We start from the raw sequence: 72,089 nt of genomic DNA, 5'->3' as shown, positions 1-72,089 counted from the left end.
AATTATTTTCAAAATTATATATTTTATAGCTGCACCTTAAAACAGTTAAAAAAAATACTTTACTGTATACAGTGAAAAAATGAAAATGGTTTAACATTGCATTGTCCTTTTACTGTAAAATACTTAATTTATGGTTTTTGAAAGAAAACAAATTAAGTTCAAGCCTGACCCAAAAAAATGTGTTTCTTCTTATTTCTGTTATCAATAATTTACATTAGGGTGTTTTGTGTTACTTTTTCTGTTTATTTTTTTCATGTTTATTGCATTATTTTAGAGTCATGTCTGTTACCTTGTTTTTGCATCATCTATATAAATATTGGCCATATTTTATGGACTAGCCACTTCTGATGAACTTTGATTCACCATGTGGCTTTCTATATCACCAGTTTTATCATGGTGGTTATCCGTAAAATCTAATCTTGGAAATTTAAGTAGACCGGTATTAAAATAAAATGTAATTTAATTAAATATGTAGTTATTAAAAAAAAGAACAGGCAGGCACCAATAATACCTGAAACAGGATAATTTATTGACATTTTCTGCTAAGAAAAAAATAGTTGATACAAAACAAAACAATCAGCCTGCAAACAAACAATATTTAAACCTGCAGCCAAAATATCAATTTTGAAGTCCTCTGAGGACGTATTACTTATTTTATGCCTGTGTTTGTTTGCAAATGTTTTCAATGTACTCAAGGGTACTTACTTGACCAATTAACTTGAATCAAACATCCCAATGGTAGTTCATCTAGCAAAATATCAAACAATTAAATATACTATGTTGGTTATTAAAATAAAGAATAAATTCAGAATAAATTCCATTTTCTAATTAAAAGTGTTAATATGTAATTAGTCTTTTATATAAAAAAAAGAAGGGAAAAAAGATGAGGTCCCCAAACACACCCAGAAAGGCAAGCTGGATGAAGAGACGAGGGAGGGTATGTGTGAATTTTTTTTCTCACTTTAATTTAGAAAATGTGACACTCCTGGACTTATTTCAAAACTTGAATTTTCTCAAAGATTAGCCAATGTGAGCTCTTTTTCACACACACACACACACACACACACACACACACACACACACACACACACACACACACACACACACACACACACACACACACACACACACACACACACACACACACACACACACAAATCACAGTCTCCTCTGATGCACTGATGCATTTAATCAGAGCGGCATTTTTCAGTGGAGGGAAAGTAATCATTTTTGCACAATAAGGGCCATCTGAAAATGTCCACTCACATTTGTGTGGTGGCAGCATGCAACCCGGTGGATGCATTATGCATTCCAGTGATAGATTAGACTCATAGTATTTGTGCTGCCCTCTTGATGCTGAATGTCACCACCTTTAATCATTCTTTCCCAAACAAACAACTTAAGTCTGCTCTTTTACAAAAAATGGCCCAAAACTGAAGAGAAACCACTCCACTTGGAGTGCTGTATCATTTACACAATCACAGAGAAAACACTGATTGATGGGAATAGAAGAGATTCATGGAAATAAACTAAGGTCTTTTATAATATTATTATTATTGTTATTATCATCATTATTTTTATTATTATTATTATTATTATTATTATTATTATTATTATTATTATTATATCGAATAGTCAGTTGAATTAATGATTTAATGATTTACTCATAATACACAAAGACACTTGTCTCCACCTACTGGCAAGACAACGCAATCTGCAGAAAGCGTCACTAAAAATTACACCAATATGCAGACGGTCTGCAACAAGCAAACACAGACAAGTAGAGAAATACAAACAGTAAAAAAATCCTATTGCATGCGCAAAACTGGTTTCAGTTGCTACTCAGGTAAGTCCGAGATTAGTTTGAGGAAACTCTGGTTTTTCAGGCTCAAGTAGGTGGATTGGTTTTGAGCAGTGTTCATCGCCATGGTAACTTACACTACACGCCTAACCTGCTACGTTTCAGAGTTAATCGCTAACTCTGGATCAAACCTTAATTGACAGAGAACGTTTGTATCAACCTTTGTGAGACCGCTGAACCCAATCTAAACCAGGTTGGATTTGTCTGGATTTGACAACTCTAAACCTACTCTGAAACTCAGAGTTTGTTCAGATAGCTTCATGGAATGGGCCACTGGACAGTATATAAGTACTCAGGGTACATTTACACAACAATGAAAGTGCTAAAAACGTCTCGTTACATATGTAACCCTCGTTCACTGAAGGAGGGAATGGAGACGTATTCGACTGATTGGGATCACGCTTAGGGAGCCTGTCATCTTCGAGTACTGTTAAAAAGAGCCAAATGCACATTGGCTTATGAGATCTGCATCTCACGCTCCGCCCCGTGGCGCGGGTATAAATACGGAAGTGGATGCACGCACCAGTTGTTATTCACTTAGGAGCCGAGCGGATCCCAGATTCAGCGGTGGTCCAGCAATAGTGGCGACGGGACTACGTCTCCGTTCCCTACTTCAGGGAACGAGGGTTACATACATAACCGAGAAGTTTCGATGTAGTCGACGTGTCGACTGATTGGGATCTCAATTAACCCTTTCACACGTAAGTTTAAAATATTCTAACTGACCCCCCAGCGTGAGTTTTTCAAGGGGACCGTTATTTAGAACTTGTCACTTTAATGTTTCCATCGTGACGCGTCATTGCTTGTCATTTGACACAGCGCAACCACAACACAGCGCTGTAAGAATGATGATCTGCTTTTATGTAATTTTTCCTTTTTTATTAAAAATATACACAAATGTATTAGCTATAGCATGAAACACTGATATTCCGATTGTCAAATATGTGCAAGTGGATGTGTTTTGTTGTTTAAACACCTTTATAACGATCGCGTTAGTTGAGCTGTATGCGCAATGGGCGGCGCCATGTTAGATTGTTTCCCAGTTCAGAGAATAGGATCTGTTGGATTTACAACACGTCAATTCCTCCACTTCTCACGAAATACATGAAAGTAAGTGGCCGGTGAACTGGGAGAAGAATAGGCTAAAATGTAAAGCTACTTACATAATGTGTATCTGATATGAATAAAAGTGTTGTCTTATTATAATGGAAAGGATTATTATTGCCGCTTCCATAGACATCAGTGTGTATTTTACAAACTCAAAATCATTGTTTTGGTAGTACTTATGTGTATTTAAGTGTCTGAAACCTAAAATAAACATTATGTGGTTGAAAACACTCGATATTTTGTGATATATGATAGCACTTAGTGCGTCTGTCTCTGGCTCAGTGCCAGTCAACGCGCGAAAGCACGTTTGAATTTAGCAGTTGATCACGTGAGGCACTGACCGTTCTAATCACACCGGTGTGATCGTACGCTCCAGGGACCAGCCAAGACTGATCACACCGGTGTGATTGTACGTGCCAAAGGGTTAAAACACAACTAGTGCTGCCACCTTCCAGTGCCTAGACAAAAGCCTTCTGATCTCGCATTATTTGAGGCGGAGAAGGGACAGGGCTTAGGCCAGGGAAGTCACTGCTGTTCCAAAAGACCACTGGGAAAGCGTTCTCTTTCGTTGGAAAGGAATACGCTGTGGAAGCCACATCCTGCCCCAAAGTGAGGTAACATGTGAAGAATACACATATGGACTGGGCGGATGACCGGGCAGTACAACATATGGAATGCTACTGGGGTGACTCCAGCCTATGATGGGGAGACTCAACCGGACAGTGAGGGAAGACACATATGGGATCGCCGTAGGGATCACAACATTCCCAGCCTAACACAAGTTTCACCAATGCATACGAGTGATAGGCCTGGCTTCGGACGTTCCACCATGTCCATTGCCGAAGGGTATGGAGGAACTCGACATTGTTTCGGCTAATAAGGGGAACTCACTGGAGCAAGAATTGCACATGTATCCAGTCCATAGGAGGGGAATGGCGCAGCAAGCCGACACTTCGAACCGGGCTTACAGTGAAACTGGCTTCATGTGTAGGGAGCCCACGGGAAGAAGCTGTTCGACACATAGGCTAGTTCTCTAGCGAACATGATAGGTGTCGCCCAGCCCCCAACTCTATTTAACATCTGTTCAGCAAGACACTCTGTGTCAATCCCTAGGAGGGAGCAATACTCTCACTTAGGATGAGCTCACCACCCAGGTGGGCTCATGGATCTTGGGAAATCACCAAGTTGAAGGCAACCAGATGTAGTGGGCCAACCACTGCTTGGAAACAGCCTTCCCTTCTGCTGGTCTCCGTAACAGACAAGAGCTGGTCTGAGGTCCAGGCTTTGCATTCTGAGCACATATAACCGCAATGGAGCCAACGGACAGAGACAATCCAGGGCTATGTCTGCCCTCGGCGACGAGCAGGCAGAGGAACTGCCACCGGTGGCGGGGTGGAGACAGCAGCGGGCCGCCGGGTCAGGATGTGCCGGATGGCCTGCATCTGCGCTTGGGCAGCAGAGAACTGTTGGGCACAGTTCTCCACGCGTCGCCGAATATTGGGGAGTCCAGGAACCGAACCGCATCCGTAATATCAACCAGCCTGAGCCAACGATGGCGCTCCTGGACCACTAAAGTGGACATCGCCAGACCGATCGCGCATGCCACAATGCTCCGGAGGGCGAGGTCGGCTGCAGTGCGGAGCTCACCTACAAGCGCACGGTCTGGGCTACCCTCGTGCATGTCCATGAGTGTCCTGGCCTGATAGACCAGTAGCAACGCCATGGCATGCAAAGAGGCAGCTTACCCACAGGCTTTGTAAGCTCTGCTCGTCGGAACGGAAGAGAACTCACAGGCCTTAGGGGGGAGACGAGGATCCTCCGTCCAAAAGGCATTGCTCGCCGGACACAGGTGCACCTGTGTCGCGACAGACCGCTCCACTTGAGGAATACCCTCGTAACCCACCACCGCTCCTCCGTCAAGTATAGTGAGGGGGCAGGAGCTACTCAGCCTGTTTCTGGCAGAGATCTGTCCTTTTTAAAAACACAAAATTAAGGGATGTTGCTTCCAGCTTTCAAATAAGACTTGTAGATTTTTTGCAATGCACTAGCCTGATATTTCAAAATTCACACAATATACATTTTTAGTAAGACCGTTTCTATGTTCAAATCATGCTCTTCATCCTGCTGTTCTTTACTCAGCCCTTCAGCTTGACCTCAGCTTGACCTCCCTGACAGCCCCTAGTCCATTAAATGTCATACGTCTTGATGGCCTCATGAGAATGCTGCAAAATATGGAAGAAGTTCAAGAGTGGGTGCAGGCCTGGGAGCAGGGGAAAGAGGTTAGTCAACATCACAAAATCCCAGTGTGGCAAGGTATAAAATTAAAAAGATAAAATGTTTTTTTTCTTGCTTATTTTTTTTGTCCAAAAAAAGTTTATTTTTTACATTCCTTGTTTTCATTTTTTATATTTCATAAAATGTATAATGTATGCAGCTGTTGCATTGAGGTCTTTATAATGTAGTAAATTCATATAGAATCAACTTTTTATTTATGTTGATAGATAGAGTATGCGATATGGCCACTAGATGGAAGCATTGTACACATTTAAGACTCTAGAGGTTTTTATCAGTCCATCATGATCTCTGACTTATCAGTTATTTCTTCTTTTGATAATTGATGGTACTATTGCATAATTACATTATGGTCAGTAATTTAATTTAAAATGTTATAGGCACACCACCTTACTGAAGGCACACAGAGAGGAAGAACAAATGAAGATGATGAGTACGAGAAAGCTTTATCCTCATTATATCCAGACTGAGGGGTCTCGGGACACTTAACATTTCTCAGGATGAAAATATCTCTCTTTCCCCCTTTGGATTTAGATCTTGGCACAGACAGATATCAAGAGAGCCATCCCCACTTCTCTTATTCCAGGGATGTTTATAAATTTCCTTAAATGTCCATTCAGCCACTGTCACTTGTTTGCTCCCAGAATATCTAAAGATCAATTGCAGCGGATGTCACTCTGCTCCCATAAGCATGTTGTACACAGATTAAGTATGTTATGTAAAACACAGCTTCACCAAAGCTCTCAAAGTGATGAAGATGCGGCAAAACAAACTAAACTTCAGTGCACACTGTTTATTTGGAATAATATGGAGATTTAATTCATAATACATGCTTGTCAAATAAATTTCTTTGACCGACCGCCTCACACAGACAACACTTAAAACTCTTTGATAATTTGAGAGAAAAAAATATCCTGTATTTCTATGGCTCATACACACACAGGAAGTCCTAAACAATCTTGTTTGCACTGCTGTTCCCCGAGGAGTTGCAGTATGTTGTTAAATCAAGTTATTCGGCATGCGTTGAGTGTCCCTCTGTGCTCTCAGCAACTTGCCTGTGTCCTCACATTGAGAATATGAAAGAAAAGATAGAACAAACTATTCTTGGCGCAACCAATTCCCAGATGACTTTTTAATCTACTCAAAACATGTATTAACACAATTTAAAAGAGTTTAAAGGCATGTGAAGCATCTATTATCAACATCAAATCAATCAAAAGCTTCAAAAATTTAACTCGTATGAAATGTTAACAACTTGAAAATACGTTTTGAGAGGGAATCCCAGCTTGAAGGATGCTTTGATTTGCCTGCGAGTACACTTGAAAAGAGTCTCTGTTTTATAAAGTTGTTGGCATTAGTGCCTCCCTACCAGGATGAATACTACTTTCAAAGACTGGATTCCTACTCAGCCACAACAGATAAAGACACCATATGTTTCACATTGAGCGTTCACAATGTAACCATGTGTTTTATACAAGTCATAGTAAAAGGCTCATGTTGTGTTTAGGCCTCAGAGAGATGGAAGCTTTACTTTGACCTCACCACTGCCCTTCAAGGCCTTGCGTGCTTTTCTTTCTACTAGCTTCTTAAAAGATTATTAAACTTAAGTGAGTTTTTGCTGAAAACAAGAAAAAAATCTCTCAGTGGAGTATGAGAACAAAAAAGCTTTTTTCCCCTTTGAATTTTTTTCTGACCTCATGGGCAGATTGTTTGGCTTGTTTTAAGCATAAAGTTATTTTGATACATTTTTCCTAAAACAAGATTTAATGTTTAAGTAATTTTGCTTCTCAAGTAAATGTGTCTTGATTTAAGATGGATTAGATATGTGTATTGTTAAACAAGACAAAATGTAAAAAAAATCACACTTTTTTGCAGTGTGAAATTAACATTGACTAAGATTCATTCATGTTAACTAATATGGTTCACTAATATGAACAAACTGGACCTTATTTTAAAGTGTTACTGAAGCAGACTTCACACGGATAAGTCACTTTCAAACAAAGAAGCCTTATGGAAAATCTTCTTTGTCTTCTTATGGAAAATCTATAATAAATCTTTCATGCTACATTTCGGCTCATCCACGACAAATTCCCCAAACAATGGTAAATCTGAGCTGAGCGCACCTTTAGTCTATGCCACACCGCTTTCCCACACCAAACACTTTCAACGGCATCCAAAAGGCTCAAACTCTAATGCACCCTGACACACATTTCAGACAGGCTATATTCTGAAAGCCTTCTTTCTTTCCTGTCCCAGCCGTCAGCTTAGACTGACTGTAATTCAGACTAGCATATCTGACACTAAGAGCACAAGGGCATGTTCAGCCCGAGCTGCCTGAGTCTTCCTCCTTGAAGTGTAAATGAGATTTGTGTCCCGTGGGATTCACATGATGTCGGTAACAAAACTGGGTTGCTGTCTGGTTGACCTGAGATGGAGGATAAAGCCGCGTCGAGAGGTCTGCAAAGGTGCTGGGGTTTTAAAAAGGTGCTATACGAACCGCATAACCACTGTGGCCTAAGACATGTGTCGCAACAGGGTGCTAAAGAGCATTTTACCAACGAGACGCAACCAGGCTGGCTGTACTTAAGGCATTTGAACGTGGTTTTATACAGGTGCACTTTGCAAAAAGAAACAGCTCAAACAAGGTTATATTACTTTCATGCCCCAAGCACACATAGGAAATGTTAAAAATGACGTGCTTTATATTAGATATTAGAGTTATGAGAAGTCTTTGTGCGAAATTTGCATAATGTACCTGGCACAGTGTCTTTATATCTGAAAGTGAAGGTTAATTTATGTTTACTGCACTTTAGCTTCTGAAGGTTCTTTCAAGATGAATAATTTTAATAAGTGTCTACTTGTGGAAAAATTATAGTGGCTCAGAGAGCTATAAGTCACAGTTTGACTATTCCTGGAGCTCAGCTCTTATAGTCTGAGGCACAACACAATACGATCAAAAAGAGACAGGTTAAGATTTCAACATTAATCTGACAGTTTTAGTATGAAGCAAAGAGGGAAAAGTTTTGTTTTTATGCTATAGCTGAGTGTTCATCACAGCATTACTTAGTTGTCTGAGGCTAAGTAATGAAAGTAGGAGTGAGAGGAATTCGCAAACGATAAATTAACTGCAATGCTAAACTGATGAATTACAGAAACACCAAACCCATATTTCAGTAAGTAAGTGTTTCTTCAACAGCCACGAAAGTAAACTTTCGTTTTACGCATTGTTTAAACCCTTTTACAAGCACCACAGGAAAATACTGTATTTTTTCCCCAACATTCATTCTAAAACATTTTCCAACAAATATTTTTCACACTACTTCTTATATTACATATTATCATCTGATAGCATTCTGTGGTGGAATTTTGAAATGACAGATGCCTTTCTCTTGCTACAGACTAATTTCATAGCCAGTATTTTACATGAATATGTAAAATAATATGCACAAAAAACATTTGCATAATTATATTCAAATTATTATTATTAAACCATGCAGTTATTATTATAGACAGTTATGAACAGCACATTTTGCGTGATATGAGAAAAATGCAGCTTTGAAATGCACATAATAAAATATTTACCTTCATATTTCCTTACACATCACATTATAATTAACATAATAATAAATTAAGTTTTTACTTATATAAATTAATATATTTTATATTTTAATATATTTAATAATATTTTAAGATTTATAGTGTTGCTCTGGGACAAGGGTAAATCAATACAATTAAAAATACAGTAAATGGCATTTTAAAAGAAGCCAAAAAAAGTCTCCATGGCACTTTTAAGTTTGAAATATGTTCATTTTAATAAAAATAAATCCTTGGGACATAAAAGTGCCTGACGTTGATGAAATACTTGAGTGCTAACAGACAGGGAATCTTTACCATGTCCTACACAGTAAATCATTCATCAAGAAAAATAAATTTAATTATGTATAGTAAACTAAACATCATGGGAAATGTCAAATCCCCATGCTAATAAGGCATTTAAGCTTATATCTTGGTTCAGAGGTATAAGGCACGTCCTCTTTCTCAGCTCCGGTACTTTCCCCGTGGCATAGAGAAGGTGATTCGTTCTTAGTTCCCACAGTCTGATGATTTAGGAATTTAAAAAGTCCCTAGCATCAGTAAAAGGTTCACTTCTCATCTGTGCTTAAGCCTGACATGCTTACATATTTCAAAACCAGAGCACATAGACTACTAAAGTGAAATATTTGACTTGCTGTAAACAAGCAATCTTGCGACTAACAATCAAACAAGTGATCTATTCTGCGAAAGAACACAGAAGGTTCTTTTTAGTATATCAAAAATACAACCCAGTTTTGAAAATGTGGCAGATGGACTACTTCCCTAGTGAAAAAGGCCTTTGCCCAAATGTATTTAAATTGCATAGCACAAATACATGATACTGATAATACAATTTATTTGGAGTACTTCTATATTGCACAATGCAAAATTCTTATTATTAAGCCTAAAATGTGTTTTCACTAATAGTTAGAACTATGATCTATGTATAATTTCAGGATATAGAAAGTATACCTAAAATATACTTGCAATAGTTACATTTTAACACAATCTAATATTCTTAAGTGTACCTTTGGTTGGATCACAGCACTATTTCCAGATAAGGAAATCCAGTTTGTCCAATTTGGCAGATTTTAAGTACATCAAGTAGGCTACAATTAAGTAAAAAGTACTATGGCAGGGTATTTATATTAAGTACATAAATATGTAAATGTATTTGTTGTAGGCCTATACTTAGCATGATATAAATGTATTTCAAATGCAATTTAGTATGTTTTTGCTTGTTTGTTTTTTGTCTTCAGTTTTTGTCTCTTGGTCAGTATGGATTGTCACTAAAGATGAAAAATTAAACAATTAAAATAAAGGTTTAGTGTCCAATGGACAAGTCACTCTGCATAAGGGTGAGGAAATGAGGGCAGGCTTTTCATTTTTGGGATAAACTAACCCTGGAAGAGTCCATGATTTGATGAAGAGACTACGATTCAATCAAAGTTTATTCTGTCCGTGCTGTCATTCTCCCCTGAGGCTTTTAAGTCAGTCAGTCTATTTCCATTTAAAGCCACTCAATACCACCTGAACTCTATATAAGACTATGTTATGTGAGCAATGCTTAGAAAAACGATTATTTTCAGAGTTCTCTCAAGGCATTGTAAACTGATTTTAAGTGGATGGATTTGTGTTCTTATTTCAGGGCACCAGCAGATGCCATGGGTTTGATTAATAACCAGGAAGGTCAGGAGGTTGTAATGTTCCCTTGCCAAAGAAAACGCCTTCCAGGTGCTTGGACAACCAAAAAATCTCTATCTGAATATGTTCTCTGAAAAAGGACACTGGAGATACTTTGTACATGGACGATCCCTCATGCCAAGCATGTACCTGATAGTGTCTGGCTGCACATTAAGTTTAGTCAAAAATATTCTCTTATCAGGACTCAGATGACTCATATCTACTGAAACCCCCAAATCATAATAAAAGCACTCTGAAATGAAGAACAACCGGAGCTTAATTAATATGTATGGGCATGTTTCCTGGAAAAAAGATTAACCCTCAGTATGGACTATTACGCTGTCAAAAGAGATTCTACACTAAAAACACCTCCGACTAGGATCAATCCAGAAAAAGAGCTCTATGTTTTATTCATCTCATTCCCAAGCGCTATGTTGAAACGAAGAAGCAGAATCTCACCTGTCAAACTAGTCTCAATTTGGTGAACTAATATTATTGTTCTAGACAATTTACAATACAGCAGACATGAATGGAGAATGGCAATTTGTCAACATTTTAAAAGACTGATAATATTTAGTTAATGCTGGGGAAACAAAACCGGAAACATATACAGAAACAAATTCAAAAACTTGAATGTGTGACAATGCATAAACAATTTTGAAGTAGGCCTACATAAGTGGCAAGTTATTGCAATACTGGTGTATTAATACTACTATATACTTTATTAACATTACTGTTCAGCAGCTTGCTATTTAGTGGTTTCTTTCTACCAAAGAACATCATCCTTTAGTAGCTTTTTTTCCAAACGCAGCTGCTAGTAACTCATTGCTTTCAAAGGGAAAGCCTAAACCTAACCATTTCTCAATATAAAACATGATTAAACACGTAAAATTCAGATAAAAGTAGCCTACAGTCACAAAAATTAATTAAAAAAATTATAAATCACAAAATCATGATGGAAATTAACGCCTGAAGAAAAACCATAATGTTAGCGTTTGTCACGTTTGGTTTTGGTTTATGTTTTCATTCCTTTTATTTAGTAATTCTCACTGTCATGCTTCCTGTTTGTCATCTGCTTCTCTTGCCCTCATGTATCTATGTGTCATGGTCTGATTGGTTGTTTTAGTCATGTGTCCTGTGTTCTCATTGGTTCATTGTTTGATTGTTCTCAGGTGTTCCTTGTTAGTCATAAGTCTCTCTGTATAAATAGCCCTCATGTTCCCATTTTTCTCTGTCAAATTACTTGAGAAGAGCTGGATTAATTAACAGAATTTAAGGACAGTTTTTTCCTCTCTTCTATTTGGGGGGTAATGGGCGTCGGAAGGAAAAAAATGTGGGTGGGTCATCCTCCAGAATTTTTTTACTGGAGTAGATTAGGGGTAGCCTGGGAAAACCCAGACGAACTTCCGGCAAATTTAGATTTGCTCTGCAAGTTAGTCTGGCGAAGAGCCCATTCAAGCTCATTTCCAATCTCTCCAAATAGAGGCACCAATCACAAACGTTGAGGCGGGCTTTACAAGATGACGATCGATCTGATTAGTTTTAGGTCTATCCAATTGCGCCCAGAGGCATTTGAGCGACGTCCGTTTCCAAATCGAGGCACGAATCACAAACGTTGAGGCGGGCTTTACAAGATTACGATCGATCTGATTGGTTTTAGATCTATCCAAATGCGCCCAGAGGCATTTGAGCGACTGCTAAAGACTACTAACAAATTGTACTTAAGTAAAAGTATTGCTACTTAAGTAATAATTTATTTGAGTACAAGTAGAAGTACTGAAAAATAATATGACTCAAGTAAGAGTAAATAAGTATTTGCTTTAAAACTACTCAAGTAGTTTCTCTGGTACTCTCTGCCCACTGACTTAAAATTGCAGACAGACATGCCCAGCTTCGATAGAGGTCTAAAACAGTGGCTAAAGTCAAGTCAAAGCTGCACACATGCTAATGCTGTATAACATGTATAGTGATGTTTTGTATTGCTAATCTTTGTTACTACTGTATTTATTTTTACTTTACTTTTTTGTGTTGTGATTGGTGACATGTGTTGTCTCCTATGGACAAGTGTTGCAAATTAGCAATTTTGCTATAACACTGAAAACAAGGTATCTGGTTCGTCCAATGCTGTTGTTATGTCCATATCAAATAAATAAATAAATAAATAAATAAATAAATAAAGTACTACAAAGTACTTTTATTTTTCTATTTTTACCCAAAATGGGGAGAAGATAGCGATATTGAGCGCTAAACACACACGTCATCGGTTTCTTTCATACTGGAAGCCCAGTACTGATTCATCCCTCACGCAGAAAGTCCACAAGTGAGATTCATAGAAGTATTAAACTATATAAAGGAAATGCCTTTTATAATAACATGCAAATAGGGACGTTTTGACTGAAACATAAAGACATAATATATCTGTGTTCATCTATCTCAGGTATTTTCATAAGAATGATGTATGTATTTAAAGGGATAGTTCACCTAAAAAGGAAAATTAGCCATTGATTTACTAACCCTCAAGCCATCCTAGGTGTATATGACATTCTTCTTTCAGACGAATGCAATCCAGCTAACTAACCCTTTATAGCAATGTTAATCAACATAGCTTGTATCATAGAATGTAGCCTAATAAAATAATACATACTCTGTGTTAAGAAGCAACATGAAACAAATTGCATTGTATTTCATGTATTGTGATTTTGAAAAGTAAGTCCAGGTAAGATCATTTGAATGTTTCAGTTAAATTTCATAATTGAAAGCAACGTAGAATAAGTGAGAGGTCCCATAAAAAAGAGAGATTTACAACAGTATGAATAAAAAAGTGCCAGTAAAAAAAAAAAAAAAAGAAGTGGGGTATGGGTTAACATGTTAAATTAAATTCTCCTTTTTTTTTTCGTTCTACCGAAAATGTGCTGGGAGCCCACTTTTGCTATAATAAGGAACTACACTTTTACGTTCATTTGATTGACAGATAAATGTGATCTTATTTCACTGTTGTTGAGGTTTTTTCAGCTTTGTGCAAAGTTTTCTTCGTACATTGCGTTTAACTATGTTGTGAAAGAAGTCGAGATTTACCATTTAATTGAACTGTGTGTGGATGTATTTTAGACACTTACATTGTTCTTGCTCCGTCAGTGCAATAACTGCGTCCATGTTATGAGCCGAGTTTTTTATTTACTTCAACTGCTCAGTGCTCTGGTATTATCAATGGGATGACCTATTTCAGGAGTTGCCATAATTAAAATTTGAAATCAGAATATGATCGAGCATATTCACTGAATTGAAACGTAAGCGATACTGATTCTAAACACGAGTGCCCCGCCCCCCAGCCGAACTTTTGATTGGTTTTGCACCTGAGTCAGACCTGTCTGTTATTGGCCGAAGCGCTCCAGACCTGTCTGTTATTGGGTGAAGCGCATGGCTCCATGGCAGTAGTTTGAAAAGTGTCTGTCGTCAGCTTGCCCTGTTCCTTCTTCGGCACCTTTGTCAAAGTACTTTGTGCTTTTGGTGAAAAATAAATGTAGCGAAGTTGAATACTTTCTTTTTATTCTACTCAAGTAAGAGTAAAAGTACCACAATTTAATTATACTCAAGAAAGTAAAAAAAAAAAACGAAAAATCTACTCAAGTAGGCCTACTGTAACGAAAGTATTTGTAATTAGTTACTTTCCACCACTGCCCCAGACCCTAACTCAGTTACGCCTGAGAAGGGTCTGGTTTTAACCAGGCTAGATATTGGGTGTTCCCGAACCCAAATAGCTTACCCAAAGTCTCTGAAAAGTGAACAGACATATGTGCTGAATTAGAGACGGTAAAAGTGAGTGGGTCCAACATCATTGGTCTTAAAGTCACATACAATGGTTCTGACATCAATGGGAGGTAGTTGACTCAGGCCCACACTCCAGTATAGGTGGCGATAATGCACCCTATAGTTGGATGCCAATCGCATTAAAACAAAAGAAGAAGATTGTTCTCTGTCTAGCTTTTAATGTTGTTTTCTGCTGTTTGGTGAGGTTTATGTTTCGGTTGTCAGTCAAGTGCAAGTCATTGTTTATTTTGTGTTTTGTTAAAGGGACAGTGTAGTTTTTTAGGTATTTTATTATCTAAAATCAATATTTTTATTCATAAATATGTCCTCAATGGTGTACAAATACCTCTGCCAATTATCTGACTTATCCTTGAAAACAAAGAATTTATTATCTTTATTTGACAGGTAGGTCCACGGAGGCTTCCGTGTAGTTCTGCAGTCTTGAAAAACTATAATAGCTGGGAGGGTCAAAAAGTACTAGGCCAACGCATTTCCATAACGTGTTTTCGTTCAGAGCCAGCGTCACGTAACTGAAAGCACTAGAAACGGATGAGCAGAGCAGAGCAGTGAGGCGCTTGTCACCGCCCCGGCAAGCAATTCATACTGTAACATGAATTCAGTCAATTTCACCACTAGATGGGAGAAATTCCTACACAATGTCCCTTTAAAGTTTTGTTAATAAATGCTGCACATGGGTTCTCAAGTCAGTGGACTTCCATGACAGTGTTTTGAATACTTTTATCCTGCCTGTTTGGAATTCTTTGATATATATGCACCTTTCTTTAGCGGCAGAAGACCCCACTCATCACTCATCAAGGGTACCACTCATCTCCACAACAAATAGGAAAAAGAGGCTACAATTTGCAAGAGCTCACCAAAATTGGACAGTTGAAGACTGGAAAAATGTTGCCTGGTCTGATGAGTCTCGATTTCTGTTGAGATATTCAGATGGTAGAGTCAGAATTTGGCGTAAACAGAATGAGAACATGGATCCATCATGCCTTGTTACCACTGTGCAGGCTGGTGGTGATGGTGTAATGGTGTGGGGGATCTTTTCTTGGCACACTTTAGGCCCCTTAGTGCCAATTGGGCATCGTTTAAATGCCACGGCCTACCTGAGCATTGTTTCTGACCATGTCCATCCCTTTATGGCCACCATGTACCCATGAAAAAAATGTCACCTGTCAATGACGCAATATCTGCGCTATCCTCGGTTTCTGCTCGTACTGCCATAGCCATGACATAACCATGGCAACAGACGTGGAAAACTGCGTAGAGCGTAACGTTTAGCGGCACGCTGTTCTTGTTTCGTTCAAACATTATAGACCATGGCTAGCAGACTTTGGGACAAAAAAGGAGAACTAAAATGTGATCAATATCGGCGTGGTGTTTTCGAGATGCCGAGATCTCCACGTCCGCAACTAACTTGGACTTGACAGAGCTTCATGAGTCATGACTTGACAGCGACACTGCTCTTGCACATACTTTATTAGACAGGTGAGCAAATGTACATAAAACAAATCAATGTTATATAGCTCAACATGATAAAATGTTAGAATATGATCAGTATGTTATTCTAATGTTGATCCAGTTTCATATAGCAAACTAACTAACACATAGAATAACATTATAGCTTTCAACACACTCAAATGCTTTTTAGTATGATAGTGTAACGTTAGACCAATTGAAACAGCGCTGCGTTACCTCACAAGTTTAATTCGTCAAATAAACTGACCTGTGAGTAGTAATTCAGCACTTGCGGGTAGTTAGGAAGAATGAGAATTCCTTATTCCTTTATATCCATGGGACTTGCGTGTGACGCTGATATCTGTCTCTTATTACCAATCGCGACCTGCTTCATACCACTGTAATGTTAAAAAACATGAATTTTTTCACTCATTCATAAACATTATTAGATTCATCAGCTTGACAGCAAGTCCCATCATTCAGCTTATCACTGCGTCATAAACCTAGGACTTTGTTATTGTGAGGGGTTAGCAACCCCTAGTGGCAAAAAAAATACATAATAGCTTTAAGGAACTAGCTTTATGATCATAAAATAAAGTCAAAGTCAAATAGCACCATTTATACAGACAGGCTGTTTACAAAGCAATATAATATAACACAACAGACAGAGATAGAGAAATTTAAAAGCAGATTACACGTTATTAAAAGCAATTGAATACAAGTGTGTTTTCAAGCGTGACTTGAAAACTGACAGGTCAGATGCAGAACGAACATGAATAGGCAAGCTATTCCATAATGTCGGGCCCGCAATGGCAAAGGCTCGATGACCTCTGTGTTTTAACCTGTACCGTGGTATAGATAAAAGTTTCTGTGTGCCTGACATAAGAACTCTGGAAGGGTTGTATTGCTCTAAGAGCTCAGATAGATAGAGGGGAGAAAGGTTCTAGGCACTTATAAACAAATGAAATAATTTTAAATTCAACCCTAAAACGAACCGGCAACCAGTGGAGGGATGCTAAAATTGGGGTAATATGTTCCCGTTTGCGAATGCCTTTTAAAAGTCTCGCTGCTGCATTTTGGACTATTTGAAGACATATTAGAGTAGTTGAATTTATTCCATAATATAAAGAATTACAATAGTCCAGTCGAGATGACAGAAAAGCATGTATCACCCTTTCAAAAGCTTGGGGACATAGAAAAGGCTTAACTTTAGTCAGAATTCGCAAATGGAAAAAAACAAGATCTGACAACAGAATTAACTTGCTTATCCAGTTTCAAGGAACTATCTAATGAAACACCAAGATTTTTCACACAGGTATTTACTGGCAAAGAAAGTGTATATGCTTCAGGGAGGTGATTAAAACTACTTTTTGAAGGGCCAAAGAGTATAAGTTCCGTTTTATTTTCATTTAATTTTAGGAAGTTTGCAGACATCCACTTTTTTATTTCGTCTAGACACGCGATAAGGTGCTCGAGTGAATTTTTTCCTGCCCGTTTAATAGGAACATAAATCTGAATGTCGTCTCCATAGCAGTGAAACGACACATCATATTTTTTAAATATGGATCCCAAAGGGAGCAGATAGAGGCAAAATAGCGTAGGGGCCAAAATTGGACCCTGAGGGACCCCCCCATCGGAGGTGAGCAACAGAGGACATAGAGGAGCCAAAACGAACAGAAAAACTTTGATCTGTCAAATATGATCTAAACCAATTTAATACTGTTCCTTTAAGCCCCACATCATATTCGAGTCTATACAAAAGAATATCATGGTCCACCATATCAAAAGCAGAGCTAAGATCTAAGAGCATTAAAATGATGGAATCTCTAGCATCTGTTGTCAGATAGATGTCATTAAAAACCTTCAGTAGTGCTGATTCAGTACTGTGGAGTGCTCGAAAACCGGATTGAAACTTCTCATATATAGGATGTGAATTTTAATAAGAATAAAGTTGATTTGAAACAACTTTTTCTAGGATTTTTGAGATAAAAGGTAAATTAGAGATAGGCCTATAATTATGTAAAACAGCAGGATCAAAATCTGGTTTCTTGACTGATGGAAGTACTAAGGCCTTTTTTAGATCAGCTGGAAAGATCCCTAAACTAAGTGATTTATTAACGATAGTAAGTAAGCTTGGTCCTAATGTGTCAAAAAGTTGTATTAAACTACGAGGTGAAATAATGTCTAATGAACAATTTGTAGGCCGAAGATGAGTAATAATTTCTTGTAGATGTGTGATAGAAATAGAGTCAAATTCATGACAAACTGAGGAGCATGGAGGTAGCATAAACTGAGTGTTTTCAGTGTCATAATTGTTCTGAATTCCATCAGTACCTGGCCTTTGATTTTCGATCTTATTAGAAAAAAATCTTCGAAAATCATCACCATTTAGGTGAGAGGGTACCGGACAAGCTTTAGTAGATGGATTTAAAGCAGTTTATTGTAGAAAAAAGTAGCTTTGGCTTTTGTCTATATTTTTCAGCTATTTGTGAAAAATACTGATATTTTGCCTTCTTGACTGCATTTTGAAAATTAGATAGGGAATCTCTCAGTGCTTCGTAATACACCTGAAGTCTATGCTTTCTCCATCTTCGCTCAGCCTGTCTACATAGCCGTCTAAAACTGTGTACAGTCTTGTTCAGCCACGGCTCAAATAGATGCCATTTATGGCAGTCTATGGCTGTCTCTTTGGCGTAAATGCTGCACACTGGTATACAAATAGCCATTCACCACAACTATAGCTCAAGCAGTAGAACATGGTTCTAGCAACACCAAGGTCATGGGTTCGACTCACAGGGAATGAATAAAGGTGCGTATACAATATAACTTGCTATCAGATTTAAAAAAAAATGTGTCTGCCAAATGTCATAGTAAAAAAAAAGTAGAACAAAGTAAGATTGGGACCTAAAAGGCTCTCCAGTTCCTGGCACACCTTGAGATTAAAACCTCATGTCTCCAACCCAATGAGCTCATCTTCAGACTCCACAGGAGATATGCTAATGAAGTCTTTGCATGAGACAAATTTGTGTAGCAAAAGTGGCATGGTTTTTATTTGGTTTGGTCTGGGTACAAGTGCCAGAAATAAAGCTGTGATGTCACACTAGTTTACTGCATGCTTCACAAAATGTTCTTGAAAACTTGATTTTTTTCTGTCATGGCTTAATTGAATAATTCAAACCTTAATTCAAAATTAATCTTAAAAAATCTAGTTGGACCAACATAAGAAAATTTATTTTGACAAATGTACTAATGTTAAGTTAAACATACTGCAAATTAAAATTAAGTAAAAGTAAATGAATTTGACCTAAACCAACTACTCAGGTTTATTTTGAAATTGTGTGTAAAAACGTTCTTCAAATTAATTCATTTTTTGAGTGTATATTTAACAATTAAAACAGATCCTCTCGTTTGCAGTGATCAACAATAACTTTGAAAGAAGGACCTTTTTAACAAAATTATTATCGGTCTGTTACGTTTGTGGGGTGTATCTATTTCTTTCCCATTTTTTCCCCCTTTCAAATTATTTGGATACATGGTGTCTTTCTAAACTAATTTGAGGCAGACAAATATGGAAAAAGTTTAAGACACTCCCCAGTTCCTCATAGAGCATTTTGTTTGCCTCTTCAGCACTTTTCCTCTGTTTAAAAAAAAATCGACGTTCAGTTCAGAGATGGGTGGTATTAAAGTCTTACCCATGAGACAGAGATTCTTATTTTCACATTACATGAGAGCATCAGAATGAAAACATTGCTCATTGGTAACTACCGGAATGTTCTAGTAATTTATTAGGAACCTGACTTAAGCGGCCAACCAACGTGTCAGCAATGGAGAAAATTTTTCGCCAAAATGAACCAACAAAATGAAGATGAAGTCACACTGTCCTGGGGAATCGGTTCTTTGGGTGCGTATGAAGAGTCACCGGTGTTTTCAAACTCTTCCGAGTTAAATGGCACAGGACTCGAGCCTCTACTCCTGTCCCGTGCCGTCCCGCTCGGCTTGGCATTGGGGTCTTTCATCATATTCGCGGTGGCTGGAAACATCCTGGTGATACTGTCAGTTGTGTGCAATAGGCACCTGCGAACTCCAACTAATTATTTCATCGTAAATCTCGCTATTGCTGACCTGCTCCTGGGCACAACCGTGTTACCCGTATCAGCCACCTTGGAAATATTAGGTTACTGGGTGTTCGGGAGGATTTTCTGTGATGTTTGGGCCGCTGTGGATGTGTTATGTTGCACAGCATCCATCATGAGTCTGTGCGTAATATCCATTGACCGTTACATCGGAGTGAGCCATCCGTTGCAATACCCCAACATCGTGACGGGACCCAGAGCTTTGCTAGCCATGCTAGGAGTTTGGGTCCTGTCTTTGGTCATCTCTATCGGACCCCTGCTAGGATGGAAGGAGCCTCCGTCACCGGACCACACGGTGTGCGCAATAACAGAGGAACCCTTTTACGCGCTCTTCTCATCGCTCGGCTCATTTTATATCCCCTTAATTGTTATTCTAGTCATGTACTGCCGTGTTTATGTAGTGGCTAAACGGACAACGAAGAATCTAGAAGCTGGTGTGAAGACGGAAACGATGAATTCGGGTGAAATAACGCTGAGGATTCACAGGGGTTCGCAGGTGCACGAGGACACCAGCACTGTAGCCAGAAGTCGCGCTCATCAGGCGAGGAATTCTCTCACGGTCAAACTCCTGAAGTTTTCCAGGGAAAAGAAAGCTGCTAAGACCTTGGGGGTTGTGGTTGGAATGTTTACGCTGTGCTGGTTGCCATTCTTCCTCACTTTACCACTTGGTAGGTTTTTATTATACACAATTGCACACCTTGTCCCACCTCTCCCCTCTGCCATTCATGTTGTCACACTAAGTTGTCCCAAAGAGAAACTGCAATAAAATAATACATTATGGGGCTTATAAATCTAAATGAAATCTATCAAATCCATCCAAAGTGGTCTTAGCTGGTTTAAACTCTCCCAGCCTGATCATCTAAAAACCAGCTGGCAGTTGACAGACATGTTTTTTAATTAATGATTTGTATAAAATAGTATATGTAACAACTTGCACCAAGTAAACTGACTACTTGCTTCAATCAACTGTTAGGTCTATTAAATATACCTTTGTATTTCTGAAAGCCCACATACAAAAATCTTTCTAGAGAAAACACACACACACACACACACTGTATGTGGTATATGGGGACTTTCCATAGACTTAATGTTTTTTGATGATGTACAAACTGTGTATTCTATCCCCTTACACTAACCCTAAACCTACCCATCACTGAAAACTTTCTGCATTTTATATTTTCAGAAAGCATTGCTTAGTATGATTTATAAGCTGTTTTCCTCATGGGGACCAAAAAATGTCTCCACAAGGACAAGGACTTCAAATATTGCCATCTTTGTTTGGGGACATTTTGTCCCCACACACACGCACACACGCGCGCGCGCACACACACACACACACACACACACACACACACACACACACACACACACACACACACACACACACACACACACACACACACACACACACATTACCATTATGCCAGTCTGAGATATGCTTGCTTGTCTTCCGGTTAGAAAATTGGCCAAAACCTCTTTAAAACCAGGCAACAGATAAGCTCGGGAGACCAGCTAACCACATTAGGCAATTGATATATTATTTCAGCCACTGTTAGTAGTAATACTAATAAATTGTAGTTAAAATACTGACATTCATAAAATTGTAAATTCCTAATGACATCCCTTCATCCTGTTTGGCATTAAACATCTTGATGCCTTATTTAATGCAATATGCCTGTCAATATTTGTTCTCATGTCATTACTTAGGATCTATGATCCAACAGCAGTTAAGATGAAACAATCTTTACAAGAAGTAATTATTATTACTATTTAAATTGAACGCAAATAATGAATCATTAACAAATAATGAATCATTGTAATCGGTCTATTGGTTCTATGTCTTAAGAGTTTAGCAAAGTAATTGGAAAACGTTTTAATCAATTCTATTTTTATTTAATTTTGTTATAAGCCTACTACAGGAACAGCAAAAAATACAGAACAACTTTATATTTATAATAATATTTTTAAAAAATGGCATAAAAAATTAAATAAAAATAATAATTAAACATAAGAAAATTGCTTAAATTACTGTGGAAGTGTCAATTCTTTGTTTTGTACTCACTTCAGATATTCAACTAAATAGATTTGCCTTACACTCACAGGAAATACGTACAAATGATTTATCCAACATAAAGCCTTCTGCTGCTGGACGCTTGAGGTCAGTGGACAGACCGCAGAGTAAGGGTTAAGACAGAATACATCTTTTTGCACTTTGTTTCCTCGTCCCTCTCCCGGGGCCCCCAGTGTGGGGTCCGCTTTATCCGTCGTTTGGCTGTCACAACAGGGAGTATGAGAACGAGGCCCTGGACCGCAGCCATTCAGACTCAAAGGCAGGTTATTATTAATGAATTAGCGTAGTAGTCATTCCTGTCCCAGACAGGGTTATCTCAGCAGGGCAGTGTGCTTGGAAGTTCAGCTGGCCTGGTTCTTAATTAGGCAACTGTGCTTTTCTTTGAATTTAACTTAAGTGGAAAACAGTAGCGTGTTTAGTGGATCATTTCAGTGTATGATTGTAGATACAGAGGTCATATTAACATGCATGAACACATCATGATACGATGTTTCAAGTTAATTTAGACAAGTTCACTTTGTGTTTAAATGAAAACTCTTTAAAACTTTGAATTTTAAAAAAAAATTCAATTCAAATCTTTAGTTAGTTAGTAGCAAAACACGACCCGGGATTGATGCCGGGATCAATGCCGGGTAGGGGACGTAGTAACATTGCCGGGATCAGTCCCGGAACGCGCGCAGTGTGAACAAAAGCCGTAATCAATGCCGTGTCGTGGTGATGACGCTGAAGTGAAGTGAAAGCAGGCTAGTGAAACGGTACGTAATGCGCTAGTTCATGATCGAATCAGAGAATAAAATGCACAAGCGTGGTTTCTCCAGAGAGAGAAATCGCAGCTCATAAGCAAACTATAGACGCTGCTGAGACATTACTTAACATCGATGTCACGTGTCTTTACGGGATTTTTACGGATTGTGTGTGAACGCACTCTCTGATTCCGGAAAATCACTGGCAGTGTGAATGAACCAAGGTCAAACGAACCTTTATCTGTGTATTTTCTGGAATCTCTGTGTGAAACGGGCTAAAGTGGGATAATGATATATAGCTATTTAGCTTAAGAAGATCTGCTCATAATTGTGGCTCATTCATTGCTGAACACATGAGGTAGGCTACACATGCTAACAGGGATTAGTCTTGTTACATAAATCTTTGATAAGTTTCCTAACCTGTCATACTAGACAATAGAAGAAAACCCAGTGAGCCTCTGACTGCATTCAGGTTGGAAAAACAGGATGCAAGGATGTGGACAGTAGGCTATATCTCAACGTCTTTGCTTCCTCTGAATCCTACTGTTCTAGAACAGTTACTTTCTAGGATATATATTTTTTTATAAGAGCGGTTATCAGAATATTGAGAGTGTTTATTATTTAAGTGAGCTGCTTTGCTGTGCTAACATTAATTAAGGTCTATTTAAAGTCCATTCATGATTTCTTTAAGAAGGATGAAGCCCAGATCTTTGCCACTTAAATACTCTCATGGCCTTCATTCATGAATTTATTATTTCAGCCAAGTCTCATGGTTCCCATGGTACTTTGAATGCAGAGAGTCAATGCACTGAGGTGCACTGCAGCATCGAGGTGCTTCCGGTTTACACACAAGGGATCTCAGCCTAAAGCAGTTAATGGCACAGATCCACGGCTCTACCACTGAAAATTAATGAGAGAGAGAGAGAGAGAGAGAGAGAGAGAGAGAGAGAGAGAGAGAGAGAGAGAGAGAGAGAGAGAGAGAGAGAGAGAGAGAGAGAGAGAGAGAGAGAGAGAATGGGGGAAAATGAGAAATACAACTTTTCTACAAATCTTGCTAAATATTGGTTTTGTGATAACCTGAATATGAAAAGCTTCATCTGTTTATCAACTCTCAACTGGTTCAGCAGATAATATCTTTCGCACATTCATATTTCAACAAGGGCAGAAGCCTGAATTTTGCCTGTTATGAGATGATAGAGCTAAGGTGGTTTTATCTTACTCTACTTATTAGATAATCACTATTTTCTTTCTTTCTTTCTTTCTCAGATCTGGAATAGAATATCCCTAAGTAAATTTCATCTCATTTCAATTTTCAGAAATTCAGACAATTGTAAAACATCTACAAAAGTTGAAATGTTACCTAAATCACAGAGTTGTGTTACTGTTTTATAAATGATCATGTAAAAGAACACTTCAGTAGCATATTATCTTTATTGTCCTAAAAACATAAGCTTGATCATCCAAACTAGCCTACTCCTGATTGATATGTTTAACCGGTGTCTAATGCACCATGTGCCCTTTCTTCCAAGTTCACATCAAAGAGTAAACACAATATATTCATTTATTTAACTTCCTTCTTTGTAAATGCTATGCACATCTGCCATTTAGTTTATTGCCAATGACACATTTTTAGTTTCATATACCAACTTTTGAAAGCGGAAAATTTTGCTAAGCAAGCGTTGCTGCCACCTGCTGGATGCTAAAGCAAATATCAGATCTTTAAAACAAATAACAGTTGAATGATAGGGAGCAACAATCACGAACAGTCACGCATTGTGCCAGCAGGGGGCACACCAGTCATTTGTTAAATGAGAGAGAGAAAAACGAATCCCTCACACAGCATGACAGAGAATCGACACGTTTTCTTTTCTCTAGGATTCACTTCATGGTTTAGGCTTTCTCTGAAAATTGTGTAAATTTCAAATTCTTAACATGATGACAAGTGCAATGTGAATCTAGTTTGTAATTTGATTAACTCATGTCATATGGCTCATTAAATGACAATAACTCAACCTTTACCGGTGTGCTTTCTCTTTGCAGTCGCATTCAACCCCAGCCTGCGGCCTCCAGAAACTGTCTTCAAAATCATCTTCTGGCTTGGTTACTTCAACAGCTGTCTGAATCCCATCATCTATCCCTGCTACAGCCGGGAGTTCAAGCTAGCTTTCATCCGCATCCTGAAATGCAGATGTCACCGCAGGAGACGGCCAGGTTGGAGAGCGTACAGCTACCAGGGCTCGCACATCAACTCCTTCTACTCACGGCAGGACTCAAAGGACTCTGTGAACTATGGTAGTTACCTAAATGGGAGCCAGAGAACCCTGTCCTCTGCCAGCCCCAGCCCTAGTTATCATACCAAAGGCCTATCACATTTCCAGGAGGATGGACCCAGACATGCCCGGAGCAGGACACCATCTGTGTTATCTGAAAGTACCTTGGATCATCATCTTCAGCGTGTGGAGGAAGATCCAACCCAGTCTGTAGGCCAACCAGATCAAGCTGGAATCAGAAACTGGCCTCAAGAGCAATTGACAGAGTAAGGATGTCGAACTTTAAGTGGCACAATCTGTTTTGTTTTATTCGCCCAAAGTATTTCTCTGGCCATGAGTAAATACATTTAAATCTGACATACAACCCCATTTCCAGAAAAGTTGGGACATTTTATTGGGAATGTCTTTAACGTTTATTTAGCAGACTAAAATACAACAAACAAACAAAAAGATATCCAATGTTACAAAAAACTTGTCTGGAAATTGGGTTGTACAATCTGACATTAATGTATATCACGATGTGAACACTCTGGTATTCTTTAACAAACACAGCATTAAAGGAATTTTGCTTAACTATTTCCAATTAAGTAATGCATTATTTTTTATTACTTTATTTTTAATCACAAACGTCAATGTTGTTCTAGTGAAATTGATTAGGCTTTTTCATCATGTTTAAGTTATTCATACTGCTTAATTGTACAGACAGAAAAAATAATTTATGACCAAAGGGAAGGTGATGCATTTAGCTGGTTACAAAATTCTAACCTACTGGAATGAGAAAATGGTTCCCACATTTCAAGAATCTCAGAAAGGTTTGTTTATTTATCATCAACATATGCATTTCAGTGGCTCTTTACTGGATATAGACAATGCACTGTACATTTTATTTACAGTCAATTTCCATACATTTTCATAAGCACCCATTTTCAAGAAAGGGGTTTATATATATATATATATATATATATATATATATATATATATATATATATTTTATCAGGCTACTCAATGAACCCCCTTAGGAAAATGTCAGAACTGGAGATCAGTTTTCCCAATACTGCCTTGAACACTTTACATGAGGAATGTCGAACAAGACTGCAAAAATACAAATTTATACAAGTCTTTAAACAGAATCAACCGTTGACATTCTCAAGCTGCAATACAATAACTGTTTAATAGTCTAATTAGAAATATCATGATCAGTCCACATCACTCGAACACTAAACCCAAAGCAGAAACAAATGGATTGAGTAAAAAAATAAAAATAAATTACACTTACGATTTAGTAACTGCAACTCAACATAAAAAGGTGAACAGAATATGAAAGAAAAACATTCATAAATTGAACTTCCCATCCCCACCAGCGAAATATCTGCTAATAGTATGTAGTAACATTTAAAAAATAACGTGGCTCTGTGTTTATACACTGTACAGTTTTGTAAATATCTAAAGGCCTTTAATTTTCTAGTGTTTTCCCCACAGCATTCTGTGAAAAGGTCAGATCCCAGGACAGTTTTGTTTTCATTTTTCTGTCTCTTTCGATGAAGATTTGAATATGATAAAGATTCAGACTGTTGTTGCAGCATCTGAAATGAAATTATAGCATGAACGAGCTTAATAATTAGCAATGTAATATAAAAATGTACAAGACTCTATCAAAAAATACCCAATGTTTAAAAGGCTCGCTCCTTAAGCAACAAACATATTCTTGGTGGTGGAACCACTTTTGGTGGCCGTGTCAGCATGTGACTGGAATCCAATGATGACCTTTGGTGGCACACCTAATCTTTCCTTGTACACACGCCTGTGAATAAACAGATAAAAATGTAGAAATTTACAGATGAAGGCAAGACATAACATAATACTGTATGTCTACCTAATAACCACAAATGAAAAGATTGTAAAGATTCACAAAAAGTCACAATTAAACAAGTAGTGGCAGATCTTTTCCTCCATAATGTTGACGTACATCTGAGTGCAACGAATTATTGGAAAATAATAAAACAAAATAAAATTAGGACAGGGACTTGGAGATGTGGGCATGGCACTCAGGGTATGTTCACACTTGTAGTTTGGTTCTCTTGGTTCCGAAAAAAAAAAAAAAAAAGTTCACACTGTAAATTTTAGACTGAACCTAAAACCTATTTCCGACAGAACTTCGCGAACATCCAAACCAATGCTGTGTTCTGGGCTAAATGAGCTTGCTATAGGTGTGTATATTAGTGATGCACGGGTCGGCTTTTTTTCCAAACCGTGGGTCCCGCTTTTATGAAATTATTTGGCCCGCACCACTGTATCTATTTTTACGACCCGCCCAGCACCCGCGACCGTTAAATAGACATAGGCATTGTAATGTAAATGAAAACAGCCTTTATTTCAGCCTGAAAGTGCTTGGAAACATCGCCCTGTAAACTGGCAACAACATTGAACCATAAATTATTATGAATATGAACCATAAATCAGGGCATATTAATAAGATACATTTTCAACATTTACAAAGCAGCGTTTGTATTCATCTAATAGGCTAAACCATTTTTTATTTCTTAGACCCCCCACAAATATGTCTTGACATGTTGGAAGTGCCCGTTTTGTGGCTCTCCTGTTTGTATATTTTTCACACGAGTTGCACTTCACGTAGCCGATACTGCTGTTGTCTCCTGCTGCAACTATTTCTGAGAACCGGTCCCAAACATTAGATTTAGACTAGAGGCCTGACTTTTTTTTCTTTTAATTATGTAAATTCCCGACGTGCATTTCTCCTGCACCTCGTCTTCCATCTCCACTTTTATTTCTCTGTTCTTGTTGTCGTGGCTGGCGGCGGGAGCTGCTTGACGCGTCGCTTTCGTGACGTGTCACTTGACGCCAAAGGTTTGGGGACATCACGCAAGTTACGTTGCTACGGCATTCGTATTGTAACCTTATCAAAGAACCTAATAAAATATGCAAATAGATATTCCCAAATATTTAATATAGGCAGGAAATTGCAAAGCAACATACATGGATTTTTTTTTATTTAGTTTTTAATGACCCGCCCCGCAAATAAAGTGACAATTTTTTCCCCCGCCCCAACCCGACCCGGGGTCCGCGGGTTACGGGTCGACCCGCCCATCACTAGTGTATATGATGGTATTCTGAACAGCTGAGAACTCGAAGAGTTTATAAAATGTATGAAGTAGTCAAAACAGCGGCAGGAATTCCTCCGTTGCACACAAAAAACGTTGTTCCTGACGCCTGTACTGAACTATACTGGGCAACGTAGCTCCTATGACGAGAAAAAAACGGGTATGATTCAGCATTCTGTCTTTTTTAGGGTGTTTTTGGTTCGTTTAGATGTTGCGTTCATATTTCAGTCAAACCCAAGCGGCAACATTCCAATCTGAAAAATTAAGCCTACCTGGAAGTGCGAAAAACTGCAATACATCGAAAATCCGCTAGGGGCAGGTCCCAAAACTGAGCAAATGTCCATAGACCCCCCATGTTAAAATGTCCGTTTCCACAGCATAAATTCACGTTTTTACAGGTTGGTCCCATGGACTTTTATTGTATTTTTCAATAGGTTCCGAGTGCCTGACAACTGTGAGGGGGGGTGATTTTTTTTCTAACTCGTTAGTTTAGATCGTATTTAGATATAAAATGTTTGACAAATAAGGGCATGGTTAACTTTGATTGACAGTGTGATTGACAGCTGATAACAGGCTGCACCGAGTGGAATTCCTGAAATTTGACGTCTCTGCCATGATCTAACACAACACATCATACCACCTCTGTATCCTTTCTGAAAAGATTTTCCAAGATGGCGCCGCCCATACCCCCCATAAACGGCCTCAAAACCGTTCTTCAGAAAGTCTATGGGTGACGTCACAGACGCTTTGTCCATATTTTTTACGGTCTATGATCAAACCGCACTAGAGTTCGACTGAAAGCGGAACCGATACCCACCTTTTCAGGAGTCTCTATCCGCTTGTTTGGTGCGCAACAGGGTTAGGATGGCACTTGTTAACACTTAATCAAATGAACTTTCACCAAAGTCAATCAAACCAAACCTGCCTAGTGTGAACACAACCTTAAAAAGTCACCATGAAATCAAAATGGCCAGGATTTTTTTTTTTGAATACTGCAGTGTTATTGTCACCATGATCCAATCAATTTCCGATGAGCAAAATCAAGTCCCGCCCTAAATTTTTTTCTTGTTTGAAAAGCCATTTCAGTCAGATATACATCAAAAGACTACCACAACTTCCGTTTCATGCCGACTTTATGAATGGAGGTGGATGGATGTGAGTTTGAAGGGGCGGGGTTTAAGCAGACTAAATGAATGGAGAAGTACCGCAAACATCATCAGAGAGAAGTCTGCGTTTCAACTGAAGATCAAGTTATGACCTTTTGAGGTCAGAAATGAAACATATGCTTGCATGAATCGGTGAGAAATAAAATAAATAACATGGACTTCAAAAATAGATAGGGTGAATTTTCAATTATTGCTGACAACCTAGGTGTTCATATTGGTGTAATTTCTCAAAACTATTTTTACCCTATGTGTACAACAGCATCTTTGTTCGCGTAGTCTGTCGTCCATATTGCTATTTTGTCTCCCTTTGTTCGGATGTTGACGACGGCACCACAGACATCATCACTGTGGTCATCAAATGCTTCTCCCACAAGGCACAAAAGCTACAAAAACAAAACCAGAATTGAGATAGAGCATCTAAGCCTTCAGGATCTATTAGCACACAATGAATTTTGCAGATAATGCAGTTAAACCGACTAGACAGAGTGTGGACTTACCGTCTCCAACCAGAAGCGGTCCAGGTCGGCTCTGCGCTGCTGTTTGGACAGGGTGATCAGCCAGCGGCCGCCCTGCTTGTTTCTCTCATCTTCCCACATGGGCTCAATGCCATCCTGCTCCGAAAAGTGCAAAAGGATCAATTTAGATGGATTCAAAATACTAAAATATCTTGAGAATGCTATACTGTGCCTTACCTTAAAGAGGGAGTAGTCACATCCTGACATTAAGTTACTTGATAACTGAATGTGATTGTATAACCTGGGAACAGAACACCAAAACCTGTGTTAGTGCCACATTGCTGCTTACAACTAACAATCTGTTTAATTAACCAAAGGTTTTCTTAATCATTCATGATGTCAATGTGCTTTCGATTCCCTCTTGTTAGTACTTACGCCCAGAAGTCTTCCACTGTGTCAAACTTTGAGATGAGACGGAGATTAGCCTGCCATGTTTTGCTTTTGTCATTTTTAAAGAACCAAAGAGCCCATCTGTCCCCCAAAAACAAAACATAACACAGATCACATTTCCAGATTTGTTTTGCATTACAATGCACAAAAACCATGAAATGTGTGTGGCCTGGGTGACTTCACCTGTTCTGCAGAGGATGTTTAATGTAATCTTCCAGACTCAAAACCTCTTGCGTATTTTCAGCGTTTTTTTCTTCTTCTGAATTTGGTGGATATGTTGAATTTTCCTACAAGGAACATTTCCACTACATTACATTTAATTTCTATTACATTTCCACTATTTTATCTAAAGATTTACAAGCCGAATATTCAAACAAAATGCCTATTTTGTTGAGCGGTACAAAAATATGAAAATAATAATAATATACATTATACATAAACATTTATCTTTAAATATTAGGGATTCACAAAACACTAAACTTTTTTAAGATATCTGACACTATAAAAATAGACTGAACAGAATAAACCACTTTGGTTCTTCAGGCTCTGAACCTGGAATAACCTCTAGGCACCCTTTCAATATCCTGCTGCATACTCAAAGAACTTAAATATAATATTTAAAGTGTCTCAAAGTCTTTCCTTTATGATAGGCTTACTGGAAGAATAATGGATATTCTTTAAAGTTCTTGCAGGAACTTAAGAAAACTGCCCTTTTTAAAAAAAATTATCCTACATAAATGTTCTCCAAAGGCTGTACCATATGTGGATATGGTGCCTCAAGTATCCTTTCATTTTTACAATAACAAATAAGTATGTTTAGAAAGAAAAAGACAAAGATATCAATTATCTTGTAACTAAACAAGTAACGTTAACTGTGTTAACTTTATACATTTTGACACTGACCAAAAGTCCTTCTAAACATTACACACCTTAAAAACTAAACATCTAACAATTTGACTTGCTTACTTATATTTAGTTTTAATAAAATATATGTTTTTGGTGTTTTTTAGCTACATGAAGCGTTGTCCATAGAGACTAAACACAAACCACACTATATTTTTAGTGACACATCAGCAAACCATAAGTCTAGATCACAGAAACAGAGATGGTTAAACAACATGCTAAATTCACAGAGAAAACATCAAATATGCTCACAGCCCCCCTTTCCAGATAAAAACATGAAATAAGTTATACACTTTTGCACAATATCCTTCAAACGCATGTGTGACAGTCAGACACATGAGCTCAATTGACTTTGCTTTAAGAGATATCACTCCACAGCAACACATTTATCCCTGTACACAAGCACTGACCAAAATAAAACACGTATTTAACATTAATAACAACCACGGATATCATCACAATGTTTGTAGGGGCACTTATATTGACTCACCGGTTCAGCAGTCGCCATCTTCTACAAATGTGAAGGGTCTTTCCGTGTGTGAAAACACCATTTGATTGGCCAAACTCAAGCGAACACATGTGTGTGAATGAGTAGCACGCGTTTACACAGCGACCCCTAGAGGACACAGAGAGAAGAGGACTCCCGCCGTAAAGCTTTTATTGTTTATGATTCATTGCTTGAGCAAACCCTTGTTTTTCATTTATGCATAACAATATAATAGATTAATAAGTATAAATGTATTTCAATGTCTAATTATACATTTCTATAACTGAAAGTAGTCTAATTAATGAGGGGAATTGTATTTAAAGTCACCATGAAATCAAATTGGACAATTCTTTTTTTATTATTACTAGGATATAAGTCACAATAGGGAAGAAAAGACTATCACAACTTCCATTTCATGCTGGCTTTAAAGGCCTGTTCATACCAAGAACAATAACTATGAAGATAACTGTAAGGATAACTTTAGCATTCACACCAGTGGTCAGGCATGCGCTGCACTTTTGTCGTCTGCCTCTTTAAATGGTTGAGGCTTCCAGCTCTTTAAAGCAGGATTTATTCTGATTGACTGTCAATGGGTTTTTTTTTTATTGTCCATTAGCTGAAAAAAAAAAAAAATCAATCTGACAGTGATTTTCAACAATATCATTCCTCTGTGTCGTGAATAGTCGTTATTCTTATCACATTTGTCACAAATGTGAACATCTTTTAAAACTATTCTTTTATCATCATTGTGTTTTTTGTGAAGAGGCCATTAGAATTTCACCTTTATTTGACAAATTTTTTTAACCAAAGTCTTTTTGAATACATTGCTTTATTTTATACATGTATCATAATTTATTTGGATATTTTATATATTTTTAATGTACATTTAAGATTTATAACAGAGCAGATTTACACAGAATAGAATTTGATGCCAAGCCATTAATATTTCAACATTTTGACTATAAAAAAAAAGAAAAAAGGGAGGAACAAAATGTTTTGTGTTTGGTACATTTATTCAGTGTGTAACTGAAACTCTACACACAAATAACCATTAACACAACGGTCAACACTGTAACTACCGAGACAAGGATGTTGATGATTAGTATGTCATATTCATGACAGGACTCATGTTTGAACCCAAGGCTCAAAGCTGCAGGACAGTTCGGATACTGTGGAAGACGCACAAGAGAAAAGTTTGAATTAAGATATCAATTTGTTTCCTTCATCGCATTAATATGATATTACCAAACAGCACCAGATAAAAACAAGCATTTTAAGGCATGTACCTCTTCCCAGCATGCATCAGGTCAAAGGCCTCATTGATCTGGGTAAAGGGCAATGTGTGAGTAACAAACTCATCCACCATCAGCTTCTTACTCATGTAGTCATTCACCAGCTTAGGAACACTCTCCACACTCTTCCAACCTTAAAAGCAAAGAGAAAATCCTTCTGTTATGAAGTTAATTACCTAATGTTATATTTATGCAACATGCTAAAAGCATATATCAAATGCTATTTGAAAATGTAAATGGTAACACAAATATATAATACGCAAAAATAAGAAAAAATAGTAACAATATAAAAATTTAAATTAATAATATTATACAAAACTAAAAAAATCATATCTCATAATGAATGTAATAAAGTAAAATTATCACATTTATATTAAAATATAATATAACAATAATATAAAATCATATCACAATTAATATATGATTAAAATAAATAAAACAAATATCTGAATTACAATTATTTATTTTTTTAAATACACCCACCACCAAAAGCTGTGCCTTTCCATGTACGCCCTGTGACCAGCTGGAAAGGGCGGGTGGAGATTTCTTGCCCTGCCCCTGCCACACCAATGATGACACTGGTTCCCCAGCCTTTGTGACAAGCCTCAAGAGCAGCTCTCTGAATTCAAAAGAAAAGTGACAATAATAGTGGTCATCCTGAGCATCCTTAGCCATATACAACAACTGGGCAATTATGCACTTCACAGAAGTACAATAGTGGTAACTATACGGTCTCTAATTATCAGTAACCATGGCAGCAAATATTTTGAGGAACAATGACGAATTCAACTAAGCTGAGATCTACAGTTCTGCTTTAGACATCTGGATGGCTGTATTAGTCGGCTTCCGTTCATCCCTATCTAAACAGCTGATGTTTCTGCAGTTTACCATAATGCCAACATTGCCGATGCATTCGAAGGAGTAGTCAACCCCTCCATCTGTCAGCTCCACCAGCACTTCCTGAATGGGCTTGCTGTGGTCCTTGGGGTTCACAAACTCAGTGGCTCCAAACTTCTTGGCAGTTTCAAACTTGTCTGGGTTGATGTCAATGCCAATGATCCTGGTGGCACCGACTGACTTGCAGCCCATTATGACTGCGAGCCCAACTGCTCCCAAACCGAACACAGCACAAGTAGAGCCGGCTTCAACCTAACAGGGTGAATATGTGTCTATTGAGCATGTGACATTAAGACCGAAGGAAACATTCTAGTAATTATAAAGACATGCACATTAATTAAATGAAGCAGACTTTTGCAGTATTGATGGCAGCTCCGTATCCAGTAGAGATGCCACAGCCCAGCAGACACACTTTGTCCAGGGGGGCATGTTCATCCACATTGGCCAGAGAGATTTCTGCCACCACAGTGTATTCGGAGAAGGTGCTGGTACCCATGAAGTGGAAGAGCTGCTTGCCTTTACAGCTGAACCTGGAGGTGTTATCCGGCATCAGACCCTGTCCTTGGGTCACCCTAAAAGAATTGCATCACAACTGAGCATCTATAAAGCAAATGACAGTTAGCATTAACAATAACAAGACCTACACAACCATTAAAAAGTCTGGGTCAATCTCTAATGTTTACCAAGACATTATTACAATTTAAAATAACTTTTCTATTTTAATACATTTCAAAACGTGATGCAGCCATTACTCCAGTCTTCAGAATCACATGATTTTACAAAAATCATTCTAATATGCTGATTTGCTGCTCAAGAAACATTTTATAAATGTTGAAAACAGTCGTGCTGCTTAATGTTTTTGTGGAAACGTGATCTTTTTTTTCAGGGTTATTTGATGAATACAATTAAGTTAAAAAGAACCACATTTTAAAAAATAAATTTAAAGTCTCTTTACTGTCACTTTTGATCACTTTATTAATCATGCTGACCCCAAACTTTTGAATAGTAGCGTATTTTCATAAAGGAGAGAATGATAATGGAAAATATATATTCATAATTACCTGATTTTCTGACACAGATTGGTTTTAGGATTTTTACAAAACTTGCACTCTCCACATTGGGGTACATACAGTGGAATAACAGTATCACCTTCACAAAAAGTGAAAGAGCTTCAGGATTTCAGCCCATCTTCCAAAATTGCTCACATTTTACACGTTAAATGTCACTGAAGTGAGGGTAAATAGCCCGTTTTGACATGCCTGGTTTGAATTTGGTGACCCCTTCGCCAACACTCTCAACAGTGCCTGCCCCCTCATGGCCCAGGATGACAGGAAACAAGCCCTCAGGGTCACTTCCACTCAGGGTGTAGGCATCAGTGTGACACACACCTGTAGCATGAATCTGAAACACACAACCACGCAGGACTTCTCACCATTATATTTGAATATATATTGTTATTCAAAGCACAATACATTTTTCTCTATACATGACTTGATTGCTTAATTATTTGTAATAAAGAACACAATCATAAACACAACACTTCTACATAATAATGCATGACACAAGACACTGAAGACAGCAGGGTCAAAACTGAATCTGCTCTGTGTAAATCTGTCAGAAAACATGGTGCTTTGACAGGGTGCATCAGCAAGCCGGTTTGTTACAGCTTTAGCAGAGCTGGTGCAATTAAAAAGAGAAATCTTGTCTATATCAATTATAAATAGACATCATAATGTCCCGATATGTAAGTTTAAAATGTTATAGGCAGCATGAAACAGAAGTTGTGATAGTCTTTTTTGTCCTATAGTATATCTGAGTGAAACGGCTTTTCAAACAATGATTGGATGGTTGTGTTTTGCTATTGCTTTGATATCATGTGAGTGACAGGTTGTCCCGCCCTCACGCCAGTAAACACATCATCAGAGAACAGATGCTGTTGCAAGAGGGAGGGGAAGTTATTGTGATTAAAGATTATGAGGGCACATGATTTTAAAAAAATTGACGTGCAAGGATAAATCCTTTAAATCATTTATAATTAACACTGCAATAGTCCAAAAAAAAAAAAAAGATTTGTCCATTTTGATTTCATGGTCACTTTAAAAACAAAGATTTTACAGAGCACCAAAAGTACTCTGTGTTGTCTACAATCTATTCACATCAAATAACCTATTGCTTTTATCAAAAGGTACACTGTTCAGATTAATTGTTTACCTTCACTCGAACTTCATGGGCTTTAGGAGGAGCAACCTCCACCTCCTCAATGGAAAGAGGCTTACCAGCCTCCCAGGCCACTGCTGCCTTGCATTTGATCACCTGAGGATGAATCAAAACTGTTAGCTCATAAACGCCGTTAAAAGAGATGCTTCTGAAACGATTTTTCGCCTACATGAATGTTATGCAAATCACTGCTTTAGATGACTTTATGTAGATGCTGTGCAGGTCGAAATGCAGTTAAACACAAAACCAAGTGATATACAGTTTATGTATAGCAAAATTAGCACAACATAATGAAAATCTCTATTAACATGCTGTAAAAAAAAGGTGAAGGAGAAAGGCCGTTGAATGCAACGATATAGAGATTAGAATAACATGTTTCTGATCTTTTATGCATGCATGGTCACAAAGCTGAATACAAAAAACAACGGCAATGGGAAACAGGTCAAAGCAGCACAATGGACCTTTGTACCTAGATCTACACTCCTGTCATGCACAAGTGCTGCTACATGAGCGTTTTTGATCGAACTGCATTGTCTTGACACTCGAGGTTTTTTCACAAATGTTGCACATTTGTGTACATTAAACGCGCACAAATGTGTACTATTAATACTTAGTGTACGTAGTTGAAGGGTGAGGGAAATTTGCGCTGCTAACTTACTTTCCCAGTTGTGTCCATGCTTTTCTTCCACCACGAGAGAAAAGAAAAGGAAGGAGAGGTGTGGCAAACTAAAGAACTCTTTCTTCCACCAATGAGAGACCAGGATGTGGTTACGCTTGAGCAAAGTACGTTGTTTTTCTCAGCGCATGCAGCGCTTTTGAATCTAATAGGTCTGTTGAACTAATAAATAATGAATCAGAGCATTCACTCGAACTAGAAATTGCCTGTCAAAGCATTTAATGATGCCTTCTACACTTTAAATATGAAACTGGATATAAGGATTAGCTTACACACTTTACGGAGAAAATGTTATTCAACAAGGAACTACATTTATGCTAAAACACAAACACGTTTTTTTCTCTCTCCCTCTCTTAAGAAAGGTTTCATCTTATTCATGCGAGGAAAGGTGGATTTCTCAGAATGTCTTACAAAAGGAACAAGTGGTGAATTAGACTTCCGGGTTCTGACGTTATAGCAGCACCACTCTATTAACACTATTTAATCACATGTAGTTAGGAACTTTTAAATAGTCACCAAAGACTCACCACTGTTTTTACAATAAAGCTCTGGCAATTATTTTCTATTTATTAGCATCTTTACATTTTTTTATTTATTGTTACTTTAACCTAGGTAGGCAGCAGCACCATAGTATTTCTTTTCCAGGAAAAGTCTAGACAAAATTCTCACTTCTGTCTGGTTCTACGCCCAAGATCTGGAAGATCCATAACTAAACACTCAGTCTAACTGTTGATACACATTGCCTTTTCTAAACAATCTCTGATAGGTTTGCAGACTCAATCTCTCCTATTCAGATGTCACAACCCAAAATCTACAATTTAGCAATACCAAACATATTTGTACATAACAAAAAATAAATAAAAACAAAACTACAGTTAAATAGCACATAACAGATTTTATTTTGCAAGTCCATGGTGGCATCTGGAGGTCAACTGAAACAATTTGCAATTCTATAAATGCAGACATCCATTATTATCCAACAATGAAAGTTTTTACATTGTCATTATTTGTGGAGTTAGCTTTACCATTTTGTCACTACATAACCCATTACGTTACGATGTTCGTAAGTACATACTGGTCCAATCTCCAGCAAATGTAAAAACGTAAGTGGATGCAAACCAACCACGTAAGGTTGTGGAGATTCCCGTCCTCTTGTACACAGACATGTGGCAACTTAAAACATTAGTCCTATCAGTAGATCAAATAAAATAAAAAAATCCACTGCTGAGAAAATACATATATATTACAAAAAGTAAAAAGTTCAGCTGTACAAGAGAGGCATGAATTAACAAGTCAAAATACTTTGGCAAGGCCCCAATTACTGCTTTGGCTTCTCACTGGAAGTTTCCACAGCAGATGAAAGGACAGATCCCACCCTATAAGTCCATCATCTTCCACCTGCAAAGAAAGTAGAAAAAAATATGATGTGTTACTCCTACTACAATGGAAAAGAGCAGCTCAGATATGTTCATACTTTATAAATTACCATTATTCAGCAAGGTCTAATTAAATTGATCAAAAGTGACATCAAAAACATTTACAAAGAACACTGATCAAATAAATGCATCACAGTTTTCACAAAAATATTAAGCAGAACTATATTGATAAAATTAATAAGAAATGTTAGCACAAAATCAGCATATTAGAATGATTTCTAAAAGATAATGTGACTAATAGGGCTGGGTATCGTAACAAAATTTCCGATACCGATACCTTGAATTCGATACCGGTTCCTGAACGATACTTATTTTGATACCAATTTTATCAATATGACATTACCTAAAAAAAACACTTATTTTTTCAGTTTTACTTTTTTACACTCATATTTTGAGTCTCTAAAAAAGCAACAATGCTAAAGTTTTCTATGTTTCCTAATCATTTAACAACATGTATTCTTTACTTCAATGAGCTCATTGTTTCTGCCTTAATTTAATGCATTTTTTAACAATGAAACTGAATGAAAATTAATTGAAATGCATTAGTCACCTCTGATAACAGATCACTCTAAATTGTAATTTAGACATGCATTTTCTGTAAAGCTGCTTTGAAACGATATGTATTGTGAAAAATGCTATACAAATAAATGTGAATTGAATTAAATATACTGGGGTACGGGATATATGTCTCGCGCTCAGTACACATGAAGCTTGCCGCAAAGCACTGGCAAAAGTAGCCTCATGATTATGGATGTGTCGGGCAACAATAGCAAGGAGATATTTTAATTGTTTATTAATGAACAAGTGTTTACTAAGTGTGTTGGCTGCAAAGATGATTATTGCGAATTTGCGATGCCGTCTCGTCATTCCCTGCAGTAGTGAACGCGCGCCCGCGCCTATATGGATTAGGTAATCAAACTATTTATTTCTAATTGTTTCGTTTAAAAGTAGACATATTTTGAACATATATAGGACTATTTCTTATGTCTGTGAGGCAAGTATCCTATACGCTGAGTTTCGGTTCATATGTGACGCGCTCCAGTTCTTGTAGTCGAAGACGGACAAACGGTCTACTCTCAAGTGTATTCTGTGTGCTTTTAAGTGCCTTATCAGATTTACCGTGTTGCTGGTCTTGGCAGCAATTATCTTGTCGAAAATATTGCATAGAGTCGGGTACATAGCTACACTTTTGATCATTTCCACATATTTTCTATCTATCTGGGTTGGGACGCTTACACACACACACACATACTTTAGAATATATTAAAATAAAAAGTTTTGTATTCTAATAATTTCACAATATTACTGTACTGTTTTTTAACAAATAAATGCATTTATTGGTGCAGCATGAGCATGAGATTTATATATATATTTTTAATTTTTAAATCTTACCAACCCCAAACTTTTGAACGGTAACCAAGGAATGTGTTTGAAAATACATGAAAGGGACCAAATGATGGAATTTGCATTTTTGGATAAAATATTCCATTTACCTGAATTAAGTACTTTCATCCAATTTCATTATTAATTTCTGAGGATCAGCATTGCTAACTTACCTCTGAATCCACGTCCACCGCCTCCACCTCTGCCTCCTCTGAACCCTCCACCACCACCTCCTCTGAACCCTCCACCACCTCCACGTCCGCCAAATCCTCCACGACCTCCACGGAAGCCTCCTGCAAATACGAAACTCGTTTTAGGATTCATTGTGTAGAGCACAATGAGAATGCTACGGAATTCTGTTTTAATTAAAGAGATGTTATTACCAGAGATAATGATAAAACCAAACCAATCAGCATATGTATATTGTTTTCTTGTGTGGTCTTACCTCCTCTTCCACCTCTTCCTCCTCCTCTACCTCCACGGGGCGGCCCCTTCTCACCTGGAGGCCTGGGAAGGAATCTCTGGAGGGGCAGCAGCTTCATGGGGTCGATGTAGAACTGATGCAAGGGGAGAGAAAGTTAATTAAAATATTCTTCATCATAATACTGTTAGTCACATCCTATTTCAGTGTTTCCCCTAGAAATTTTTCCAGCAGTGGTGCTGTTACGTGCCCGAGGTTGTTACCAAGCCGCGCGTGGTGGGGTCCGGTGGCATGCACCCTGGAAGATTTTTTTTTTAAAAATAACCCCTTAAACCATGACTTCTGGCAAGTTTTATGGATAGAAATGGACATTTTGAGAAAAACAAATATGACATACCATCAACTGATTCAAGGCATGATTATTGCAGCACGTACCTTGAACTGCAGTCACAAACAGAAACCTTCATTTTATAATTTTAGACAGGATTGTTCATGTTTTCTTTTGTGTTCATTTTCAGCTTGGTAGAAATTGTTTAATGGAAAAATGAAACGGCACAACCCAGAAAAAGTTTATTTACAATTTATTGAAAATTTTATCTTAATGGGAGAGGCCACACCCAATCTGTGAGCACTTAATTTTTCTGGGCTTTTTATAGAAGATCTAGAAGGCTCTTTGGTAATTGAATTATATTTTGGGGGTATTTTTAGTTTTTGCAAGAAGTCTTATGCTCATCTAGCCTGCATTTATTTAATCAAAAATACAGAAAAAACAGTAGCCTAATATAGTGAAATATTATTACATGATGTTCTTTTTAACTTTTTATTAATCAAAGAATCTTAAAAAAAAAAGAGCATCACGTATCATCATATTAGAATGATTTCTGAAGGACACCAACAAGTTTAGTAGACTCATCTGAAAAATTAAATATGATTTAACGTTAACTATCAGGACTATGAGCAGTAGGTGATACTTCCTCGTCTTCATGGAGAGCGCTGTTCGTACCGCTTTCTCCTTTCCACAAACAAATGCTCTCCCGTGGCGTCTGTCGTTGCTGTATAACCATGAACAGAGGCGCGCTTGAAAAAACGAGCGCGCCGGCCGCGTTTGAAATAATGAATTTGCACGCGGAAAAAACGTGCTATGTGAACGGCCCCTTATGGCAACGTGACATTAGTCTAATCGAAAATATTTCCATATGTGGCTCTTTCCTCCTTGTTAACAAGTGGATTCAGAGCCACCGCATGCAGCGCCGCCGGTCGCCATGACAGTGTTTTTAGGTGTGTAAGTGAATGAAGTGAATGTCGTTATGTTGCTGATCATGGAAAGATTTTGCAGCGGCGCTGAAAATCCAGCGGCGGCACTGCGCCGCTGCTGAATACATTGTAGGGGAAACACTGTAGTTTATTGATAAGAGGCAGAACAGCCGAAGGAAGCCGCTAAAACTGCTTGAAGGCTCATAAGAATCCCTTTGATATTCTGGAGCAATATCTGCTTCTAAATTATGGACATCCTAAAAGAACACTGATCGTTGTCTAATATTTGAAATAAAACTGTTAAGTAGTGGCGTGTTCTTTAAAAAAATAGAGAAGACCGTATAAAAAGGAAAAGTTATATATATAGCTCAACACAACAAACGTTTCAAGTGGTTTCCCCAAAAGTTAAAAATGCTACTTTTAATGACTTCTGTAGTCTCAAAATTATTCAACCCACTGAATAGAATCCCTCACAACAGCACAAATCTGCAAAATGGGTGTTTTCTAATCAAGTTCTTCATTAGCTGCACCAGGTGTGCTTCAGCTAGAACACATGAAATATCTGAACTGACTAGGTTTGTTGAGTGTTGCATTTGACTGCATGTAAGAAATATGTAACAATAATAGTCCAACAATTTAAGAGAAGATATCACCCTAAACGCATGCAGTTTCCATGCCAGAACTCCAAGACGTACACCACTACTGACCCAAAAGCACGAGAAAAGTTGGCACATAAGTTTTGGGACTCTGTTCTGAGGAGCGATGAAACAAAACAAACTTGTCAGCCCTATGTCTGGAGGAAGAATAATTAAGCATATGCTGAAAAGAGCACTCTGTCTACATTTAACATTGTGGCTCTGTGATGCTCTGGGGCTCCTTTGCATCCTCTGGCACTGGAAACCTGCAGAGTGTGGAAGACAAGATGTAAATCATAGGAGAAAATGTCATGCCGTCAGCAAGGAAGCTGAAGCTTGGGCGTCATTAGACCTTCCAACAGGACAATGAAGACTTGGTTGCAGAAGAAGCCCTGGAAGATTCTACAGTGGCCATCACAGTCACCTGACTTGAACCCCATAGACAATCTCTGGTGGGATTTGAAGAATGCGGTTGCAGCACGCAAACCCAAGAACATTACTGAACTGGATGCCATTGCTCATGAAGAATGGGCTAAGATTCCTCAGAAATGCTGCTAGAAGCTGGTGTCTGGTTATACATCGTTTGCAGCAGGTCATAACAGCAAAAGGGTGTCCTACTAAGTAGTAAAGATGATTGCCATTAAGGGGTTGAATAATTTTGAGACTGTACAAGTCATTAAAAGTCACATTTTCAGTTGAATTTGATTGAAACATTTGTTGTGTTGAGCTATTTCAATTACTTTTGTTTGATTTGTTTATTGCAAACAGCTGAATATCTGTAAATTAGGCCTATAAAACTAATTTGCAATGGTGGTTGAATAATTTCGATTACAACAGCGTTGTGTGTGTGTGTATATATAGTTAAAAAGTACCATAAAAATAGCGTTCAAAAACATTAAACATCCAGAAAAATAAAAGACTGAGCTTACCTTCTGTAACTTTTTGAAGGAGGATGCCTTCATGTTTTCAGAAAGTTTGACTGAAAAATACTGAGGAATTGGTTAAGGAAACCATTTAGCTCATTAATCCTGTAAAGCCTGACATGAAATAACATTCAGAAAAATCTTATTTTAGTGGAATTTATTTAACCTTCAGAAAAACACGAGTACCACATTGATTTTTTACATTTATACTAAAAGGCTTTTTATTTGCTAATATATATATATATATATATATATATATATATATATACACACACACACACACACACACACTCACTCACCTGAAGGATTATTAGGAACACCATACTAATACTGTGTTTGACCCCTTTCGCCTGCAGAAGTGCCTTAATTCTATGTGGCATTGATTCAACAAGGTGCTGAAAGCATTCTTTAGAAATGTTGGCCCATATTGATAGGATAGCATCTTGCAGTTGATGGAGATTTGTGGGATGCACATCCAGGGCACGAAGCTCCCGTTCCACCATTAAAAAAGCCCCACATCATCACATTCCCTTCACCATACTTAGAGGTTGGCATGGTGTAATTTCAGTTAGGCTAATAGCTGGTATGATTTCCATTGAGAGATGATCTTATGGAAAGTGCCCCATGCCAATCTCTAAGTATGGTGAAGGGTATGTGATGATGTGGGGATATTTTAATTCCAAAAGCCAATGGAACTTTATCAGGATGCATAGTATCCTGGATCCATGAAATAACTGGCCTTTAAAAATTAAAATCTGCCTGCCTCTATGGGAATTTAACATAAGGGTTTCCTGACTTCACCTGTTTTTTAAGGAAGAACATTTATTTATTTACAATACATTATTCATTCACAAAAAAAATTGCTGTCCTTAAAGGTTGGATTTTTCCTCTTTTTTAAAATTAAGGCATTAAGATCAATTTCCAAACAATGATTTTTGTATTCCTCTTTTTAATCAACTTTAGCATGGGTGTGTTCACTTATGCTAGGCACTGTGTGTGCGCATATATATATATATATATATATATATATATATATATATATATATATATATAAAATTATATTAGCAAATAAAAAGCCTTTTAGTATAAATGTAAAAAAAATGTGGAACACGTGTTTGTCAAAACTATATAAAAACACGTAACCTATCAATTGTGTGCAACAGTTTTTCAGCAAGGTTTTGATCATGTTGATAATAATTGGCCTTAGACAGTCATGCATCAAATACAATACAGTAGAGTAGGCTTTCCCAGACAGCAACATAGTGTTGGCTCAGTCTGGGTTTATAGGATTAATTACACAAGAACACTTCACTTAACTATTAAGTTTTGAAGTCACTGTAAAATTTGACAGCACGGTCAACATCACATGCAAGGATACAAAATCACGAATCTGGCCAAAGATCTCGTCCACTTTTCCAATCTGTTCTTTGTTTTCCAGATATATAGGAGCGTTGAAGTAGGGGACTTTGTTTTCCTCCGTCACACATTTGCAGACAATTTCATCCTCACAGGGGTGCAGGAACTCTCCCACAGCTGAGACACGAGTGGCATCAATACAGTTTATAGCAGGAGACAAGCAGTCGCAAGATAATGCAAATACAAATAGAGGCATGACAGAAAGCAAATATACCTTACCAATAACATATTCCGGTGGACCAAAGTCTTGATATCTGTTAAATCCACCTCGACCTCCACCTCCACGACCCCCTCCAAATCCACCTCCACGACCCCCTCCAAATCCACCTCCACGACCCCCTCCAAATCCACCTCCACGACCACCACCTCTGTTAAAACCACCACCACGACCGCCTCCTCGACCACCACCCCCGCGGAATGACATGATAAAGATCCTGTAAAACAAATAAACGAATCGCGTGTTAACGTACACTGGGCAACGTGGTATTAAATTACGAGAAGTCAGCGTGAAGTTTAATCATCAAAAGACTAACGTTTTACATATCCAGGCCTGATGCAAAATTTGGGGGATTTTAAAACTTTCCTTATCATAATATCATATCTTACATGAAAAAAAACAGTTGTACAAGTGAGTACTGTCGAGCATGGTGAAGCAGGGAGGTTAGCCTTTTAGCACATCTAATACCTCCGATTCCAAAAAATATTTATAACTTATAGACAAATAACACCAACCGGTATTCTACATAAACACATGTTATTCTAAAACTCGCACTCAAAAAATGAAAAGCACAATTTACCTCTAAATGTGCCCGGTTGGACTATCAATGAGCTCGCTGTTGATTCTGGAAACACATGTGCCTTCTCTGCCACACTGCCTGCCGTAAATGAACGCCTTCTGCCTGCCACACTGCCTGCCGTAAATGAACACCGGCTCACAAGTGCCGTCGTAAACAAGAAAGTCATGACCATGTTTGGACGTTCGTGTCAAGTAAAAGCAAAACTACGGTTTACAACATTTTTCATTGAAAAAAGTTAACATATTACAATAGCACAAATTTCAAATGTTTATGTTTATTTTTAAGACTTATACATACATACATACTTTTTTCCCCTCATTTAGGGCTTACAGATGTTAAATATTTTTATCTAATAGTTTTGGCACATTTTTAAAAATAAATTCACATTTGTGTTACTGTTTGATGTTAATTTCATGTAAAAATAGGTTTCATTCTTATATCACTTTTCTAGAACTCACTTTACAGAGCCTGTCAAATATAAACACAACTAGATGACAAAAAAAAAAGATTTTGAAGAAGCACGTCTCAGATTCTATATGACTCGTCACCCATGTCAAGTCAAGTCAAGTCACCTTTATTTATATAGGCCTAGCGCTTAATACAATACCGATTATTTCAAAGCAGCTATAGTGATAACAGGAAAATAATTCAAAAATATCATAAATTATTAACCTATAAAACAGTTCTGCAGACAAACAGTGATTTGGTCAGTGCAGTCCAATCAATAATATTGTATATATTATTATAATGAAGCATCAAGAAAAATTAAGTGAAAAAGTCCTATATGGTCCTATATGGACCTCTATTGGAGATATGTGGTCATTGCACTTTCCCTCTTTAATTATCATTTCTAAAGTTTTTCCACAAACCTGCAGATGGCAGTATTCTATCGCTAATACATAGAGCAATGGCCTAAAACAATTTAGATTTAATTAAGATCGTCATTTAACTGATTTTTTCTTTAAAAAATAATTTTTCATGAGCCAATTTATTATAGTTTAATTATTATAGTTAAGTAATTGTGCAGTAAATAGGTACAAAAAAACACTTCCAAATTTCCACAAAAACAGCATAAATGTATAGTTGAGAAGTAAAAGACCCCAAACACCATGAAAGTTATCCTTTTTAAACACTGAAAGCAAGCCAGAGAGGTGACAGTGGCAAGGAACCCAAACTCCATCAGGTGACCAAATGGAGAAAAAACTCTTTGGGAGAAATCAGGCTCAGTCTGGGGGCCAGTTCTCCTCTGGCCAACAAACGAACACAGTGTCATTATGATTCAGGCTCCATCACAAGTCAGAAATCAGATTCTGGATTGGATGCATTCGAATATTCATCCAGTTTTTTTTGCTTGAAGATCGGATTCAAGTCACACAGGTAGAGCCGAAGCTAGGGTCTGTGCAAAGGACCTGTCTGGTTCTTGTGGTCTTTGCTGAGGATCTGTGCTGATGGCTGTCACGTCGATGAGGCCTTCACAGACGACTGTCTAGTTGGGGATCTCTGCTGACATTCAGGGCTGCATTGTGGTCTGATCTGGATACGGACCGGATACAGCTGATATACAGTAACCTCTGGATAAATTGAGATTAATAATATCATATATATATATATATATATATATATATATATATATATATATATATATATATATATATATATATATATACTGTATATGAACGCATGCACTGAGGTAACAGCAGAGGTCAGTCTTGACACATGTTGAGCTGAGCAGTATATTACAGTTTCTCTGAAGGGGCTGTGATGATTGTGAGGGACCGGAACATTTGGATTCTGATCAGGGAACTGCTGGCTCTCCTGGGTCTACACACTAGAAGGCGATATCTGTAAATAAAAGTCAGTTTCCCCCGAATCTTTCAAACTCGTTTTTTTCTTCTTTTTTTCTTTTTTTTTTCTTGAATGCTCCAGGCAACTGTCAGCATCCAGCATGGGAACTTGAGTAGTGTACTGAAGAAGAGGGAGAGAGAGCACTAGACAGCTAGAGAGAGAGAGAGAGAGAGTACCCTACATCAAGAGGAGTGCCGCACTTTATGTGGAGCTTATTATAACCTTGTGTTGTATATCTTGTACCACAAATACCTTTACACTTTCCCTTAAACCTTTTAGAGAATAAATCCTGCCTTTATACCTGCACCTAACTTGATAGTGACTGGAATTTTGACTTTATCTCTTCTTGGCTGAGAGACACTACAACATCTGAATGTCAATATTTGATGTCAGGCTATAGCACACATGCTCAGAAGCTGTGCTACTTTTCATTGAGGAGATGGAAGACATACCCGGACAATGCTTTGTATGTGTAAATCATGTGGTGTCTGAATGGACAGTTTCAAAACAGAACTGAAAAAAATAAAATTTGTTCATAATATATTATGTATTTAACATACATTAATGCACTTGATGAAACCTTCATAACGTGTGAAATATTAAGTAATGTTTAATATTAGAAGAGCCAAAAATTTTGTTCATCAAGGACAATAGCTTGGCAGTACAAATACCCCATTGCAAGGCTCACAAGTACTTTACCTCCACAAATTCCTTTTTGTGCATTTCAGGACATGAACCATGTGATTTAATTGCACAAATGTGGAGTGGTTCCTATCCTAATGTATCGATTTCGTGGTTGGGTAATCCGTGATTGTCACACTGGTCAGTCAGATTACAGGGTAGAGAAGGCAATGTGGCCTTGTAGATTTTAATTGGGAGAAAAGTCTGTTAATTGCCCCTGAATGCTGAAAGTAAATTAATTATTGATCGCTTACACCACTCTTTTTCTGTACTTACATAGCTTTACAAATACTTTTATCTCCCCTAGGTGTAAGTACATTTCCACTCTGGCATAATTACACATGAAGGGAACACTATGTACCACTAAGCACCTCATTAGACCCAGAAAGTTGTCTATTCTGGATTTGTTTGTGAATCTGATGATGTCTCTCACAATTTTTGCACATAGTCACATTTGGTAACTAATAAATCGCAATTTTTTTTTGCAAAATCTATCAATGAGTTTGGACTTAAATTTATTCCAAGTTTAGTTATGTAATGTATGGATCCACTGGAGGCAAGTTTGTAGAACCCAAGTGCACTTTATTCAAAAGATCCAAAACATAAAACAAAATACAAAAGAAAAACTTGCCATGGCTTGGCATGGCTTGGAAAAACATGAAACATAAGACTCACCGACAGCAATTACACATACAAAATGCAGCACAAAGACACATGCCAAACATGAGGTCTTATAAACACAAACGAATTCCAAGACAAGGAACACCTGTGAACAATGAACAGACGATTAACAAATGACAAGACACATGGCAGGATCACATGACAAACAGGGAATCATATGACATGACACAGAAACATGACAATGACAATGACATGAACATGAACCAAAACCAAAACCTTGACAGATTCTCCCCTCCAAGGGTGACTCCTGACGCCCAACAAAACCAAAACTAAACACAAGTCAAGGAGGGTAGTGGAGTGGAGGAGGTCTTGGGGGAGGGATGGTGGGCCAGGGCCGTGCAGGGGGACAGGACATGGGACGTGGTCTGACGTGGATGGGCCTGGGCCGTGGCATGGCGTGGGCGGACATGGGCCGCGGGCGGACCTGGGCCGTGAAGCATGGGCGGCGCCGGCAGTGCAGGAAGCCAGGGGGGATCCCAACAGTTCAGGGGGCCAGGGAGACTGGGCTTCCGTGGCCTTAATCAGGTACCTACTGCCCTTGGGACGAGACTCTGGCGTGGCAGCGACCATCTTGACCGAGGGCTCACGGGTTGTAGCTGATGTGTGTGCTGCCCACCAGAGCATGTGAGCGAAGCGGAGCGGTGTGACGCTCAGCTCAATATTCCGCTCTATGCGCGTGCGCTCCACTCAGTCGCTCCCGTCCCAAGCGAACAGTCCACTGATGAATCGCTCACGCTCACCGGTAAAACAAATCCCGCTCAGATCCCGCTCAGACATAAAATGTCTCTGTAGGCTACTTGCTTTCTGTTTGTACTTTGTAAGGAATATCTGGAATAAATGTATCATTTAAAGTAGCAAGGATTATAAATAGAAGTTATTTCGGGGTGATTCTGAATAAAAGTCTGTTCTTTTTATTTATTTAAATGCATTAAATTAACTTAATTAAAAAAATATGTCTAGCCCTTTGGCATATAAGCATGACTTGCTTATTAAATGCAATAACTGAAAAGGTATATTTGATTTTCGTTATTTTATTTCCGTGAACATAACTGCAGTTGCAAAACAGGCTTATTAAAACACGTGTGCACGCACGCACACACAAACAAGATGCATGTTATGCATAAGGCTCGCAACTTCCTTAAAACAATATTTGAACTCCATAACCAACCCACTATTGCTTTAGCTAATTCACCGATTCTCGAACTACCAAATCACAATAGGGCATTCTGAGTAGAGCGAGCGGCGCTGAGCGGACGGAGTGAGCGGAGCGGAATCTTCAGAAAGGCGCTCTCCGCTCAGGAGGAAGTATTACCGCTCCGCTCCCCGCTCCGCTCATGCTCCGCTCCGCTCACATGCTCTGCTGCCCACACACACAAAATAGCTGTGGCCACTACGTTAAGTGCTGCATCTTCCAGAGCTGACTCAGGTGTGGCAGCCATCTTGTTCGAAGACACAGGCACAACAGGCATGACGTGAACAGTCTCTGGCTGGGCAAGCATGACGTAAACAGTCTCTGGCTGGGCAGGCATGACATGAACAGTCTCTGGCTGGGCAGGCCTGACGTGAACAGTCTCTGGCTGGGCAGGCCTGACGTGGAGTGGCTCAGGCGCGGCAGGCCTTATGCAAAGTGACTCTATATATTTTTTTCATATATTTATATATATTTTTTACAATATACACTAAAATTCATAATAATTTAGGTTTAGTAATATTTTTATTTAGCAAAGACACATTTAACTGATCAAAAGTGACATTTAGGCTATAATGTTACAAATATTTATATTTTAAATAAACAAAGGTTCTTTGTAACTTTCTATTCATCAAAGAATCCTGAAAAGCATATTTTTTCAACATTGAAAGAACTGTTCTTCAGCACCAAATCAGTATTATAATGATTTCTTAAGGATCATAAGACACTGAAATTACAATTTTTACTGAATTATATAACAGTATATATATATATATATATATATATATATATACACTGAACATAATAAGCAAATTATGATTTACACAATTAACACAATTATGAATGAAACTCAATGTCATTGGCTCTTTTTTCCCCCTCCCCAGTGCTTCTGTGCACAAACTAGCCCACTAACATCATTACCTGGATATACGTGGAGAGACAGAAGAAGACAGTAGGAAAAAAGAAAGAACGTAACTGAATGAAATTACTTAATGTGGGTGAGGGAGGGCTCTCATCCAATCTGTGTTCAGGATGACACTGAATGCAAAGCAGAGATCCAAGCCAACACAAGCCTGCATCATTATTCTGGCTATTGATTTTCCACTGGGCTTCAAAGGGGCCTTGTGCTCTTTGAAATGAAGTATAAACAAAGTACCAGCATGATATAACAGCATTTTTATTCTGCTTTGGGAGGCAGCACGCCCGATGGATTAGAGGTTTCGCTCAAAGAAACACAAGTGGTATGCATGTGTGTGTGTCCATTTCAAATGGCACACTGTTCTCTCAGCCCATGTAAATGACACACGTTCTCTGATCAGGTTGAGTAATTGTATTCTGAGTGGGTGAGGAGAACTGAGCGTTCAGGGACATCTGAAGACAGGTCATCTGATGCTTAGAGCCAGCCTGTGATGCATTCTGAGTTGGCATTTCACCTCTTGAGATGAGAGACGATAAGAGCTGGCATTATGTTTGGTTTTCTTTAATGCTTTGACAGGCTGGGTCTGATTTAACCAAACTGAGTGAAGTGTTAGGACCAAGGGTAGGAAGAACAGCAGTGATAAAGATCATATCTGTTAAGATCCCAGAGTTATTTATTGGCTTTGTGTCGGCTGCTGAGTATTGGTTATAGTTAAAAAAGGGGAAAAGAAAAATAAAGAAACTAAAAAAGAAATAGTGGTACGCTTTTTGAGTGTCTATGTCCAATCCATGAGAATTTCAATGCAGTTTCATATTCATGTTTTCTCAGGCGGCAGATGGACTCTTTTATTACATTAACAGAATATAACCATAATGGTTCATACAGCTAAAAATGGGAAACCCAAAAGTCCATGCCACCAGGTCAGATAATTGTTAGTTACAAGCAGGAAAATCTCTTTTTTGGTACTTTGATGTTAGTAAATCAAATACTTTCATGTATTGTAATTGGTTCCCTTTGATATTGGCCAGTTTTACACATTCCATCTCGTTTTGCCTTCTCCATTCCATTCAGAGCAGCATCGATGACCAAGATTATACCCTGAAAGCACCTATACATACAAATAGCAGTGTCATTAGAGCTGAGAGGTTTTCCATGCTCTCCCTGCCTCTACTGTTCATCCACACTATCCTTTCAACAAATCAGAGAAGATAATGTGTATTATTAGGTTTCTCATTCTCTTTTATAAGTGATGGGTGAGTGCATTTCTTTTCCATGTATCAAACTGGTCTGCAGGGGATTCTCGGGTGCCATCACTGGATGAACTGGACCGAGGGACTTTTGAAGTCTGGTCGTGAAAGAGTAGTGGTTATAGGAATCGTTAAATCATAAATGATAATCCTTTCTTTTACTTACCCTCATGTCATTTCAAACTTGTATGATTTTGTTTTTTTCTTCTGTGGAAAGTAAAAAAAGGTGAATTGACTGGGGCTTCGATCTTCAAATAGGTCACAAAGAAGTATCATTAAAAGTGATTCAAACGACTTGTGCAGTATATTCCAAGTATTCTGAAGATGATAGATTTGTGTGGTGAAAAAGACTGAAATTTAAATCATTTAGATAGTGAAACTTGACAACAAAATCGCTCTGATTTGTGAATGAATCATTCAGATGGCTTTGGATCAACAGATTCATTGAAAAGTAATTTTTTTAAATGTAATTATTGGTCTGTTCATCAAACAAAGCTATTGCATTAATTCACACACACACACACACATTATATGAAACTATGCAAAAAGCATCTTTTTTCCTTCTTTTTTTTCTGTTCATTTTGCTGTGGTATCTTGTGGTAACATCTCTTGAATTTGATTATTTATTTATTGTAATTTTTGGAGCTTGTTCCCCTATATTCTCTTGCATTAAACTTTCATCATAAAAAATAATAATTTGTGTTCAATGGAAGTTGTGGCACGAGGGTAGTAGGCTAATAGCATAACTTTCAGTGTTGGGTGAACAGAGCCGATCCTGGCCTCCCTGGGGCCCTAAGCAAAATTCTGTTTATGGGTCCTCCTACCTGACCCATGAACCATTTTCCATTGCCACACACCTGACACCCCAGTGTTCTCACTACAATCCCTCCTTTAGTTCTAGTGAAAATGTAATTCCTGATATCAGAAGACATTGATACTAGTCAAAAGTGCATTCTTAATATCAAGAATTCACATTTTAAATAGCCTAGTACAAATTGAATTCTTGATATCAAAAATGCATATCCTTTGAATGAATAAAAGCTAAAATGGCACCATAGCATGTCACTGTGTTTTGAATTATATAAGCAATTATTGATACTTGATGGTTATTATTGCAAAAAAAAAAATCCCCGTAAAAAAAAACGGTAATATTCCGGCAGCTGGGGTGCCGGAGAAAAACGTAAAATTACAGAAAATAACTAATTACAGTAATTTTCCTTTATTTAAATCTCCGTAAAAAAAAAACGGGAAAATTCCGGCAGCTGGGGTGCCGGAAAAAATCCGTCAAATGACAGAAAATAACCAACACGTAAAATTACTGTAATTTTCCTTTATTCGAAATAGTTATTAATGTTTAATTCAACAATATACCAATATAACAATTAATATAACTCAAAATACAGTTTTTACAAAAAATATTCTATATTTTCTTGAGTTCTCACACATCCTTTTTAATATTTAATTCAACAATATACCAATATAAACATTAATATAACTTGTTCTTCATAACTACAACAATACACCAATATAAAACTTTGTCAACAGATATATTAGAAAAAAATAATAATTAAACACTCAGATTTGTCACACCTCAAATTCTTACTCCATCCATTTATAGTCCGCAATTTTGTTAATCAGTGAAAGCATCTTTGGACTGACTGCCGGTTGCTTTCTTGATGAGCTCTTTTCTACTTTTGATCCCTTCTCTGGGTGTATCTCGAAAAGGCATCTGTCGAATAAAAAATAAATCTCAGTAATAAATCATGGACTGTATAATATGCTTTTAATATATTAGTAATAAAAGTAGCAGAATAGTGGGAATTTGCACAGGGGATGCTTGTAGTGGACATTGGCAACAAAAATGTGCATGTGAGAGGGTGTTGTGTGTGAGAGACTGTATGTTGTGAGTGTATGTGTATGTTGAGAGCGTATGTGAGGGTGTGTGAGAGTGAGAATGCGAGTGTGAGGATGTATGTGAGAAACTGTATGTGAGGATATAGTTAAATAAATTGTATGTGAGGATGAGTGTGAGAGTGTATGTGAATATATGTGATACCTATTTATTAGGATGTGTGAGTGAGTCTGAGGATGCGTGTGAGAGAGTGTATGTGAGGATGTGTGTGAGTGTATGTAAGGATGTGTGAGAGTGTATGTCAGAGCGTCTGTGAGGATGTATGAGTGAGCGTATGTGAGGATGTGAGAGCGTATATGAGGATGTGTGAGAGTGAGCGTATGTGTGTGAGAGTGAGTGTAAGGATGTGTGTGAGAGTGAGCGTATGAGAGGATGTGGGTGAGAGTGAGGATGTGTGAGAGTGTATGTGAGGATGTGTGTGAGAGAGTGAGGATGTGTGAGTGTATGTGAGGATGTGTGTGAGAGGGTGAGTGTGAGTGTATGAGAGGATGTGTTTGAGTTAGTGAGCGTATGAGAGGATGTGTGAGAGAGAGTGTATGTGAGGATGCGTGTGAGTGATTGAGAGTGAGTGTGCGAGGACGTTGTGTGAGAGAGAGAGAGAGAGAGAATGTGATGTGATTGGTTGTTGACTGACATTGCAGCTTTTTTACCTTTGCAAGAACTCCAGGATCACTCCTTGGTCTGCTGGGTATGAAAAGCAGTAGTGAGGCAAACATCAACCTGATAGCATCACTGATGATGGTGATGTGGCTGTTAAAGTTCCCGAGTCATATGAAAGATTTGTTAAAATTGAACGAATCGTTCATGACCGACCCTTCACTCCTCATTCATGAGGCGAATTGAAGTTGTGAGGTTTGACTGACAGGTCCAACGGAGTCAAGCGGTTTAGTCACAAGCTCTTTTTAAAGCTGCGTTCACACCAAATGCGAATAGAGCGTCAAATTCGCGTCTAGTTGGACGCTTGAACATTTTGAATCCATTTGCGCGTCCAAAGCGAAATTGACGCGAGTAAAAAGCAAGAAATTTATGAAATCCACTTCTTGTGGGAGGGGCGATTGCTAAGCGGTTGTCTGTTTGCGAGATGGCTGATGTTGATCGAGCATTCATCGAGAGAGTCACCGCTCTGTATTTGCTCTGGAGAGCAGAACAGCGGTGTAGGGGTCATTGTCGCCATACTTTGATCCACCAGACCCCTCAGAGGCGTTAACACCATTTGTTTCACCATTTGCTCCAGGAGCTGCGCCTGGATGACGGTGTGACGAATAAAGTTCGGAAGCAAGTAAACACTCTGTTTATTAAATGGAAGTCAATATGAGAGGTTCCCAGGGCAGCAGGTTAGCGGCGCAGGGACTCTGATGGTCAGATGAAAACCAGGTGCAAGAGAGGTGAGAGTGACGATCAACACAACGAATCCAGGACATCCACGGGAAACACGACAGGAACAATGAAGGACTGAGACTGGAAACGAAGAGGGATCAACACCGAACACCAACAAACAACGATCTGACAATGGAGATGAGAAGTGGATGAGAATATATACACAGGAATGGATAGACTGCAGCTGGTGATGAGGTAATGAGTGATTGCTGAACGAGCGCTGATGAGCGGACACGCCCCTCTGATCAGCGCACACACATACAACAACAGATACACGAGACAAGAAGACGACATAGGATTTACCAACCGTGACAGTACCCCCTTCCCTAGGAACGCCTCCTGGCGTTCCCAGACTCCCTTACCTGCCGATTGTAATCATCGATAAGGGAGTGATCCAGGATGTCTCTAGCCGGTACCCAACTTCTCTCCTCAGGACCGTAACCTTCCCAGTCCACCAAGTACTGGAATCCGCGCCCCCTCCGTCTCGAGTCCAGAACACGATTAGAACCGACGACGTATACGGGAGGCCTCCGCCGGTGGCGATCGGCTTTGGCCTTGGTGCGTGCCCCCACTTGGAGTAGAGTCTCACGAGCTCTAGTCCAAGTGCGGTGACACCTCTGGACGAAGGCGTGGGCGGAGGGGACCGCGACTTCGGATTCCAGACTAGGAAAAATAGGTGGCTGGTAACCTACGCTACACTCAAATGGTGATAGGCCCGTGGATGACACTGGCAATGTGTTGTGGGCGTACTCCACCATAGACAGTTGCTGACTCCGAGAGGAAGGATTCTTGGACACTAAACATCGCAACGTTCGCTCCAAATCCTGGTTGGCTCGCTCAGTTTGACCATTGCTCTGGGGATGGAACCCAGAGGACAGACTGACAGTCGCCCCCAGAAGTTTACAAAACTCTCGCGAAAATTTGGACACAAATTGGGGTCCCGTCAGAAACCACGTCTGTCGGGAGGCCATGAATCGGAAAGACGTGATCAACGACAATCAACGCTGTCTCCTTGGCTGAAGGTAATTTGGGCAAGGGAATAAAATGGGCAGCCTTCGAGAACCGGTCCACCACAGTCAAAACTACCGTGTGACCCTGGAAGGGTGGTGATAAAATCTAGTGCGATATGGGACCAGGGTCTCGAAGGTACCGGCAGCGGTTGGAGTAACCCATCCGAAGGTCGATTGGAAGTCTTACCCATGGCACAAACTGAGCAAGCCAATACAAAATTGTGAACATCACGAGCCATGAGAGGCCACCAGAATCGTTGCTTGACTAAAAACATAGTACGATTAACTCCCGGATGACAAGCCACATTGGAACAGTGTCCCCACTGAATAACGCTGGACCGTAAACTCTCCGGCACAAACAAACGGTTCGATGGGCAACGAGTCGGAGGCGTTACCCCTTCTAAGGCCTTCGATTCGACCTCCCATGTGAGTGTAGAGATAAATAGGGTCTCTGGTAAAATGCACTCGAGAGTAGACGAGCGATCGGAGTGGTCAAAAATGCGCGATAAAGAATCGGGTTTGATGTTTTTAGAACCCGGGCGGTACGAGAGAGTAAAGTCAAAGCGTCCGAAAAAAAGAGCCCACCGAGCCTGCCTGGAATTAAGTCTTTTAGCCGTACGAATGTATTCCAAATTTTTGTGATCGGTCCAGACGATAAAAGGTACCCCCGACCCTTCTAACCAGTGGCGCCACTCCTCCAATGCTAGCTTGACCGCCAACAACTCTCTGTTGCCAATGTCATAATTGCTTTCGGCAGGGGATAAACGATGAGACAAAAACGCGCAAGGGTGCATCTTGTCGTCTGAAGGAGAGCGCTGGGATAACACTGCACCTACCCCCACCTCTGAAGCATCGACCTCCACCACCAACTGACGTGATGGATCAGGGCTTATCAGGATGGGGGCTGAAACAAAGCAACTCTTCAGTTTGCAAACGCAGCTTCTGCTGCGTCTGACCACCTGAACGTCGTTCTGGGGGAGGTCAAGGCGGTCAGAGGCGCGGCTAGTCGGCTGAAATTGCGAATGAAACGCCGGTAAAAATTGGCGAACCCCAGAAACCTCAGCAGGGCCTTACGGGAATCTGGACTTGGCCAATTTACCAAAGCCTTAACCTTGTCAGGATCCATGCGCATTCCCTCAACCGAGATGATGTGACCTAGAAAAGGAACAGACTGTGCATGAAACACGCATTTCTCCGCCTTGACAAAAAGCCCATTCTCTAGCAACCTCTGAAGCACTTGTCGGACGTGTTGCACGTGTTCCTGGAGAGACGATGAAAAAAATCAATATATCATCCAGGTAGACATATATGAATTGATCGACCATGTCTCGCAAAACGTCATTGACAAGTGCTTGGAAGACCGCTGGGGAGTTGGAAAGGCCGAACGGCATAACCAAGTATTCAAAGTGCCCCCTAGGGGTGTTGAAAGCGGTCTTCCACTCATCCCCCTCCCTGATGCGGACCAAATGATATGCATTTCTTAAATCCAATTTCGTGAAGATAGATGCTCCTTGCAACCTCTCGAAGGCTGAAGACATCAACGGCAAAGGATAAGTATTCTTTACCGTGATGTTGTTCAACCCCCGGTAATCAATTCAAGGTCGCAACGATCCATCTTTCTTCCCCACAAAAAAGAACCCCGCCCCCGCTGGAGAAGAGGAAGGGCGGATGAATCCCGTTGCTAGAGAATCAGAAATGTATTTCTCCATGACCTCTCTCTCTGGGACAGAGAGTGAATATAATTTGCCCTTAGGCGGAGACGTACCTGGCAATAACTCTATAGCACAGTCATAGGGACGGTGTGGAGGAAGAGAATCAGCCCGAGACTTACTGAACACCTCCTTCAGGTCCCGATACTCCGTGGGCACGCTAGATAAATCCACTGTCTCCTCCTGCAACACATGAACAGAAACAGACGGACAGGCAGACACAAGACAGGACTTATGACAAAAATTGCTCCACGCCGCTATTGATTTGAGCTGCCAGTCTATTTTGGGGTTGTGACGAGTGAGCCATGGGTGACCAAGAACGATGGTTGCAAGCGGAGTGTCCAGGATATAAAAGGAGATCGTTTCTGAGTGGTTGCCTGACGTGGTGAGGGTGATATCTTCAGTGACCAGAGATATGGTGGGGAGTTCTTGGCCATTGAGGGCGTGTACTGCAATCTGATGGGTGAGGGGTTTGAGGGGAACTTGGTGGTTAAGTGCAAAGGTGTGGTCCATGAAGTTACCTTCGGCGCCCGAGTCCAGAAGTGCGTGACAGTCGTGATGATGGTTGGACCATCGGAGTCTAACCGGAAGGAGAGTCGATGTTGATGAGGTCTTCTCGGCGGAGATCCCACCCGACAGTAGCCTCATACTTACTGCCGGGCTGGGCCTTTTAAAGGACAGTTGTAGGCGAAGTGTCCAGTTCCTCCACAGTACATGCAGAGGCCCTGGGATCTCCGCCTTTCCTTCTCCTCCCGGGAAAGCCGGGCTCTACCCACCTGCATGGGCTCGGGATCGTAGACATGGCTGACCGCGTCCCCGCCTCCAGAGCGTTGGCCTTCGGATTCCGCCGAAGAGCGGACAGTGGGCACTCGCCGTTCCGCTCGTGACAGCCTGGCGTCCACTTTCAATGCTAAGGCGATTAAGTCGTTGAGTTTAGGGGGTAAGTCCATGGCATAAATCTCCTTCTGGACGCGGTCAGCCAGCCCATGCAGAAACATGTCCCACTGCGCCTCCTCGTTCCATTGGCTCTCCGCCGCTAGAGTCCGGAACTCGATCGAGAAGTCCGACACGGATCGCTGTCCTTAACGCAAATCGGCCAGCACTCTGGCTGCTTCTCTGCCGGCCACTGCACGGTCAAAGAGTCGCTTCATTTCGTCGGAGAGCGCTTGGAACGAGGTGCAGCAATCTTCCTGGTTTTCCCACACCGCCGTTCCCCATAGAGCCGCTCTCCCAGTCAGTAGTGTTAACACGAAGGCGACCTTGGTTCTCTCCTCGCGGAAGGTTCTGGGTTGAAGAGAAAAATGCATTGAGCATTTTGTTAGAAAAGCTCGACAGAAGTTGGGTTCACCTGAGTATGTCTCCGGGGCTGGTAGGCGGGGCTCTGACTGGAAGAGGTCCGCTGGTGGTGGTTGGGGAATCGGCGGTGGGTTTGGCGCAGCGGGAATGCGCAGCTGTTGGACTTGCTGGGTGAGCCCGGACACCTGCGCCACTAACGCCTGAACAGCGCGAGCTGTTTCGTTGAGATTTTTCTCTTGGTTCTCCATCCGGCGTCTGCTGTTGTTGACAAACTCGTCCAGTCTCTCTGCAGAATTACTCGCTGCTTCCATCTTGGGTCAGATCGTTCTGTGACGAATAAAGTTCGGAAGCAATTGCAAATAAACACTCTGTTTATTAAATGGAAGTCAATATGAGAGGTTCCCAGGGCAGCAGGTTAGCGGCGCAGGGACTCCGATGGTCAGATGAAAACCAGGTGCAAGAGAGGTGAGAGTGACGATCAACACAACGAATTCAGGACATCCACGGGAAACACGACAGGAACAATGAAGGACTGAGACTGGAAACGAAGAGGGATCAACACCGAACACCAACAAACAACGATCTGACAATGGAGATGAGAAGTGGATGAGAATATATACACAGGAATGGATAGACTGCAGCTGGTGATGAGGTAATGAGTGATTGCTGAACGAGCGCTGATGAGCGGACACGCCCCTCTGATCAGCGCACACACATACAACAACAGATACACGAGACAAGACGACATAGGATTTACCAACCGTGACAGACGGACGCTTTCAGCAGTAGCCTACTTCCGCCTGTCCCGCGCCCAGTTTAATGACCTGTTGTCCCGCATCAGAGCGAGGATCACCCTCGCCCACCTAATCTGTCATTTATTTTTGTTTTGATGATAATGGAGCCAGCCTACAAAAGTGATTAACCTGTCCTGTGATTTTTTTTTTCTCACACCACTGTCCAGACACGAACTATGTTCTTGCACTAAAGTATGTTGGTTGTCTTTACATTAGAATAATAATAATGTTTCATATAATCTAGATTAGATATGGAATAAATAGCATTCAATACAAAATTAATGTCTCATATATTGAAATCAAGTTTTTATGTGATAAAATATTTACTTCACCACGTGACAGCAGCAAGCAGGCTCCTGATTGGTTAACGCGGCGCGAACTGACGCCAAATTTTTCAACTCTGGCGTCAGACACGAATCAAACGCGTGAATGCACCAAATAAAATAATTTGCGCATAACGCGCCAGACGCTCAATTTTTATGGAACACGATCGGGGTCAAAAGTCTTTAAACGAAACGTGTGAAATTTGGCCGCGTCAACACGCACTGTTTGTACGCGACAAAAAGCACAGTAGCCAATGAAATGGGCAGTATTTGAGATTTGCATATGAGACGCGATGGTACGCATGTCTCTGATTGGTATACACGTATACAAACATCAGAAGTCATGTTTATTCATGAAGAATTCTGTAATGGTATACTGGTCAGCACGTATGCACACATCAGACGTTATAATTGTTCATGAGGAATAATGCATTGGTACATTGCGTGTGATGTCAGCCTAATGTCATGATTTGACATGCCCTTTTAAGATGTTCTATGTTCTTTCTCGGGTACAAAAGTAACTGAAACCATAACCATGGCCCTTGGAATTTTTTTAGCAAACTGCCAAAGAACATTTTCAGTGTGAATGATTTCTAAATGGCTATTAACAAGTGTGAAAAGTACAAGTGTTTGGGTGTTAATAGTTAAATCAGATTGTGTTTATCTGTAATTATAATTTAAATTGAGCTCACAAACCCCATTTTATGAGTTTTATTCAGTTTTCCGCCTGGTGGAAAAATCTTTTTCCGAAAAAGCCGTGCCGTGGTAAACATTAAAATGGGAGTACGTTAACTAACACCATGGCAATGCAACAGTGTAATGTAGATACATAATGGGTTTGCTTATTTTTACACAGCAACAGGACATTACAGGTTTCTTTAAGAAGAAACCATGTCAGAGACAGATTTCATGCAGAGAACATTCGCCGACACACACATTCAATGTTTGTGTTAAGAATAAAGCATGTTAAATTACTAATTAATGCCTAGGTGATGTTTTCTATTTATTAGAAATTAATTGTCTCATCGCTATTGCAAACATTGAATGACGCGCTTTGACACGAGGGGGTTTTGGGACCTTGAGTAATTTGCGGGGCCCTACGCAACTTGCGTAGTGTGCGTATAGGGCTGATCGGCTCTGTGGGTGAACTATCCCTTTAAGAATCATAAAGGTTATTGGATTAATCACAGATATAGGTGAGCCATAACAGGCCATAAGGTATAGCTCTATCACGGTTGAGGCCTCGAGCAAGGCACTTCACCAGTAATTATATTTGCTACAGTGTAAGCCACTTGAGAAAGAGTCATCTGCTAAATGTCAAGGAACTGCATGATGTTTGCACTGAGGAGATCACTAACATTTAAAGAGACTGTTAAGTGCCAGTGTAGGAGCCATGTTCATTTTTGTTTCAAATACAAAAAAAATAAATAAAAATAAAGTTTTCTGTTTAGTTATGTCTTCTTAGTGTGGCGAGGTGGAGATATGGCAAAAGTTACACTTATGGGAAAGGTATAGCGAAAGAGTAAAACAAGAAAAAAAAAGCAGACTACGCAACCCCGTTTCACTGAACGGGGAAATTTCACAGGAACACACAGGTTCGCTACCACAGAGGACAAGAAACGTGAATCTGAACACAAAAAAAACTTTATTTTTCACAATCCTATTTATTCTGAATACGTCTAAAAACTATTGATTCGAGGAGTAAAAGTCTTACACTTCTTCGGTATGCGTCAAACAAAAAACACAAACACAAAACCACACTTTCAGGCTGAGGCTTACCCGTAAGGAGCTAGCTGGACAGCGAGTACCCGACGGCCACACCACTCAACACACTCCACTCCTCACAAACACTCACACTAGTTAAGCAAAAGACAAGCAGGTGCCAGAAAGACAAAACACTCGGTGAAGGAAACACCACCAGAAGGGGCACCAACAGCTAGCTTCCCTAACAGCTAGCTTCCCTACACCGGGGGCCTTCAGCTTCTGAAAGAAACACAAAACTATCAGACAATACAATTTCACTAGTTTCTGCAGACACCTGTATCAACACTTTATAGTAGAACAAATTCTAACTATAGAAGAAACCAACACTTGGCAGATTTCTGGTCACAGCAGTTAAACCGGCTAGTACCTCCCAAGAGGTTAACATCAGACTGTCAGTTCAGCATAAACATTTAAGCAGCCAAATATTATATAAAAGAAAAAGTCACATACGAAATGAGATCAAAGTAGTAAATCACAGAAAACAACTCCAAAACAAAATGTAGCTCATTTCTTCGCAGTCTTTAAGAAAAACACTGGTCAAAGAACAAAATAACCAAACTGCTGGTGGCAATATTACAAAAAGGTAGGCGTTAAATGATACAACTGATGGCACATCTCATGTTGAATGACGGCTCTGAAACAAGCCACTCCCTTAAACCACCAGCATTGGCTTGAAGCAAACAACAAAAGAAAAATAAACTAAAGAAACAAACAAATCATACATCAAAATAATAAACGATCACATAGTAAGATTAATGGCAGCAGAACAAAACAGTGCAGTCTTAACGACGTTGTTTATGGAGCATTTTGCCCCGCAGTCCACCAAGATGAACCGCTCACAAACAGATTTACGCACTAAAGCCAGCAAACAACTAATAAATACATTTAAAATAACCTACCTGTAAAATCAAGTGATTAAATTTTCCTTTCCAATGGTAGATCACTAGACCCCCAGAATACTCAGCGACTCACAGCCTTGTTCATAAGATGCAAACCACAATTGTACCCGTGTTCCATTCTGACCCAACACATAAGCTGTACTGTGATGAAAACATAGGTTACCGGAGATCAAACCAAAACTAACAGTAATCCGTTAGCAGTAACATACCTGTGATGAGGACAGCCTGCACCCAACAGCGACGTCGCACAAATCCAGACCCTAGTCTGGCTAACACATTTACATTTCCACTTAAATAGTGCATGTGGACTAGCGACAACATTAGCCAAACAACTAGGTACATACCTCCAGCAGAGATGCATGCGCACACAAACAAAGGTGACAATGACACATACCCAGGTGGCCTGAACTCCGCCTTAAATATACCAGGGATGGCTGCCGACAGGCTGTCACACCCATCACTCAACAATTAATAGGGCGGGATCTGATCCGCCCTGCCACATTAGCGTGTGCTCCTCTTGCAGGTATTGGGAGAAAATTCGTAATAAAGTCTGTCATTCAGTTCTGCAGGAGGTGATGATAACAGCTTTAACAGTCATTAACCGCAAGATGAGAAAGTGTGGATGAGCATTTGGCAGCGTGTGTTGGAGGGACTTATAGAGATTATCATTTGTATTTTGTTTTTTTTATAAATAAAAACAATAAATATCAATGAGCATCATTAAACTTGAGCATCTTCTTAATCTTACGAGTCAAGACAGATGTGCATCTCCGCAAAGTGAACAAGAACACCATCAACAAAACATAAAGGGTCTTTTACCAGTACAACCAGTTTTGCTTGCTTTAATTTTTTATTTAGTTTTACAGCAGGGGTACACAAACCTACTTTTGGAGGTCCAGCTCCCTACAGAGTTGAATTCCAACCTTGCTCCAAAACACCTGCATGTCATTTTCAAGTAAACACAGGCCTTGATTAGCTGGTTGTTAAAAAATGCAGTCCCACATATTATACAGCATGCATTGCATGTGCTGCTTGCATACACATGTCTCTCTCTTTAAAAAAAAAAAAAAAAAAAAAAATTATATATATATATATATATATATATATATATATATATATATATATATATATACATATATATATTTCTTGAAACATAGGCTAGTTCTTAAATTGGGTACTGTGGCTGGTCCTCTCAGGCAATTTGGGGAAAAATATCCTATTTCCCCTCCACAAATCCACCTCACTTTTCCATTATATGTCATATCAATGTTTCAATAGCCACTGTGTTTGTGACCAATATGATTCCATTTATATTTAATATCTGCTTTATCCAAAATATTCTGCTGACCATAGCAGTGCTGATTCATGCAGTGTCAAGAGCAGACACAGCAAGACTAGAGATGTCCTTATACCCGCTGATGGGGTATTGTTTCTGTACTGTTCTGTTTCTAGTTGTCAACAAAGAAGAATCCAAGCTGTGTATTTCAAAGTCATGCCACCAATGACACATTAAAGAATTTCTAACAGTGCTACAAGACAAAGTCTTCATTCAGCACGACAGATGTGCGACAGATGCTTGGATAAAATGATAAGCATTTTACAAGGATTATTTTTCACGGGTGACTGTGTGGCCATTGTAATAATGCAATTAGATTTTTTTAAGCAATTTAATAAATCAATGTTATTAATTTTTGTATTCATTAATTTACTTTTTTTTAAATTAAAATAATTAATTGATTAAATCAAACTTAGATAGTAGTGTCTGGTGAATATATAAGAAAATGGCTTGTAATTATATTAAAATTAGCATAATTTTATAAATGCTACCTTCATGCCAACACCACCCCACTAATATGGAATAATAATGCTGTTGTTGTTATCAACACAAAAGGATATATATATATATATATATATATATATATATATATATATATATATATATATATATGGAGAATGGAGACCAGGTTCTGAGATCCGCAGTAGGGGGGAGGAATTTCAGAGAATACAAACAAAATCTCAGTTTGTTTCTCACACAAAGCTCTAGAAGATTCGGCAAGTACTGTACAATACATGTCATATGGAACTTTATGGTTCTTTTATGGTGCTTTTTGGAGTTTGACAGTCATCATCACTATAAACTGTTGAAGGTGTCTGAAAGTTTCTTTGGAAGTTCTCCTTTGTTTTTGACACGATAATTAACAGCATATAGGTTTGGATCAACACAGAAATGAGGAAATGATGACAGAACATTTATTTTCTTCTGATGCATGAGCAATGGTCTCTCATGTCAGCCATAGCATAAGCTGCATGGACCTGGACTGGAAAGCATGTTTCAAAGGCCAAGAAGCTGAGCAGCTAAAGTACCCCAGACCAGACCTGAAAAAATCCTGGCTGCAGAACTGAGCACCAATGAGCAAGGATGGCAGATTTCGGATCAATTTAGATGAATGGGAATGTAAGTAGATGGCTTTCTGCAGGTATCACAGACCTCCTCATAGCTGGACTGGGTAAATTTGTCTAAGAGAGATATAAAAAGGTGGGGTTGAACAGAGAGGGAGAAGATGGAAGTCATTTAAGCAATGACTATTCCACCCACACTGATACTGCAGCAGCTCCTCATCCGCAGTTCCATGTTAAACACCATCATCCCCCCCCCCTACACTGTGTAGTTTTTTAAGTATTTTTTTTTAGCTAAAATCAATGTCTTTTTTCATAAATATGTTCTCATTGGTTCATAATTACCTCTGCCAATGAGATGACTTATCCTCGTAAGCGAATAATTTCTTATATTTATTTACATTGGACGGGTAAGTCCAAGGAGGCTTCCATGTCGTTCCGCCATTTTGAAAAACTACATAGCAGAGAGGGACAAAAAGCACTAGCCTACTTCAATGCGTTTCCACAACACATTTTTGTTCAGAGCCAGCTTCACGTGACTGAAACCAGCTGAAACGGACAAGGAGATCAGTGAGAGGCGCTTGTCACTGTCCCGGCAAATTTGAAGGGCTGCACTGCACGGTACTTCATAATGCAGGAAATAACAAACCTCATCACCCGAAAGAAAACTCGATGAAGTGCTACTGGAATACATGTTGTCATAGCTTCTTGGTCCATAACGGCTACCGTAGTTGCAACACGCATTTGAAAAAGCGAGGGGCTAGAGATCACTATTCGTTTGAATGCAAAATACAATTTCACCGCTAGATGGGAGAAATTCCTACACAGTGCAGGCTACCTCTAATGGGGTACTTTACTGCTGGTAAAATGGGCTTTCAACAAAACTTGGCTGCCTATACAATAGAAGGATGATTTTTGTGTGTGTGTGTGTATAACAAATGTAATAACATTTTCTAAATCTTTTCTCAACAGAATAGGCTTTAAACGTATAATAGTCCTAATCTGGAAAAAACAACAACTCTTAACCATGTGCCAAATATGCTGCAAATATGCGCCATTCTCTCACGTCCCCTGGCCTCGTCCTGCTCGCCACACTGTCTATTGAATCAATAGCCGCACTCAATTTCAATAAAATCAGAGCTGCAGCATTACCTGCATCTCGGATTATGTACTCCTACCCCTGTTCTTCTCAAACCGGCATACTATTTTTTTTACATAGCACCACTGGTTTTCTCTATAAAGAAAATGTTTAACTATATCTTGAGGGTTTTTTTCTTCCCCCATTCAAGTCTACGTATTGGAGCTTGTATGCCTATTTCACATAGATTGCTCAAGCCGTTTCCAAGATAACCCGCTGAATGCTATTAATGCTGTATGTACACATACAATATACATATATAAATAGTTAAAACGTTAAACATGCAGCTCCTCAAACCCGCACACTCTCCAATACATCCGATGTGCACTTCAACATCTTCCACTCCTTTTACCCGGCCTCATATTTTTCCTCTGTGTAATCCCTTTGCATAATTCATCTGTTTTATCGCCGTGCAAGGGTCTCGTCAACACTGGCTAATTTTAGCGAGGGACAAGAGGAGGCTTTGTGATAAAGCTGCAAAGTGTCTTTTTCTGCTCCGACTTCAAGTACATGTGGTTATGTGTGTGTATGTTTGTGGCTAAGCACTGTTCCTCTCAACATCCTATCCCTTCAGTGAACCGGTTTTATGCGGCATGCTTTTATCTCTGCCTCACTCTTTTTTTTTATTATTTACCCTCTTTTTACCACTTTCAGTTTCTCTTTACATGTCACTTTCTCTTGGTTTCGAAGGATATTTCAGTTCATCAATGCTCATTCGAGCTGGCATGTACTGTTGTTGCAGGTTGTCTTTAAAGTGACAGGCATTTCAGTGCATAACAGTAGGGGTTCTTGTTTCTTTGTCTTCCCAATTAAGCCCTTCCTAGCTGTCTCCCCTTCTACTGAAGATAGCGGTAGCATCATATCCTATGGTAGGCCTGTGCTTTATTAATTGGAACGTCTGCAAAATATTGACCCCGGTATTTGTCCAACCTAATCGTGTTTACTGTGCTTCCCAGCGGCATGTAAATAATCCCAAATCAGCTTTAATGAGTTAGGAGAGAGTTTGAACTGCCTGCGAGCATGAAGCGTGGATGATTCAAGCTTTCGGAAAGGGGAGCGGTTGGTTTCTATCGCTTTAGCGCCAGTGCTATAGAGTGTGTTTTTGTAAAAAAAAGGGGCAATGGTTGAGAAAGTTGAAAAGGTTGCAATTAATATGTGACTGCCACTTCGCGTGTGTGTGTGTTCGTGTGGGGGTGTGCTGAGGTAATGCGGATATAAGTGTTTGATGACAAACTCATTTGCTCTATGATGTGATCATTAGCATTGATGTTCTAATTGATTTGGTCAGCAGAAAGAGAGAGACATGAAAGTAAGGCAGAAAGAGAATATGTATGTGTGGGTGTGTGTATATTCAATTTGTGTGCATATCTGTTTATATATATATTAATTAGCTTAAGGGTCATGACCATGTGTGAACATCTTGAATAATATTTAAAGGTTTACCCGGCTGATTCTTAGAAAATTTATGGAGTTACTTTTCTGTGAACATGTTGGAGAATATTATTTCAGCTGGTTCTTAGAAAAAAATTGCAGTTGGCAGAACTTTAACTTATGAATCTTAATTCAATGCATCGATGACCTTTTTTTCTGCTCTTTTGAAAAATGATCTCTCCATACATGTCAATGACATATTAACATTATAATGTGGCTAATGATCTAGGTGATCATATTTATATATGGGTTTATCGTTCATCTCTCTCACTGACAGCTTCTTAAAATTGCATTCTAAACACAGACTCAGCAAATCTATGAATACCCGGGCACATAAGATTCATGACCACATTAGGGCGATCACTAATGTGTGGGATGAGAAAAGGAAGAGAAAGGAAACGCATTGGCAGTTGAAATGTAATTTGAAAAATATAATGCATCCTTTAACGCAAGCTTGGTTTGAGGAAAAAAATTAGTATGGTGATGCATCATTTCAGTCACACTGATGTACAAAACCTAGAACACTTCAATGCAGTAACGCATATATGTGAATTGAATAAAGAGTCTATTTAGTGAATTCTGACTAACATGTAAACGCTGACATCAGTGTGCCATTCATACGTTTGGAATATTGTGATGACTTTGCATTTGACTTTGCATCTTCACAGAAACTAAAGTGGCATAATTTTTGTATTTTGAAGTGGAAAGTGAGATCCCCCCCCCCCCCCCCCACACACACATTTTGTAACAATATTTACTGTAAATTTTGATCAATTTAATGCACACTATGCCAATCTAAATTGTCAAAATCCATGAATCTATATAGAAAATCTGATACAGCCTTTTACAATAACACAAAATAATTAAATACATAGTTATAAACAATATCTAAATTATAGCATATGTGAATCAAGCACTAAGTATAACATTAACTGCACTAACAGCAGCCCCATTTCCTTTTAGTGAATTCCCCTCCAACTTCAAAACCAGTGCTGTATTAGAAACCGCCTTTTTTCCAATGTGCCATGTGACCTATGAAATGAACTGTGACCTTTAATTTCCCCTTTTCATCTCTGAATAAAGACTTGACCGGATCTGCAGCCACTGCTGACACTTATTACAGTCCTCCGCAAGGAAAACGGCCTCTCTGAGTAACGTGGACCCGAGGTGGTGAGGCCTCACTTCAGTCTGTCATTGTGGCGACCCACGTGAGTGTGTTTATGAGTGGCGGGTGTATTAGCGGGTAGGTGGATTTGAGCGATGACTGTATTTTAAACAGCCCCGTGGATGAGTACGCATGTGGGCTGAGAGGTTACGAGGTACAACTCAGGTTAGATGGAGCTACATTGTGTGCTAGTGTGTGTTTTGTGTGTATCAGCAGTACTGAAGAGCACCTGGAGTGTAATGGAAAGCGGTAAGCAGTGTAGTGATGGACTACGCTGGAGCAGCCGGTGGCATTCACCTTCAGACAGGGGTCACACACAGCCTCCGTAAAGAGCCTGTAATAACTGTTCTCCCAGCCCGAGCTTACTGGTACAAAACATAGCTAGAAAATAAACCACGCGGATGCTTAAACATAAAAACAGCAAATCCCACAAATCTCTTGGTGTATGTGAAGAAAGCGCTCATTGATCAGATTTTAATTTAATCTTTTCCCGTCCAGCTTTTGTGAAGAGAGATTCATGCAGATGTCAATTAAACTGCAGTAAGCTGGCACACAATGGGCAAATGTGACGTTCTGGAGATGATACCCTCTTGACCTCTCCAGGAACAGCTGGCCGTTGTCAAAAACATCATTAGGCTAGTGACGTGATGCAGAGCTGTTCCAGGTAGGTCAATGTGAGACATTAACACTCACAGTACTCGCGCTACTTCCTCCTTCAGCTAACAACTCATCTTGCTGACTGATCCCTTTTGATCTCTGGTAAACAGGCCTAAATAATCTCATTGTCAGACTGCGTAACACATTCCATATTTAACTATAGAAAGATCTTTTTAATGCCTGTTCATATATAAGGATTGAAAGCAGATTATGTGCCTGCAGTGTTAAACTGGAGAGTATGACCCAGTCCCAATCCGCCTACTTATAATACGACCTAAAAGTATGTACTCTTTTTGTGAAGAAAAACAAAACAGTAGGCAAGCTTCGGGACATACTATCACGTCAACTTTAACGGACAGCTGTCGCGTGTTCCTATCACCGTAAACTGCCCTGTCAATCATCTTGTCACAGTTAAAATCCTCCATTCAATCTAATTTGATTTCCTACCGTTTCGGAGAGCAAGTTCATCTGTCGTGGGTCTTTCATGCGGAGACTCTCTTCATGTGTTTGCAATTTGAATATAATGATGCATTTAAAAGGTAATGGTTAAACGTATCTTTACAAAAGTTCACAATGCTGCTGCAGATGCAATATAATGTAGACAACGTTGAATAAATACCTTTGTGTCAGGTTAGATACTGATAATTAATCACTCAAACCCCTTTATCTAAATCTCTCTACATAACCCCTTTCTTTTACTGTCTATGACATATCCGGCGGACTCGCGCATCCTCCATGTCTGTAGTTTTTTAACACTTTTCACTCGTGTTTGTAGTTCTAACCGAATCAGCAAATAATCATCATGATTCAAAGAACATTTTTATAAAAAAAGTTATATAATTATATAATTAATTTATATAAAAAAGTCCAGAATGCATAAATCACTACTGGAGAAAAAAACAACAACAACAACTTGCAATGATGCATAAATCTGCAGCATGAACTGAAAATTCCATAAACAATTAATTGAATTTTAATTATCAGAGTAATGCATCAATGCATAACATCCCAAGCATATATATCATCATACTAATAACTATGGTGGAGCAGGAACTGGGTGCAAATTATCAGAGATTATCTCACCAATGAGTGTGAAATGGAAAACCCAGATTGGAGTTGGAGTGGAGTAATTACAAAACTCTGATTGAAAGTATACGTACTGAGAAAGAATGGAAGGCTTAAAGTTAATCTCACTGCAGAACTTCCCTCTAGCCTCTACCCTATCTGTCCGACACAATGAACCCTCAATCCCATTGAGCATACTAACCCAAACAACATTTCATTTAATCATCCACATCCCCCGCCACCTCTTTTACTCTACTTTGTCTTCTTGAGGAAAAGACATGCGGCTTGTGCAGACAAGGAAGGAGTTTTCCATTCCCAAAATGTAATCCCATCAGTTGTGGTGGACTAGAAGACCAAGGATGCCCCACGATTGGCATCTGCTTCCTCAAAACTCTTCCCTCGTCCTGCTCCCTACCTTTGTAGTGAAAGTGCTTGTCAAGAACAAAGCCACTGTAATGGCGTATTCATGTGGATGGGGAAACGGCCAGGATGACATCTCAATGTCACTATGCTAGAAAAACGTTCAAAAAGGCCTTTTGCTCCCGCTTGTCTCTGAGCTTTGGGTCATGTCCAGACATATTGCCCGCTCATTCTTTTATGTCCTTGCGGGTTCACGCATCGTCCATCCATATACAATCATTTAGCTTTTTTGGTATGCATCAGCCATCGATGCAGTTGCAATGTTCAATCTATTTTTTTTTTCACACACCCTCAGTGTCAGGGAAATAACTTGATATGATAGGATCAATCCAGGGAGGCCTGCTGTAACACCAGCTGAGTATTACTTTCACATCTGAGCTTGAGAGCCATGAAATGGCTTCCCTCTTGCCTTCCAGCTTTACAATCTAACATTACACCAGGTCCTGGAACACAGTCCCATGGGGCGGTGCACCTCATGGTGGATACATCACAGGGAAAAACAGACAAAATCAACAAGACCACGGGCCTCTTGGGGGCAAATGCAGGCTCGATTGCATCGAAGAAAGAGTCCACTCTCACCTCGCTGCTCTTCTCCACCACAGAAGTGTGTGAAGTGTATCCACTTGTTGGCTTCTATTAAATCCTTCTGCCTCTGACAGAGGTAGGCTAGTTGTCGTTTTACATGACACTGACACTACCCCCGACAGGTGAACCGCACGGTAGCTTGGAGAGCCGCCTCAATACAGCTGTCGTAAATGTAAAAGAAAGGACAGTCATTACAGAAATCTTCTTTCAATTGTTATTTCAAGTGTGGGACAGTATTCTAGGTTATTAAGTGCAGAGGTTTTTGGTCCAATAATTAGAATCTCTTTTTTTTCATAGTTAAGTAGTAGGAAGTTACTAGTCATCAATTTTTTTTATATCAGCTATGCATTCCGTTAATTTTGTGAATTGCTAAGTTTCGTCGGGGCACAAAGAGATATAGAGCTGACTATCATCAGCGTAACAGTGAAAACCAACGCCATGCTTCCTAATGATATCTCCTAAAGATAGCATGCACAGGGTGAAAAGCAACGGTCCTTGTACTGAGCCTTGCGGTACTCCATACTGAACTTGTGATCGATAAGACACCTCTTCATTTACTGCTACAAACTGATAACGGTCAGATAAGTATGATTTTTACACTAGAAGTGCCAGAATTCCATAACTACTAGAACTGCCACAAGCGGTCATTTT

The 72,089-nt window shown here is 39.2% G+C and overlaps 4 protein-coding genes and 1 long non-coding RNA gene across 7 annotated transcripts in view; 2 read left to right on the top strand and 3 right to left on the bottom strand.

The window, feature by feature from the left end:
• The window catches only part of LOC143757100 (uncharacterized), an 11,897-nt gene extending 6,655 nt beyond the window's left edge, over nucleotides 1-5,242 (top strand). The window contains exon 3 of the long non-coding RNA XR_013210394.1: nucleotides 5,108-5,242. This is a non-coding gene — a long non-coding RNA (uncharacterized LOC143757100). The remainder of the gene's footprint in view (nucleotides 1-5,107) is intronic.
• Nucleotides 5,243-19,429: 14,187 nt separating this feature from the next.
• On the top strand, nucleotides 19,430-25,587 carry adra1bb (adrenoceptor alpha 1Bb). 2 transcript variants are annotated; one of them, XM_077247815.1, is made up of 2 exons: nucleotides 19,430-20,591; nucleotides 24,778-25,587. In XM_077247815.1, exons 1-2 carry the CDS (start codon nucleotides 19,637-19,639, stop codon nucleotides 25,275-25,277), a joined length of 1,455 nt encoding a protein of 484 aa, XP_077103930.1. In that variant the 5' UTR covers nucleotides 19,430-19,636; the 3' UTR covers nucleotides 25,278-25,587. The 2 variants fall into 2 exon arrangements, 1 of the variants encoding a protein (XP_077103930.1); XR_013210355.1 differs by lacking the exon at nucleotides 19,430-20,591 and adding an exon at nucleotides 24,540-24,649 and having other exon boundaries at nucleotides 24,778-24,912.
• A 408-nt stretch (nucleotides 25,588-25,995) lies between these two features.
• On the bottom strand, nucleotides 25,996-31,676 carry eif4ea (eukaryotic translation initiation factor 4ea). 2 transcript variants are annotated; one of them, XM_077247814.1, is made up of 8 exons: nucleotides 31,591-31,676; nucleotides 30,381-30,484; nucleotides 30,183-30,278; nucleotides 29,985-30,048; nucleotides 29,790-29,903; nucleotides 29,536-29,675; nucleotides 26,671-26,808; nucleotides 25,996-26,590 (listed from the first exon to the last, which is right to left on the bottom strand). In XM_077247814.1, exons 1-7 carry the CDS (start codon nucleotides 31,606-31,608, stop codon nucleotides 26,694-26,696), a joined length of 651 nt encoding a protein of 216 aa, XP_077103929.1. In that variant the 5' UTR covers nucleotides 31,609-31,676; the 3' UTR covers nucleotides 25,996-26,590; nucleotides 26,671-26,693. The 2 variants fall into 2 exon arrangements, with proteins under 2 accessions (XP_077103929.1, XP_077103928.1); XM_077247813.1 differs by lacking the exon at nucleotides 31,591-31,676 and adding an exon at nucleotides 31,386-31,574 and having other exon boundaries at nucleotides 26,455-26,590; nucleotides 30,381-30,473.
• Nucleotides 31,677-32,581: 905 nt separating this feature from the next.
• On the bottom strand, nucleotides 32,582-36,772 carry adh5 (alcohol dehydrogenase 5). Its single transcript, XM_077247812.1, has 9 exons — nucleotides 36,652-36,772; nucleotides 35,988-36,089; nucleotides 35,036-35,177; nucleotides 34,838-34,925; nucleotides 34,129-34,348; nucleotides 33,768-34,028; nucleotides 33,363-33,498; nucleotides 32,874-33,012; nucleotides 32,582-32,756 (listed from the first exon to the last, which is right to left on the bottom strand). Exons 1-9 carry the CDS (start codon nucleotides 36,667-36,669, stop codon nucleotides 32,732-32,734), a joined length of 1,131 nt encoding a protein of 376 aa, XP_077103927.1. The 5' UTR covers nucleotides 36,670-36,772; the 3' UTR covers nucleotides 32,582-32,731.
• A 772-nt stretch (nucleotides 36,773-37,544) lies between these two features.
• gar1 (GAR1 homolog, ribonucleoprotein) lies at nucleotides 37,545-45,031 on the bottom strand. Its single transcript, XM_077247811.1, has 7 exons — nucleotides 44,935-45,031; nucleotides 44,357-44,571; nucleotides 44,100-44,254; nucleotides 42,728-42,787; nucleotides 39,934-40,045; nucleotides 39,662-39,781; nucleotides 37,545-38,067 (listed from the first exon to the last, which is right to left on the bottom strand). Exons 2-7 carry the CDS (start codon nucleotides 44,559-44,561, stop codon nucleotides 38,057-38,059), a joined length of 663 nt encoding a protein of 220 aa, XP_077103926.1. The 5' UTR covers nucleotides 44,562-44,571; nucleotides 44,935-45,031; the 3' UTR covers nucleotides 37,545-38,056.
• Between the last annotated feature and the right edge of the window lie 27,058 nt (nucleotides 45,032-72,089).

This window comes from Siphateles boraxobius, unplaced genomic scaffold (assembly GCF_051911475.1).
Source record: "Siphateles boraxobius isolate OS27281-9 unplaced genomic scaffold, OSU_SipBor_1 3, whole genome shotgun sequence".
NCBI lineage: Eukaryota > Metazoa > Chordata > Actinopteri > Cypriniformes > Leuciscidae > Siphateles > Siphateles boraxobius.
Note: the sequence above shows the minus strand (reverse complement) of the source record. Positions and strands in the feature narration are given on the sequence as shown.

Bases quoted from the DNA above. Each gene is read 5' to 3' on its own strand.
- adra1bb (XM_077247815.1), top strand. From the start codon at position 19,637: ATGAACCAACAAAATGAAGATGAAGTCACACTGTCCTGGGGAATCGGT. The intron at 20,592-24,777 runs GTAGGTTTTTAT...TTCTCTTTGCAG, and splicing joins CTTCCTCACTTTACCACTTG to TCGCATTCAACCCCAGCCTG.
- eif4ea (XM_077247813.1), bottom strand. From the start codon at position 31,486: ATGTGTTGCTGTGGAGTGATATCTCTTAAAGCAAAGTCAATTGAGCTC. The intron at 29,904-29,984 runs GTAAGGCACAGT...TTTTCGGAGCAG, and splicing joins GTGACTACTCCCTCTTTAAG to GATGGCATTGAGCCCATGTG. The intron at 29,676-29,789 runs GTAAGTCCACAC...TTGTTTTTGTAG, and splicing joins ACCGCTTCTGGTTGGAGACG to CTTTTGTGCCTTGTGGGAGA.
- adh5 (XM_077247812.1), bottom strand. The intron at 34,349-34,837 runs GTAATTATGAAT...CAATTCTTTTAG, and splicing joins AATCTGTGTCAGAAAATCAG to GGTGACCCAAGGACAGGGTC. The intron at 32,757-32,873 runs GTACATGCCTTA...CGTCTTCCACAG, and splicing joins CTGATGCATGCTGGGAAGAG to TATCCGAACTGTCCTGCAGC.
- gar1 (XM_077247811.1), bottom strand. From the start codon at position 44,561: ATGTCATTCCGCGGGGGTGGTGGTCGAGGAGGCGGTCGTGGTGGTGGT. The intron at 44,255-44,356 runs GTAAGGTATATT...CTCGTGTCTCAG, and splicing joins TCCACCGGAATATGTTATTG to CTGTGGGAGAGTTCCTGCAC. The intron at 42,788-44,099 runs GTATCCTTGCAT...CCAATTCCTCAG, and splicing joins TTGGCCAGATTCGTGATTTT to TATTTTTCAGTCAAACTTTC.